The sequence below is a fragment of the Schistocerca piceifrons genome, chromosome 8 (genome assembly GCF_021461385.2).
Source record: "Schistocerca piceifrons isolate TAMUIC-IGC-003096 chromosome 8, iqSchPice1.1, whole genome shotgun sequence".
In the NCBI taxonomy this organism is placed as follows: domain Eukaryota; kingdom Metazoa; phylum Arthropoda; class Insecta; order Orthoptera; family Acrididae; genus Schistocerca; species Schistocerca piceifrons.
The window spans coordinates 223511653-223583741 of record NC_060145.1 but is presented as its reverse complement, the minus strand read 5'-3'; positions in this window follow the sequence as shown (position 1 = coordinate 223583741).

Below are 72089 nucleotides of genomic sequence, written 5' to 3'. Positions count from 1 at the left end.
AGAAAGACTCGTGTAACATTCGTGACGGTGTAAGTGCCTCAGGGAAAACTATTTCCTTCTTCGCACACACTGAGTCCTGACAATCTGTGGTTATAGTCCCTCAACTGCCACTTTGTGGCGCTGAATAAGTGTGAGCGAATGTGTTTGTTTGGTTGATAAACAAAGAACAAGGCTTAGTCTTGTGGTGGAACACAGAATCTTCTCTCAAAGAGCACCTAAATGGTCGCCAAATTTGTCGTCAGCATTACACGGTCAGAAAATCATCATCATTGTCACATGCCTTCACTGCATAAGATATTGCGAGGAGACTTGATATTCAGCTCAAGGTATCGGTGCGGAACCTTATCATTGGTAAATATTCACCCTCATATCTTATCACTTGTCAGTGCAGTTCTAGTGATCTTTAATGGTCTCAACTGGGGGCGCGAGAAAGTTCTAAGTTATTCGCTCTGGCTCCGTCTGTCGTAGTTTTCGTTCTCGCTGCGCTCGGCAGAAACTTAAATTGATTTGGAGAACGCTTTGTTACCTGTTGACACTTTGCAACACCAGGCAGACGTGAAAACACGTTATTTCTGTTTACTTCAACTTCTGCTTTCCTGCATTTCTCTGGAACCGACCTGTGTCAAGAAGGGAATTTCTCCTCATCGTCTTCCCATTATCGTCTGATACATTCGTTCAGTATAACTGTAATTATGTTTAAACAGTAATACAGGATAAGTAAAAGTGTTTCAAATGAAGGGAAAAATAACTTGTCATGACACGCTGGGTGTAAAATGAATGTACGTTACGTAAGGTCATTTTATTTTGTGAATACGTATATTAGGCCGACCTCCACAGCATGACGAAGTGGCGAGGTAACTGCCAACTCACATCTCTGGTTGTTCATTCTGAAGTCCTGAATCCATCTCAATGGAAATTTTATAAACTTCAGGATAATCTCAGCTATAAAAGAACACTTACAGTGGCCGTTAAAAGTGATTTATAAATATCAGAGCGAGCACTGAATGTCTCATCGTTCACCGAATAACAGCTCTCTTTCCCTATGTATAAACGAAATGCCTTTCAAATAGCCTTTGCACGAAAATTTATGAGAATTGTCGCTAAAAGTATTCAGTATAAGTGGAAGACTTCTCGGGAGCTTTCGTGACCACTGCATGAGATAGAAACATCCATAGCCCTACAGTACTCACATTCGTCTCGGAGAGAATTAGTGGTAAGCCCGAATTATATCTGAATTACGTAACTAAATTCCGTCTGAAGTAAGTAACGTTTAGGTGTAATATCGACGATACTGTTTCTTAAGTGTCTTGAACCAGTAAATTCCACTGTATGTCCATTGCTTTGTACAATGATTTGTTATAAATTAGATATATTACTTTTATAGGTTCAAATCGCCGTGCAGTCGTGATAATTTGTGTTTATTGAGGATTCGTCTAAATCACTAGAGGGAGCAGCGGTGTTGTTGTTTAAACAGGGCCACGACCGAGATTCACCCAAATTCTTATAAATCCGCGTTTTTATTTCGTTCTACTGACAACAATATCGACAGCCCATAAAATTTAACCTGCCCTCATCTATTTGGACGTCAGCACAGCAGGAATTGCAATCTTTAACGGTTACTCCCGAAATTAGAATAAAACATAATATTTATTTTTACTGTGACTGAGTAAGAAAGGTAACCGCATAACTTACAACAAACGTTGCAGAAGTATACAACAACCCAACAATGTATATCAGTTGAGAGGAAGACAGATGTGTAGCATCTTTAAAATAATTTCACAAAGTCTCATTCATGAAGAATAGAAACATCAACTACAAGAAAGTATTTATTCTGCAGTAATACGTAGAGAAAAAAATTCAACTCGCAACACTCATGGCCTTTATAGATTTTGTAAAAACGGTTGAGGATGCAAACAGAAATAAACTCTGGTCAGTAACAGAAAATAATGCGTATGCTAATAAGCTTACTCACATGAACCGTGAATACGCCGCAGTGATATAGCTTGCTGTCTCAGGAAGTGATAGCCGTACCATAAGTTCAGCCACATCGGAGGGTTGTCTGTGGAAAGACCAGTCTTACACATTGTTACGAGTGAAGGTCACTTGCCTTTCCAGTAGTTGCAGAGACAACAGTCTGAATGAGTGACTGATCTAACCTTGTATCACTAGGTACCATGACCGTGTTACATTATTTTGTACTGTGGTGGCAAGGCTGAAAGTAAGAGGATACTAGGAACTATAGCCGCTATATCGCACAAGGACATGGAGTTCTACTGTAAGACTTTATGAAGAGGCATCTTCTTGAATGAAATATTCCAGAGGAAAAGTAATCCCCCATCCGGATACCATAGAAATGATTACTCAGGGGAATGTTGTCGTCATAAAAAAGTGGTCAATTGAGAAAAGAATTATCAACACAAAATCAAACAGTAATAATGCAGGAGCAGGCGTAATAATGAACATCAAAATAGAAATGCGGAAAAACTAAACAGCATATTGAACTGCTTATGATAGCCAATGTAGACACAAAGCTGTCCCACCACAAAAGTACGAGTATGTCTGACTTCTAGCTCTGAAGATACTAAAGAGATTGAAAAAATGTAAATGAGTTAAAAAATATTTAGTTAATGATAGAGTAGAAAATTTGATCCGGATGAGGGTCTCGAATTGTATACCAGGCATCAGTATAAGAAGGATAATGGTAGGATAGTATCATCTGGGAAAGGGACGACATGTGAAGTCACCCGGTAGAATTTTGAATGGAACGCAATTTAATCGTTGCTAATGCTTGGTTTAAGAATCGCAAAGGAACATTGTATACGTGGAACATGCATGGACACACCAGTGGGTTTCATTCAGATTATCTAACAGTAAGAAATGTAAATGAAAAACATTTCCATGAGCAAATGGACTCAGATAATAATTTATTTCTTTTTAAATACAGATTAATGCTGAATAAACTGCGGAGAGGTATGAAATAAAGCCGATAGAACCTGGATAAATTGAAATAACCAGAAGGTGTTGAGAGTTAGAAACGGATCATTGGGGTACGACTGATCGAAATAGTCGAAATAAATGCAACAGAAAATAAATGGATATCTGTCAGGAATGAACGAGCGAATGTAAGAATTAGATAAAGAGACAAAATGACAGGACTCAGTCTAAATGCTTGAATTGCACATAATACATTAAATATACAGAGAAGCGCCAAAGAAACTGATATGGGCATCTGTATTCAAATACAAAGATACGTACACAGTCGGAATATGGCACTGCGGTCGGCATATCCTTGTTGCGTTCTTCACTTAATTTGATCTTCGTTGAATATTGATATGGATACCGCTTTAAAAAGCATTGTGATACGATATTGTACGTATTAAGTGTGTAGCGAAGTTGAGGAGTTCTCTCCATTTAATGAGTAAATGTCACTTGGAATCAATGTAGTACGCTAAACTTCTCCCTAAAGTGCATTCCGACACTCCGTCCATTATTCCTAAGCTCGTTGACCCGAAATGCCCTGCAATGAATGTATATGAGAAGGAACATGTTGAAACTTTGTCTCTCTGATCGATCGTTTCGATGTCTGATAGTTAGATCTCACGTTTCATGCTTTGCTATAAAACTTACAGCTAAATACAATTAATGTTTCGTGTGACTGCAGCCGGCTTGGAATTTATTGGGAGTTACAGAAGGATAAACATTGTTTGTTCAAAAGAAAACACGTAACTACGAAAAATTACGTGTTATATGGTGAAAGTTCGTCCCTTAATAAACTCAGTTATCAAAATTTTGACGATGTCAATATTTCATAAAAAGTGGGCCCCTTTTAAAGCAATCATGGGTCAAAATGGCTCCCAATGTTTCTAGCGTTTCATTGACGCCATGTTATGGTGTGTTATCACGATCATCAGGCCGAAACGGGATGTTTCACGTTATGGGTACTTGTTTCTAATTGATTTGTCTATTATAGGGGTCCAGTTTCGTACATTTTTATTTATTCCTCGTAAAATATTAACTTAAAATGTGAGAGAAAAGATAATGGACCTTAAAAGTTGCTGACTGAAGGGAGTATAGGGGCAAGTGAGAAAACACCATTTTGTCAAAAATTTTGAGGAAATCTGAGGCATGTACTCGTACACTGAAAAGAACGGTGGAGTGGCCACACAGTATCGCCTTCCGTGCATTGGCATACTCGGGGGACTTACACGGATAAGGTGGAGGTGTACACCAACCGTCATGGAACAAGAGACACTACACAACCCACATGGAGCTAGTGGCACTACATAGCCCACATGGTGCAAGAGAGGCTACACAATCCACACGTAAAAAGAGGCGCTACATAGCCCACATGGAACAAGAGGCACTAAATAAGCCACATGGAACAAGAGATATAACATAGCATACACGGTACGGCGCCTCCCGCCGGAGGTTCGAGTCCTCCCTCGGGCATGGATGTGTGAGTTGTCTTCAGCGAAATTTAGACTAAGTAGTGTGTAAGTCTAGGGACCGATGGCCTCAGCAGTTTGGTCCCATAGGAATTCACACACATTTGAACATTCATGAAACAAGAAACTCTACACAACCAACATGAAACAAGAGGCAGTACGTAACCCACATGGAGCAAGAGGGATTACAAGGCTCACATGGAACAAGGGACTCTACATAAGCCACATGGGACAAGAGACTCTACATAACCAACACGGAACAAGAGGCATTACGTAACCGACATGGAACAAGAGGCACTACGTAACCCAAAGGCAACAAGAAGCATTGCATAGTCACATGGAACAAGAGGCACTACAAAACTCATATACAACCAGAAAGATTTTGTAATCCAACTGCGGATATTTTTTAAAAGCAACACTTAAATCTGAATGGTGAAGGAAGTACACTTTGCATGTATCAAACGGTTCAAATGGATCTAAGCACTATGGGACTTAACATCTGAGGTCATTAGTCCCCTAGAACTTAGAACTACTTAAACCTAAGTAACCTAGGGACATCACACACATCCATACCCGAGACAGGATTCGAACCTGCTACCGTAGCAGCAGCGCGGTTCCAGACCGAAGCGCTTAGAACCGTTCGGCCACAGCGGCCGGCTTGCATGTATCCATTCGGGACTGATCTATTTATAATTGTTCCAGGGCGATTGAATTTATTATTGACTATTATTCAAGCTGTGAGAGCAGTTGGTTCTACAGGTGCAGAGTGTTAAATGTTACTAGAACATATACATATATTCTTAAATCACTAACCAATGGTTTATTTTACAAAAGTAACTCAAGTGAAAGTGTAGTTGTTTTATTTCCAATAATTTTTCTTAATTTGCAGCTTTTGGATGGTGCGCTTAACTGTGATTATTTATTCCTTGGGTTAAACTTTTGTGTTAAGTTACTTTGTTATCGGCCCCAGTGCTGGCCGAATATTTTATTGCAGTCAGATGCTGAATCTAGGACCCCTGTCGTCAGTTTCATTTTGTAACCCTAATTGTTTCAGGGAAGTTTTAGTTTGGCCACTGATTGTGGTTGAACACTCGAACAAAGTTATAAAACGAACGTACGCAAGCAACTTAATTAATATTAAATAAATTCAGTCATCATTTTAAGTAAGGGAGCCACCACATGGGTATAGTTGTAGAAAATGAAAGACGTATTTAAGATGCAGTCAGTATACATACCAGTAGTGCAGGATACCACACATGACTGATAATGGCTGAGCCAAAATTTTGCTTTTTCGCTTAGACTTCCACACATTTTCAAATTATGAGTACTGCGCTACTTATTGATAAGGAATAGACAACCATTTGAGCTTTCCCTTTATGGCTCAGAGATGGCCACGTCCAAATCTAAACTTGTATTAATTTCTAAAATGTAATCCTGCCGAAGTAGCAGGTTGATCCACTCTGGGGCATTTTCAGCGACAGTTACTACTCCTGACATGTCATTGCCAGAACTGAACACATTTTTACTCATTTACAGTATAGAAGTCATTCTGCAATTGGATCGCTGTGAGAAACCATTTTTTTCCAATAACAGTTCCTGCCGCAAGTGGCTGCTTTCCAGAATCAATGTCTAGAGGTATCATTTAACGTGTAGCACGGGGCAGTTCGGCTGATACACGCACTCTGTTATGCGCACGTCAGAAGCTAGTACACGCGGCCTCCAAATGGTGTCACACCGGGTGCTAGCTCACCGTTATTGTGGTAATACGACATCCATATTGATGAGCCGATGTCATTCAATAACAGTGTTTGCTGCCTACACATAGCCCAGAGGAAGCCACTGTGTCCCGTAATTGCTCCACTGTAACTATGTCAAACAGCAAACACCCGTTCGGCAAACTCGACGGGTCAAATACAGTTCTCCCACCACTATCTCTCACAGATTGCCTCCTCAGTTCTTCTACCCCAAGAGAGGTGGTCACTTCGCATGAGCCTAGAAGTCTCCGTCTTCATTTCTCGACCCACCGAAGTTTTTCTTCTCCGCTCAGATTCCCTTCAACTGTCTCCTAGACCGATTCATCCGCTCCGCTAACAAAACGGCTTTTATTTTTCTGGAAGGCATAAGCAGGAAGATTCTATAAATCGGCATACAAAATACTTCCACTTGCACTATGAGCTTACAATATTACAAAATAAAAAAATGGGTAACGCTTCCAGCGTAAAAGTTTTGTACGATTCAAAATATTGTTCAGATTTCATTTCCTCGATCAAGTGAAACTGCAAAATTCCTGAATGTCAAAAGATGTACTGGCTCTATGATAAAAGCCAGTAACTTCAGTGAGCTGTGTGGCACGGTACAAAAATTCCAGTGAGCAAAACAAGAAAGGAAATAAAAATGAACTTCTACAAAATACTTGCCACAAAATTTTAACTATGTGAAAGCGAAACTTTGAAACGAGAAGAAGTTTCAAGGCTTAATCCCACTGGAAAGCAACGTGAAGGACAAAGACGCAGTAAGTGAATAAAATATACACGAAAATTTGATGAAGTAAGCGAAAACATAAAGCCTTGTAACGACCGCGTAAGCTGTAAGTCGTCGAGTTAGTTTTCTGTGAAATCTTGAATGCAGCCACCTGCTAGAAATTGATACCTAAATATAACAAAGAAATAATGGATACTAGACTTAGAAGTAGATATCGTTGGTGTAGCGAAGCAGCTTAAATCACCTAATCATGACAAGGCCTCCGATCCAAGTTGTATACCAGTCAAATTTCATTCACAGAATACTGATACAACAGCTACATACTTTGCAATCACATACAACTGCTCGCTCGCCGAATGACTCGTACCTAAGGACTGGGTAGTTGCACAAGTCACGCCAATACCCAAGAACGAAAATGGTAGTAATCCGCTGAATTACAGATCCTTATCGCTTATGTCGATTTGTAATAGGATTCAGGAGAAAACGATTTGTAGACCAACAGCCAACACGGATTCAGAGAAAATAGCTGTACGAATCTCGAAGAAAACGATTTGTAGACTAACAGCCAACACGGATTCAGAGAAAATAGCTGTTGTGAAACACAGTTCGCTCTTAATTCTCACTAAGTAATGAGTGCTGCCGATACGGGATGCCAAACTGGTTCCATATTTTTATATTTACAGAAGGCTTTTGACACCGTTTCTCACAAGCGACTTCTGAGCAAGTTGCGTGCTAATAATCGTCTCAGCTGAGCGACTGGATTCGTGACGCCCTGTCAGGAAGATAACAGTTCGTAGTAACTGTCGGAAAGTCATCGAGTAAAACAGAAGTTCTGGCTTTCCGCAAGGAAGTATCATAGGCCCTCTGCTGTTCCTGATCTAGGAGACACTCCAAGCAACCCACTTAGATTATTTACATAAGATGCTGTCATTTACGGTCTTGTTAACTCATCAGATAATCAAAACCAATGGTAAAATGACTTAGACAAGATAACTGTGTGGCAATTGACTCTAAATAATGAAAAGTGTGAAGTCATCCACACGAGTACGATAGGATTCCTCCGAATTTCGGTTACGTAATACGACGTACAAATCAAAGGTCTGTAAATTCAACTAAATATTTAAAGATTACAGTGATGAATAACTTAAACCGGAATTATCATGTAGGTAAAGCTGTGTGGAAAATAGATCAAATAAAGCGATTTATTGGTAGAAGACTTTGGAAATTCAACAAATCTACTAAAAAGACCGCTTACATTACCCTTGTCGCCCTCTTCTGGGGTATTGATAAGCAATGTGGGATCCACAGGATTGACGGAGGGTGTTGAAATGTTCAAAGAGGGGCAGCTTGTTCTGAAATATCGCGAAAGTGAAGAGAGTGCCACGGATATGATTCGCTAACTGGCGTGGCAATCTTTAAAACAAAGGCGTTTTTTGCTGCGTCAGTATCTTCTCATGAAATTTCTGTCTCCATCTTTCACCTCAGTGAGTGAAAACAATTTTGTTGACGCCAACCTACAAAGGAACGAATAACCATCATAATAAAATAAGAGAAATCAGATCTCGTTTTTTCTGCGCGCTAGTCGAGAGTTTAACAGTAGAGAAATAGCTCGAATGTGGTTCGATGAAACCTCTTCCAGGAACTTAATTGTGAATTGCAGAGTAAACATGTAGACGTTGATGGATGCAGACCGGCTAGTTAGCATTACCCTTTAGTGAAAATGATGATGACGATGACGACGACGACGACGATGATGATGATGATGGTGATGATGATGACGGTTATAAGCCAAGTGGCGCAAAGTGTCATCTGTGTCGCAGTAAAAGAACTGAACTGGATCTCGAAGAATTTATCGCAAGCTGCTAGAAGAAATTTAATTTTTATCTAAATTGTCAAATACCAGGGCAGAAGAAAAGGAAGTGCAGTTTCATTGGACGGGAGATGTTACGAAGTTTTTCAGCTACAGCCATGGATGATTAATATACATAGCCCTACCCAGGAAATTTATGTCACAGACGCAGCCTAACTTAATAAATGTCTTTCGTCTCTTTAAATTAAAGTAGTTGAGGAGGGGGCCATGTTACTAGAATAATTTGCTCTCGCAAAGAGCTTGACAGATATTAGAATCAAGAGTTCAAACATATGTGACCCTGTATCCTTGACTAACACATGATAAGTCGCGATGTGCTATACTGTTAATTTGTTTACGCTTTAATAAGTTGTTTAACTTAGAAGAAGAAGAATTTCTTAGTCGAGATTGCTATCAAAAAATCTTTATTATCAGCTTAAGATCTTCAGTAAGATTATTACAAACACCCTGTGCTAGCTACACAGCAAAATCTTTTCATTGAATTTCCAGGTACGTAAAACATGAAATGAGCGAGGCGTTGGAATGTAAATTAAAATTGCTATATACATTTACTTTTGATTTGCCAACGCTTCCCTCATTTCGTGTTTTATGTACCTGGAAATTCAATGAAAAGAGTCTATTTGTCGTTGGCACAAGATGTTTGTAATAATCTTTATGAAGATCTGAAAATGGTAACTTAGTTTTACCGAAACCGGTTATCTACAATAAAGTTTTTATAGTGATGTCGACTAAGTTCTTCTTCTCCTAAGTAATCTACAGATCGCCCCTTCAAGCTCAAAATGAATAAACGAATTAATATTAGAGAATCCATGAGTGGTATGAGGAGGCTTCAAAAAGAAGTTGTACATGATTCTGGTAGACCAAGTAACTTTTATTGAATGCTGTCCTATTCTTTAAAGTGACACAAAAACATGACATAACTTTTCAATATATTCTCCATCTCTCTGTAAGCAACGGCAGGGATGCCCTCCCAACCGTTCAATTCTTCGACCCTAGAAATCCGCTCCTTAGGCACTGAGCCATTCGATAACCGATGTGTGAACATCCTCATCGTTGGGAAATCTGAGATTGTTTCTAATCAGTTCCTCACCTTCCTGGACATCGTTATTTGTGGCCAATATCTATGGACTTCCTAACATACAACGTCACCGACTTCACTATGGCTGGGGGCGACATTGCATTTGGTCCACATTTTGCCATAATTTCACCGTGAATCTAAGTGCGATTTAGACGTTTTGCCACAAGACTCGTACTTCCCCGCGTTTCAGTTGCCGCACAGCTTCACTTGCACAAAGTGATGCACCACAACAGAACTATCTCTGCAGAAAACACAGAACACGTGTTCTTTTCTGACAATGTACTACTCTTGTTGTGCTATGGGCTTCGCGCGGAATGACATGTGTTACTTACAATTTAAAGCCACTCCTAACATAAAAATGTATCTGATGTATAGCCCTTATCAAATCTAAATAGTAATACTACAGCAACGGAGTTCCTACTGAAACACGTAGAAGGTCCGAAATACACTGTTACCGGAATATGTGGGGAAACATATTACCATATTGCCACGAGTACTGTTCTCAGCCTTTCCGGGCAGACATGAGAGGAAAAAGTACAGTATTTTGTGGATCACTATAACATACTACACTGCACAACAGAATTAAAGGATCACGTTTGCAAAACCGTTTAGTTCGCACCCACAGAAACGCTTAAGTTGAAAATTTGGCTCAGGGGTGCGTAGAACCTTCCTCTGTGATGTTGCAAAAGCGTGGCACCCTCTGACGTCATCCTCCGGTTCGACGACGCTTGAAACAGCAAAGTGCCGACACATGCGATAAAAAGTTCCATAGCTGAGAAGATCATGTGACATTTATAGTGGGTTAGTGATATCACATTGGCACCAAATTTCACCACATTTCTGTTCAATGCCATCGTGGACGCTTCACACGATCAGAAGGTCGTCCCAGCCTCTCTTACCCACTTTTCGTCCCTTCCTTTGACTTCTCTGCAGTGGAGGTCAGAACAGCGATACCCAGCGTTAAAATCACCTGGTTTTCTTATCGATGGCCGAGGAAAACATTGTAGACACGTTGCCTCTCAGATTCGGCGGGAAAACGCCGCAAGGGATGGCATAAAGCTTGTCAGTGAAACCATCCCGTTCTCCGGGGCGTTAATCCTCACACATTCCGCGCTCGAAAACGACAGTTTGCAGTACGATGAGCAGCAGCAAGACATTCTTGACAACCTTTGACGCTGCTGACATCCTCGGCATTTCAGTGCTTCTACAAGGACACTGTGGGGCTGCATCCCCGTCGAACGTGATGGTACCCGTCTTGAACACAGTGCGGCCGCAATCTTTGCTATTGTGTATGGGTTGGAAACACTAGGAATCACTCAAAACAACTCGGCAAAAATTGAACGTAATCAGAAGCAGCTAAGGTTGCTTATGCTCTTTCAGCGCTCCTATTTTGTGCCTTCCTGTGGTGTGGTCACATGAGGATGCGTCACTGACACGTGCGCCAATGGAAAGGAGCACAAGCTCGGACTGTTTCAAGGATGAGGCGAGAAATCGGTCCTGCCCCTTCAAAGAAACCGTCCCGGAGTTTGCCTGGAGCGATTTTGGGGAATCATGGAGAACGTAAACCTGGATGGCGTGACGGGGATTTCAGCAGTCGTCCTCCCGAACACGAGTCCGTGTAGCGTCGATATTTAACCGTAACGACCAGAACTATGGTTGATATTATATTAAACAATAGGTACGGAGTAAAAAATATGAGGAATCAAACCACTGAAGTGAGTCACGAATAGGAACAATGGTGTTAAATTTTTAAAATTCTCAGTAAAGGTGGGCAGGCGCCATCGAGAATTTTGCCGAACTGTGGGGGTCTTAAAGCGACACTTAGCCGCTTTATTTACGCATATGTCAATGTCGCATTCCCTGTGATCACGCCACAGGAGAACACAAAATAGGAGCGCTGAAAAAGCATAAGCAGCCTTAGTTGCACCGGGTTACGTTCAAATTTCGTCTAATAGTTTTGAACGGTCTCTAGTGGTTCCGTCTTGTACACGAGAGGAAAACTTGTGGTCGCACTGCACTCCAAACAGATGAGATCTTCTTCGAGGAGGATGCCGCTCCACAATGTCCTTAGAGAAGAGCTAAAATGCCCGAGGATATTAACAGTGTCAGAAGTTTGAAGGACGTCTTACTATTGCTCATCGCCTTCTAAACTATCATTTTCGACCCCGAAATATGAGGAGATCAACGACTCCGGGAAAGGGGTGCTTTCACTGACTCCCTCTATGCCACCCCTGCGGCCATTTCGTGCCGGTTCCGAGCGGTGTTCCGTCCGAAATGTTTTCTTCGGCCACCCATAAGAAAACTACGTGATTTCAACGATGGGCGTAGCGGTTCTGACCTCCATCGTAGAGGCGTCAAAGAAAGGGGTGAAGTATGGTAAGACGGGGTGTGACGACCTCCTGATCATGCGACACGTGCACGGTGGCATTAGGAAGAACTATGGTGAAATTTAGTGCCAATGTGTCGATATTAACCCACCGGACACGTCACCTGAACTTCTGAGCAGTGACCTTTTTTCGCATGTGTCGGCCCCTTAGTGTTTGAAGCGCTGTCGAACCCGATAGTGGCGTCACAGGTCGAGAGGCTTTTGCACCATTACAGGGGAAGGTTGCAGGCACCTGTAAGCCAAATTTAAAACATAAACTTTGCAATGGGTGGAAATTATGGGGTTTCGAAAGTGATCCTTTAATTGTGTTGCGCTATGTAGCTACTACTAAAAACTAACAGAGAACGGGGATAAAACACACGAACAAAACTATTCCAGCAAAGTGAGCCAATAGCACACTGCACAGCATTGTAATAGAAGGCTTCGATTTTTATTTGTGTAACAAATTAGTAGTGAGGTCGATTAACTCTCCAATCTCTGAATTTGAGGTTAGGTCAACACTTGCATAAAAATTGCTGATTCCGGCAATATTCTGACATCACGTCACACCTGGTGCTCATTTCAGTTGTGGTTTGTTGCTGCTTTTTCAAGGAGCTTGAATTACTACTACTGTGGTTAGTGTGCTACTAGTCGAATTTTACTAAGTCCTCAGTCAATCAGATGTTTCTGGATACTTCGCGGCCGCATTTAAATAATACAGTTTTGGGTGAACCAGTGTACGCGATTAATTCGACCCGTAGTTTTGACTTGCACTGATAAAAAGTTGGTATAGGAAACAGCTTTGTGACAAACGATTCTTAAGCCCATACAATCTAATACATAATTTTTGATGTCTGCGTAATTTTCACTGATCCTGAAGTCCTTTTTTGCATTGATTTCATACAGTGTGACAATTATTGAACTATATGAAAAATAAACTTAAATTAGTTACAAACTACGGCGTGCGCACACTTTATTCAACATGTAAACGCCACTACAGATATTCGAATTTAGGTCATGACATTTTCGATATGCCTGCCATCATTGGCGACAATGTGCCATAGACGAATAGCGAAATTCTGCTTGAACCGCTAAAGTGTCGGAACATCGATGCTGTCGAACACCTCCTGAATGGCTGTTTTCAGCTCGGCAATCGTTTTGGAGTTATTGCTGTCCACATTGTCTTTAAAATAGCCCCACAAAAAGGAGTCGCGTGTGTTTAGATCCGGAGAATATGGCGGCTAACAGATGCCCGTGCCAGTGGCATCTCGGTATCCCCGAGCCAGAATGCGGTCCCCAAAGTGCTCCTCCAGGACATCAAACACTCTACTGTTTCGATGGGGCTGAAATCCGTCTTATATGAAGCACATCTTGACGAAATCAGGATCACTTTGGACAATGGGAATGAAATCATCTTCCAAAACGTTCAGGTACCGTTCGGTAGTCACCGTGTCGTCAAGGAATATCACACCGATTATTCGTTACTGGACATTGCAGAGCACACAGTCACCCGTTGAGGTTCGCAGAGAATTATCAATCGCGGAATGCGCGTTCCTAGTCCCCCAAATCCAAAAGAAAGTGGGCTTCATCGCTTAACCAAATGCCCACGCGCATATTAATTCCCATCATGCCCCGCGACCAACCGTGCAGTTTAAACGTCCTAACGCAAACCGTTCAGAAGCTATGACGATTTTATTTGATGCAGTTCAGTAACTGTCATCCTTTATCTGTTATTAGTTTTTTTCTTTTACGTACAGTTTTTTCACAAACCAAGTAAACTCATTTTTGATTTAAATCTAAGTTGCATAGAGAGAAAATTTTTGCAAACAAGGAAAATTTTATTTTGGTAAGATGGAGTAGTCGGGCACACTTGGCAAACTCATCTGGTTGTTAGGTGAGAAACTTTAGTACATTGTTGACGTGCTATAGTGCTGTAAGTTTTTATTTCTGCTGTTCAGATGGTTCCAATGGCTCTAAGCACTATGGGACTTAACATCTGAGGACATCAGTCCCCTAGACTTAGAACTACGTAAACTTAACCAACCTAAAGACATCACACACATCCATGCCCGAGGCAGGATTCGAACCTGAGACCGTAGCAGCATCTCGGTTCCGGACTAAAGCGCCTAGAACCGCTCGGCCACAGCGGCCGTCTTCTGCTGTTAAACATAGTTTTGCAATTTCTTAGAAATGAGTTCCCACAAGTGTTTCGATACCACAAACGTATTTGTTGTTTTTGGTAGCTGTGTTTAAATACGTCGAGTACGATCAACATTCCTGGGCAGTGTGTGGGCATTTGAAAGAACGCTGTGCAACATAATTAACGGGTCACTTCTTCAAAATCCAATAATTACCTCCCACTGAGATGTACAAGTTTGATATTTGGTTCGAAGGTGCCTACAACCTTTCTCTGTAACGATACCAAAGCGTTGCACCCGGCGACGTCATCATCGAGCACGACGAAGCTTCAGTCAACAATATGTTGACACATGCGAAAAAACGGTCAGACCTCACAAGTTCATGTGTCGTGTAAGTTGCATTAATGCTGTCGCGTTGGCACCAAATTTCACAGAAATTCTGCCTACCGCCACCGTGGGCGTGTCACACGATGGGATAGGCGTCACATACCCCTCTTATCCACATTCCACACCTTCATTTCACGCCTTTGCGATGGGGTTAGAACCGCGACGCCCAGGATTGAAATCACGCGGTTTCCTTATAAGTGGCGCAGGAAAACATTTAGACACACCATTACTCAGAATTGACACTAAAAGGCTTAGGGCACGGCATAAAGAGCGACAACGAAACAAACCCATTCCGTAGGCCGCTGACTCCCCCACATTGCCCGGTCGAAAACGACCGTTCGCTGCGCTATGACCAGCAGGGCGACGTTCTTGATTAGCTTGCACACTGCCGACACTCCCAGGCGTTTCAAGCGTTCTCTAAGGACGTTGAGGAGCTGCACTTCCATTGCATGTTATCGCATCCCCTTGGAGTGCAGTGCGAACACAATATTTGCACTCGTTTACCAGTTGGAACCACTAGGGACCATTCAGAACCATTCGACGAAATTTGAACATGATGCGAAGCAGCAAAGGTTGCTTATACATTTATGCATTTTCAGACCTCCTGTCTGTGCCTTCCTGTGGCATAACCACCGGGGGGAGGGGGTTCTACGACATCGACATAGGCGTCAATGAAACGGCGGCATTTGGTCCCTCTAAGACCTCCCCAGTTCGGCAATACCCTTTTTGGAAAAAGCCTACCTTTATTTAGAATTTTAAAAATGTACTTTTACTGAGACAACCTATGAAGTAATCCTGGGCACTTTCAGGCAGAAACCCCTCGTCATCCCTCTGATCCCAGATGCCAGCTAGCAGGCACCCAAGACTACTTCACAGGTTGCCTCAATACAGATACATTTTTAAAATTTTCGATTAAGTCGGGCTGGTGCAGCCGATAGTGGTGTCGAACTGGAGAGTCTCAGAGGGAGCCTTTGCCGTTTTATTCACGCATGTGTCAACGACGCAACCTCTCCACCTCACCCCCAGCCCCCCCCCCCCCCACCTCACCCGTGATTACGCCACAGGGAAACGTGAAATAAGGATATCAAAATGCGTTAGCACCCTTTGATGCTTAGTATCACATTCTAATTTCATCAAATGGTTTTTAACCTGTACACGAGAGCGAATACTGCAGTCGGGCTACACTCCAAAGGGTATGATTACGCTGAATGGGGATGCAGCTCCACAGTGTACTTAGAGAAGGACTGAAATTATCGGGGGTTTCAACAGTGCCAAAAGTTGTCAAGAATGGCTTCCTGCTGCTCATTGGACTGCAAAGTGTCGTTTGCGACTGCCGTATGTGTGAGAATCAACGCCCTACAGAAAAGGATGGGCTTATCGACGCTCTTTATGCCACCCCCTGAGCGGCGGTATGACTGTAATGTTTTTCCTTTACACCCACAAGAAAACCCCGTGATCTGAACGCTTAGCATCGCGGTTCTGACCTCAATCGCAGGGGCGTCAGAAGAAGGAGTGGAATGTGGATAAGAGGGGGGTGTGACGACATTCCCATAGTGTCACAAGTCGACGTTGACGATGGGCAGAGTTCTGGTCAAATTTGGTGACAACGTGATTCATTAAGCAAGCTTACACGACACGTGTACTTCTGCGGTCTGGTTTTGTCGACTTGTGTCGACACCTTGCTGTGTGAAGCACCGTCGTCGAGCTGGAGCGTGACGTGGAAGGGCGCCACGTGTTTTCCATGGTTATAGAGAAAGGCTCCACCCCCATGAACCATTGACCTTGCCGTTGGTGGGGAGGCTTGCGTGCCTCAGCGATACAGATAGCCGTATCGTAGGTGCAACCACAAAGGAGAGGTATCTGTTGAGAGACCAGACAAACGTGTGGTTCCTGAAGAGGGGCAGCAGCCTTTTCAGTAGTTGCAAGGGCAACAGTCTGGATGATTGACTGATCTGGCCTTGTAACACTAAACAAAACGGCCTTGCTGTGCTGGTACTGTGAACGGCTGAAAGCAAGGGGAAACTACGGCCGTAATTTTTCCCGAAGGCGTCCAGCTTTACTGTATGGTTAAATGATGGTGGCATCCTCTTGGGTAAAATATTCCGGAGGTAAAATAGTCCTCCATTCGGATCTCCGGGCGGGGACTACTCAGGAGGATGTCGTTATCAGGAGAAAGAAAACTGGCGTTCTACGGATCGGAGCGTGGAATGTCAGATCCCTTAATAGGACAGGTAGGTGTGAAAATTTAAAAAGAGAAATGGATAGGTTAAAGTTCAATATAGTGGGAATTAGTGAAGTTCGGTGGCAGGAGGAACAAGACTTCTGGTCAGGTGACTACAGGGTTATAAACACAAAATCAAATAGGGGTAATGCAGGAACAGGTTTAATAATGATAGGAAAATAGGAATGCGGGTAAGCTACTACAAACAGCATAGTGAACGCATTATTGTGGCAAAGATAGATACGAAGCCCACGCCTACTACAGTACTACAAGTTTATATGCCAACTAGCTCTGCAGATCACGAAGAAATTGAAGAAATGTGTGATGAAATACAAGAAATTATTCAGATAGTGAAGGGTGACGAAAATTTAATAGTAATGGGTGACTGGAATTCGGTAGTAGGAAAAGGGAGAGAAAGAAACGTAATAGGTGAATATGGATTGGGGCCTAGAAATGAAAGAAAATGGTATAATTTTGCACAGAGCACAACTTAATCATAGCTAACACTTGGTTCGAGAATCATAAAAGAAGGCTGTATACATGGAAGAAGCCTAGAGATACTGACAGGTTTCAGATAGATTATATAATGGTAAGACAGAGATTTAGGAACCAGGTTTTAAATTGTAAGACTTTTCCAGATGTGGACACTGACCACAATCTGTTGGTTATGAACTGTAGATTAAAACTGAAGAAACTGCAAAAAGGTGGGAATTTAAGGAGATGGGACCTGGATAAACTGACTAAACCAGAGTTTGTACAGAGTTTCAGGGAGAGCATAGAGGAACAATTGACAGGAATGGGGGAAAGAAATACAGTAGAAGAAAGTGGGTAGCTTTCAGGGATGAAGAAGTAAAGGCAGCAGAGGGTCAAGTAGGTAAAAAGACGAGGGCTAGTAGAAATCCTTGGGTAACAGAAGATATATTGAATTTAATTTATGAAAGGAGAAAATATAAAAATGCAGTAAATGAAGCAGGCAAAAAGGAATACAGACGTCTCAAAAATGAGATAGACAGAAAGTGCAAAATGGCTAAGCAGGGATGGCTAGAGGACAAATGTAAGGATGTAGAGGCTTATTTCACTAGGGGTAAGATAGATACTGCCTACAGGAAAATTAAAGAGACCTTTGGAGGAAAGAGAACCACTTCTATGAATATCAAGAGCTCAGATGGAATCCCAGTTCTAAGCAAAGAAGGGAAAGCTGAAAGGTGGAAGGAGTATATAGAGGGTCTATACAAGGGCGATGTACTTGAGGACAATATTATGGAAATGGAAGAGGATGTAGATGAAGATGAAATGGGAGGTACAATATTGCGTGAAGAGTTTGACAGAGCACTGAAAGACGTTAGTCGATACAAGGCCCCCGGAGTAGACAACATTCCATTAGAACTACTGACCGCCTTGGGAGAGCCATTCCTAACAAAACTCTATCATCTGGTGAGCAAGATGTGTGAAACAGGCGAAATACCCTCAGACTTCAAGAAGAATATAACAATTCCAATCGCAAAGAAAGCAGGTGTTGACAGATGTGAAAATTACCGAACTATCAGTTTAATAAGTCACGGCTGCAAAGTACTAACGCGAATTCTTTACAGGCGAATGGAAAAACTAATAGAAGCCAACCTCGGGGAAGATCAGTTTGGATTCCGTAGAGATGTTGGAACACGTGAAGCAATACTGACCCTACGACTTATCTTAGAAGCTCGACTAAGAAGGGCAAACCTACGTTTCTAGCATTTGTAGACTTAGAGAAAGCTTTTGACAATGTTGACTGGAATACTCTCTTTCAAATTCTGAAGGTGGCAGGGGTAAAATACAGGGAGCGAAAGGCTATTTACAATTTGTACAGTAACCAGATGGCAGTTATATGAGTCGAGGGACATGAAAGGGAAGCAGTGGTTGGGCAGGGAGTCAGACAGGGTTGTAGTCTCTACCCGATGTTATTCAATCTGTATATTGAGCAAGCAGTGATGGAAACAAAAGAAAAATTCGGAGTAGCTATTAAAATCCATGGAGAAGAAATAAAAACTTTGACGTTCGCCGATGACATTGTAATTCTGTCAGAGACAGCAAAGGACTTGGACGAGCAGTTGAACGGAATGGATAGTATCTTGAAAGGAGGATATAAGATGAACATCAACAAAAGCAAAACGAGGATAATGGAATGTAGTCTAATTAAGTCGGGTGATGCTGAGGGAATTAGATTAGGAAATGATACACTTAAAGTAGTAAAGGAGTTTTGCTATTTGGGGAGCAAAAAACTGATGACGGTCGAAGTAGAGAGGATATAAAATGTAGACTGGCAATGGCAAGAAAAGCGTTTCTGAAGAAGAGAAATTTGTTAACATCGAGTATAGATTTAAGTGTCAGGAAGCCATTTTTGAAAGTATTTGTATGGAGTGTAGCCATGTATGGAAGTGAAACATGGACGATAAATAGTTTGGACAAGAAGAGAATAGAAGCTTTTGAAATGTGGTGCTACAGAAGAATGCTGAAGATTAGATGGGTAGACCACATAGCTAATGAAGTATTGAATAGGATTGGGGAGAAGAGAAGTTTGTGGTACAACTTACTAGAAGAAGGCATCGGTTGGTAGGACATGTTCTGAGGCATCAAGGGATCACCAATTTAGTATTCGAGGGCAGCGTGGAGGGTAAAAATAGTAGAGGGAGACCAAAAGATGAATACACTAAGCAGATTCAGAAGGATGTAGGTTGCGGTAGATACTGGGAGATGAAGAAGCTTGCACAGGATAGGGTAGCATGGAGAGCTGCATCAAACCAGTCTCAGGACTGAAGACCACAACAACAACAACAACAACAACAACAACAACAGAGAAAGGCTGTAGGAATCTTTGAGACAAATTTCACTCTTCTCCGTCGCAATGGGAGAAATACAGTTGGCATGTTACTTGGACAACAATCCCTGTGAGTGGGACAGTCGAGCCGAAGACAAACATTGGAAGGTAACGAACTGGCCCAAAATAAAAACCCTCGAATCTGTTTCACAGACTATAATAAATGAACCAACTCTTGAATCAAGGAACATACTGTTATCTCCTCTTCACATTAAGCTTGTATTAATGAAACAGTTCAATAAATCATCTCCAAAAATGATGATTGCTTCCTGTACGTAGTAGTTACAATATTTCCAAAAGTATGTTAAGAGAAACTTGAAGAATGGATCTTTGTGGGGCCGAAGATGAGAAATTTAATGAAAGACAGTTCGTCTGAAAGTACCACATAATGTATCCAGTGAAAAACTGAGTTTGGATTTTGTTTAAAGAGGTAGTAACCAACTTTTCGGGCAACAATACTCATATTAAAAAAAAATCCTGAATTTCATGAAATTAGCATGTAACACGAATATGAAGCTTCATTTTATACTTCAAATATAGAGTTTTTTCTCCGTAATTTCAGTGAAGAACGAAGAAAATATTTCCACCAAGAAATCAACGAGATGGAAAAAACATAACAGCGTAGGTGGATTGCAGACATGATGGGCGACTACAGATTTATACTGAAGAGAGTTTGTACTTGTGAAGGGGGACGATCAAGGTGGAGAAGTTTCGCACCATGTCAGAAAGAACTTGATGTAGTGAAATCAGCGAAGGGAGACAAACAGTCCTAGGTGTAATGTGTATTTGTGATATTTATTAGCATTTTTAACTGAATATACGCCACTGTCTACTCTAACGCAGTGTGTAGTGATTGAACACAAGGTTGAAAAATAAATAATTTATTTTTAATACAGTTTAAAAAATATCATTTCAGCAAAAATTTCAGACATTTGTACAAAAAAACTACATAGAGGAATACCAAAATCGTGTTCGAAATCATAGTGAAAAATACTTTAAAATAACATGTTACAATCACTAAACATGATTCCAAAAATTTGAAAATGCAGCATAGTGTAACATCTACATCTCTGAAGGTGTTTCAGTGGTCTGTAGAAGAAACGCCGCCATGAAAATGGATAATGGTGTGGTCTGTAATGTCCTCGTCAAGGCACAATGATTTATTCTCTGCAGTATGCACAACGCCTCATTCTTCTTGAGATGTCGCAAAGTTAACAGTGGAAAACGCTTGCGTAATCTGTGAGATTGTATAGAGTTTGAAGCCAATTTCTTATCGTGCATGAAATCATCTACTGCTTATTAGGTTTTCCCTGCTTCATCTAACGTGGCGACACCATAAAAAAATTCTTTTTTGGGGAAGTAAAGCTCTGGCACCTTAAAATAAAGGTTTTGCATTAACGAGAACGAAAGCAGAGCTGCAGCACCTTGGGCGGCAACGATTAGAGCCAACTTCCACCGACAGGGCCGCCAACCCCTGGGAGAGCAGCGATAATCCGTCGGCTGTTGAGTGCTGCTCCGTCCAACTTGAGGTAAACCCGTCGTGTCGGGCTGAGCCGCACCGTAGTGACACAGCGGCCTCCTGCTACATCCTCCCAGCTGAAGGGTTCTGACATCTTCTGCACGCTGGTGGTACTACCCTTTTGTAGCAAGAAAACAACCAAACTGCTCACAGGACACAAAATATCAGTTTGTATTGGATTGCCGCATAAGTTCGTATCGTTTCTCCTTAAGTTTAATAAACACAACAGATGCACATAACACAGGCTCCAGTCATCAAGAATATATTCTCCTTCATTACTTACAACTGTCTGCCAACGCCAGGATAACCTTTCGATTACTCGATTGTAAAACTCGTGGTTTTGAGGTGAAGAACGCGTCGCGCCATGTTAGGAGTGTATTTTCACCCGAAAATGAGGTCCTTTATAGTTGTTCGATAGGGAGCGGAAAAATTTATAATCTGAGGGTGCAAAATTCCCAATCGAACTCCTGTATAGTGTGGTCAGTCTAGTAGAAAAGGGGCGGGCGTCATCGTAGAGTAGCGTCGCTTCACGCAGACTTACTGGTCGTTGTTCTTATACTCCAAGACGTCTCAGTTGTTGACAATAAGTGTCAGCAATGACGGTTACACCTCGCGGAAACAATTCGAGGTACACTACACCGCCGCTGATCTACCAGTTGCATAACATTATCTTTTGTGGACGAGCGCAGGTCTTTATGCGGGGAGATGCGGCATTGTTTGGGGTCACTCATTCATTTCTTTTCCTTACATTAGCACAAACACGCCAGTTTTCAAATGGTTCAAATGGCTCTGAGCACTATGGGACTCAACTGCTGTGGTCATCAGTCCCCTAGAACTTAGAACTACTTAAACCTAACTAACCTAAGGACGTCACACACATCCATGCCCGAGGCAGGATTCGAACCTGCGACCGTAGCAGTCGCACGGTTCCTGACTGCGCGCCTAGAACCGCGAGACCACCGCGGCCGGCCACGCCAGTTTTCGTCAGCAGTAACAAGATAGGAATGGTCGGTGCTGTCCACGAGCCAATTAGTGACAAGCAGGCAGAGCTGTACTTGTACATATGTCCTCACGCTGATGTTTGTAATTTTGGCTTAGAGCATGCGGTAACCGTACACCCGATTATTGAGCCTTCCTCACTGTATGCAACTGTCGCATGATGGTGAGATGATCACAGTTCATCATATCTGTCAGTTATCGAGTACACTGATGTGGATTGTTGTGGATTAATGCAGTGCGTTTAAACGATCTTAAGGTGTAGAGTGGGCGCTTTGGCCGCATTGTCGTTGAGTTTTTATCGTGATATTTCACGAGTACGCGCGGAACCGCTTGGCAGTATATGCATAACTGTCTTGAAACCATTCACTATGCGATGTGCTTTCCTTAGTCATCACTGTACTTGTTTACTACGACGTCACTGTGAGTTTTCGGTAACGGCCAGGGGAGGCCAACTGTAGGCATGGCAGTTGTCTCTGAAACAGCCAGTTTTCGGTTATACCGGTTATTTTCGTCTCCAATTTAACCTGACTGTTAAAATCGCTCAAAGTAGCCGATTTCTGAAATAACCGATTTTCGATTTTTTATTACTATTATTTCCAGTAACAAAAGTAGACTTCGAACAAAGACTGAAAAATTCTAATGAAAGTCAACGAGTCAGATATGGCGATCGGTATGTGGTTCAGGCTGCGGCACAAATCGGTCTCATTGTCTTCAGCAAAGACCGCGAAGGTGAAGTAAATATGCGCGGTGACAGAGGGAGCAAAAGGTCGCAAGATGATGACTCCGTGTCGTCAGTCTTGGATGGTATCAAGTTTTCAGCCTGAAGCAACCACAGAAATCTGGTTTCAGTTGTTATCCCAAGTCTGTAGCACGTTAATAACATTACACGTATATCAAATGTACATTCTCTTCCAAGGAACATTGCGGATAATGTCGCAGATTTGTTGTGCTTCTTCCTGTTTTTAATCAATGTAAAGAGAGTATACTTCTAAACTAGGAATAGTACCATTCTGCAATACAACTAAGGTCCGAGGGCGACAGCGAGAAACTGCTGTATATCTCTCGCCTAGTGCAAAGACCCAAGCGACTGTAAAAAAACCGCAGGTGGTTCCTGTGCTTAAGAACGGCAGCAGAACCCATCCGCAAAATTACTAATCAATATCTTCAACATCGGTTTGTTGCAGAATTCTGGAACATGTTCCGAGTTCTAATATAATAAACTTCCTTGAGACGGAAGAGGTTCTATCCACGTATCAGCATCGGTTTACGAACCATCGCCCGTCCGGAACTCAGCTTGCACGTTTCACACATGATAATGTTCTGCGGACCGTGAACGAAAGGTAACACGTTGTTTCCATATTCCTAGATTCCCGGAAAGCGTTTGACACGGTGCGTCTCCGCAGACTGACGGGAAGGTAGGCTACTAGCATACGGAAGAAGTTCCCAGATGTGTGACTGTCTCGAAGACTTCTTAATTATGAAAACCCTATGGCATATAAAGAGGCAGCAGACGTTATCCTCGACGGCGATCGTTCACCGGAGACAAGGGTATCGTCAGGAGTGCCCCAACGAAATGTGATATGACAGTCATTACTTTCTATGTACGTAAATGATCTGACGGACAGAGTGGGCAGCGACCTGCGGCTGTTTCCTGATGATGCTGTGGTGTACGGGAAGGCATCTTCGTTGAGGAGGATACAACATGACTGGTGTGATGAATGGCAGCTTGCTTAGATGTAGATAAGTAGGAAAACAGTTGGATAATCTTTGAAAATATCATTAGTAGTGTACTGATTGACCTAGACAGGTCTACTAAATATCTACACGTAACATTGCAGGTGACATGAAATGGAATGAACGCGTAAGGACGGCTGCAGGGAAGGCGAATAGTCGACTTGGGTTTATTGGGTCAATCTGTAAAGGAAACCACATGTAGAACAACAGTGCGTACCCACTCTTGAGTACCACTCGAGTGTTTGAGATCCCCCCTACATCCACATCTACATCTACATTCATACTCCGCAAGCCACCCAGTGGTGTGTGGCGGAGGGCACTTTACATGCCACTGTCATTACCTCCCTTTTCTGTTCCAGTCGCGTATTGTTCGCGGGAAGAACGACTGCCGGAAAGCCTCCGTGCGCGGTCGAATTTCTCTAATTTTACGTTCGTGATCTCCTCGGGAGGTATAAGTAGGGAGAAGCAATATATTCGTTACCTCATCCAGAAACGCACCCTCTCGAAACCTGGCGAGCAAGCTACACCGCGATGCAGAGCGCCTCTCATGCAGAGTCTGCCACTTGAGTTTGTTAAACATCTCCGTAACGCTGTCACGGTTACAAAATAACCCTGTGACGAAACGCGCCGCTCTTCTTTGGATCTTCTCTATCTCCTCCGTCAACCCGATCTGGTACGGATCCCACACTGATGAGCAATACTCAAGTATAGGTCGAACGAGTGTTTTGTAAGCCACCTCCTTTGTTGATGGACTGCATTTTCTAAGGACTCTCCCACTGAATCTCAACCTGGTACCCGCCTTACCAACAATTAATTTTACATGATCATTCCACTTCAAATCGTTCCGCACGCATACTCCCAGATATTTTACAGAAGTAAGTGCTACCAGTGTTTGTTCCTCTATCATATAATCATACAATAAAGGATCCTCCTTCCTATGTATTCGCAATACATTACATTTGTCTATGTCAAGGGTCAGTTGCCACTCCCTGCACCAAGTGCCTATTCGCTGCAGATCTTCCTGCATTTCGCTACAATTTTCTAATGCTGCAACTTCTCTGTATACTACAGCATCATCCGCGAAAAACCGCATGGAACTTCGACACTATCTACTATGTCATTTATATATATTGTGAAAAGCAATGGTCCCATAACACTCCCCTGTGGCACGCCAGAGGTTACTTTAACGTCTGTAGACGTCTCTCCATTGATAACAACATGCTGTGTTCTGTTTGCTAAAAACTCTTCAATCCAGCCACACAGCTGTTCTGATATTCCGTAGGCTCTTACTTTGTTTATCAGGCGACAGTGCGGAACTGTATCGCTAGTCGGATTAAAGCAAGACACCGAAGCAATTCAGAGGCAGGCTGCTATATTTGTTACTGGTAGGTTAGATCAATTCGCGAGTATTGCAGACATGCTTCGGGAACTCAAATGGGGATTCCTGGAGGGAAGACGACGTCTTCTCCGCGAAACACTATTGAGAAAATTTAAGGAACTATAATTTGAAGCCGACTGCAGAACGATTACACTGTCTCCAACGTACATTTCATGTAAGGACCACAGAGATAAGAGAAATTAGGGCTCCTACGAAGGCGTATAGGCAATTGTTTTTCCCTCGCTTGATTTGCAAGTGGAGCGGAACAGAATAGAAGTGACTAGTAGGTAGAATGCACCCTTCACCATGCACCATACGGTGCTTGCGGACATAGAAGTAGATCTTGCACACTGCATATGCACGCTATGCGCCACGCGGCCTTAGGTACATTATTGTCTCTGTAATGCTGTACTGATTCTTACGTTATGTGTTTGTTGCTAGTTTCTAACTGTAGGCGTTGTTATTATAATAGTGCTGGTTGCTTTATGATAATCAAAGCAATGGAAATTTTACGAATAAACATTATTCGTTTTCAAAAGAAAGTTTTTATTTAAAAGCTTAAAATTTCAGCTCTGCTGCTAGAGAAATGGATATGCCAGTTTCTTTACCTGATTATACTGGGTGTTCAAAAAGTCTCCCCGCAGTGCTGTATGATTGTTAGCCGCGCGGGTCGTATGCCGCAGTGAATATACCGAAATGAAACTCAGTGAAATACAAGTTATTAATTTATTGAATATTCATTTTTACTTATAAATTTTCACATTAAATGTTGAAAGTGTGTCCCCCCCCCCTCTCCTGTTGTTGAATACACAATTCAATTCGTCTAATCATGTTATCAAACACAAGCTGTAACATTTCTTCTGTAACAGAATCAGTGAAAGTGGATATTGCAGTTTTCAGTTCATCGATGGATTTTGGGCGGTTTTTGTAGACAGTTGGTTTCGCTGCACCCCAGAATAAAAAGTCAGGTGGTGTTAGGTCAGGCGATCGTGGAGGCCACAGTCCCTGTGAAATTATGCGATCACGAAAAACATCAGCAAGCAGTGCCATTGAAATGCGAGCTGTATGCGCGGTTGCATCATCTTGTTGAAAATAACCGTTCAGTATTTCACTTAAGACAAGTTCTCCTATGAATGGGTACAGAATATCACTACAGTATCGCTGTGCGTGTATTGTTTCGTTGAAAAACCCAGGCAGGCCAACAATCATACGGCACTGCGGAGAGACTTTTTGAACACCCCGCAGTAATTAATGAAAAAAAAAACTGTTATAACCGAGATCCAAAAAATACCGAAAAATATCACTTATTCACAACTGGAATATCAATGTCGGTTTTAACACGTCGGTTATTCCCATACACTGGCCAAGTGCACTGATGTCGTGGTCGGGTAATACCATTCGAAATATCGAAATTTACGGAAGCTGCTTAAAAATAGTTGTCTGTTCTATCGGACATGACAATAAATACGTACGTAGTAGTGCTGTAAGTAACTGAACAGCATATCCGTATCCTCCTCTGAAAATAATTTTTATTTATTCTTTATACTGACAAACTCTATATGCATCTACGCAAACATTTTAATGGGGATAATGTAAGACGGTAGATGAATTGAGTGACTGGTCAGATCAGGAATTAATGTAAAAAATTGTCCGCATGTGTGTCGATGTGACTTACGTGAGAAGAACTATAGCTGTTACGAAATGGGAATACAGCACAGTTGAAAAAATTGCACTTGCACTCTAGTATCGTTCTCTTAGAAACAAAGCATGTCTGTGAATATGATCTTAGTATCTCATACAACGTCAAAATAGCGGAGACTGAAGAATACAACCACAAACCAATAACTGAATTCATTTTCCAGAACCCAAATACTCAGTTTGAAATGAATTCACCCAGACGAAAAGTTCTCTGCTTAATATTCTACACAAAATCCTGAAGTTGAGATGTCTGCAATCATATCAGGTATCTATATGCAACCGATATGAAAAAAAGTTCTAATGTAATTCCTCCCTGCAGACAAACGATCTATACGGGATTAAATTTAGACGAAGCACGAATAAAGACCGAGCTACTCAACCAGAAGATATTCCGAAATGGACTCGATACGTTTAAATAACTTCTTGGCAGTCATATGAAATAACGTAGCGACAGCAAACAGCTTTCTTGTTTAACAGTTTCCCCGTTATGGAGCCTGACAGGGAACAAATGAGGTTTTAAAGCGAATTTAATTTACGCGCACTCTTATTACAAAGCAGCAGAAAGCTCCGCCACATTAATTCAAAATATTTTTCAGCGTCTCCGGCATAACAGTCTGCGAAGCAGTACTTTTAATTTATTTTTTTTAGAAAAAATTACACAGCGAGGTGCCCTTACTTATAATATCGTACTGAAAACAAATGTTATCTAGTTTCACACACTACATTTATTTTTCTTTAGTTGAACTACTTGACTTGGCCCCTGGACGAGTCCTTTATTTCACAAATCTTTTATTTTTAATGGACTGTCTACCTTTTTTTCATTTCCTTGCTAAAATTACTAGCATGGAAAATTTCTGAAGCATGGAAGTGCGTCTTACAATAATGTTAAGTTTGGTGAATCTATCACAATGGATTCACTGTTTGGGACTACAGAGAATCTATTGTTTGATGACGAATGACTTGTCATTACAAAAGCACAATTATGCCTCTGCACATAATATCGGTTTAAAAGACACAGAAGCTCAGATACCTAGACGGCAAAAAATCCCATCGATGACTAGGTCATTGGAGACGGAGCACCAACTCGCTTTTGAAAAGGATGCGGTTGGAAACCGGCCATTACCTATAAAATAAATCATCCTGGCATTCACCGGAGGAGACTTAGGGAGTATTATTTGCGTCAGCTGTTGGTGACGAACGTACGTCAAAAGCAGAAATATGTTTTATGTCTCAAATTTCCACCAGTGATGTTCTTAATTGACCATCAGAATTGTACCACACAGTTTAGTTTCACTGTTTCTTTTATTCAAATTCATATCTTCATTAATCGTTGTCACACAGCACAAGGTAGCGTTCGTCCGGTGTCAGCTCTGACTCAGCACTACCAATACCATCCAGTCCCGTTGGGATCCACAGATACGAGGGACTCTGCAATATCTGATACCTTCAGAAAACACGTCTGTCCTAGGAACTCTGAACACACCTCCTTACCCCATCGCCTACCCTAGAGACCTGAGTATGTTAATGTTATACGCTGAGGAAGATACGGGCCGCAAATGTGGAAATCAACTCATATAAGCGATTTTGACAAAGAGCGCATTGTTGTGGTGCAGCGGCTGGAAACGAGAATCTTTGAAACGACAAAGCTGGACGCCTATTGACGGACCACTGTTGTGAGCACGTATGGAAAGTGGTTGAACGATGGTGAAATAACGATCAGGCCGTATGGTATTCTACGACCAGGTCTCATCATAAGATGTAGAGGTCGGAGAATCCCCCACAGTTTAATCCTGGATAGGAAGCGATCTGTAGCGGATCTGACGACAGAGTACAGCGCTGTTTCAGGCACAAGTGTTTCGGAGCACACAGTTGGAAGGCCATTTTTGAACGTGGAGCTTCACATCACACGACCCCTACGTGTTCCTATGTTGACCCAACGACATATTCAGTTATGATTGTAGTGGGCACAGTATCACTAAGTTTTCTCCGTGAATCAATAGAAACGTATCGCGTGTAGAATGAATCGCATTTGTTGTTACACCAGTGATGGTTGGATGCTCACACGCCGTCATCCAGGAGAATGGCTGTACGAAATATGCTTCACACCACAGAAGCAGGCCATTGAGGGTAGGATTATGCCATGGGGTACACTGAGTTGGGACTGCATGGGATCTGTGGTGGTAATGGAAGTCATTATGACAGCAGTGAACTACTTGAACACTACTGCAGACCTCGTGCATCGCTTCATGCCTGAAGTCTCCTCGTATGGTGATGACATCTTCCAGCAGGATAACTGTCCGTGTTGTAGGGTCATAATAGTACCACAGTGATTTAAGAGGCATTGTAGTCAACTCACATTGATGTCTTGGCCAGAAAATGTGCCTAATCTGTACCCGTTGGAAGACATATAGGGCGCCAGCTGCGTGCCCCTTAACCACCATCCCGTAACTTACGGGAATTGTTTTAGCTGTACGTAGACATCTGGTGCCACATACTTCTGAAATCTTGTCAAAGACTCGTAGAATCCATGCCAAGCAGAATCACCGCTGTATTGTATTTGCTCAATGGTCCAGCAGGCTATTAAACAGGTGGTCATAACGTTTTGGCTCATCGGTGTATGTACTTTCCAGTTATACATTCATTAAATTTGAAACTAATTTTAGTTTGTCATTTGTAGCTGAACGAAACAAATATTTTTCATAGAAGTAATGCACATTGAGAAATATTAAGGCATTTGATTGGACTACATTTTGAGTGACTAACGTGTGGAGCACTCTCTCTCTGAGGATGTGCAGACACTTAGTTTTAAACCTTCCATGATGTCAGTGCTGTACTGCGGTTACTTTAATTCGAAGAAAACAACAGCTTCTCTAGTCAACCGCAGCAGATAACAACGTGTAGATGACTATGATCGTATGTTACACAGGAGACAGTTAAAACTGGAACACCAAAGGACAGAATAAAATTATGAGCAAATGAAAGTTCTTTGATTGCCTTGAGAGATGGCTCATTGTAACTACAACATATGAAATATTAGCTCACATGATTTACTTAGCTTGATGCAATCCTTTGCCACATAACTGATTGATAATTTACAATGTCATTTACTATTAAAGCATCACTTGATGTATTAGTTAACATACTGTTGTCTTGGAGTAATGTTTAAAATTTAGTGAAGTACATTTCTCTCTGAGACCTGAACAAATGTCTAGTCCTACTCGATGATGCTGACTTTTTCAGCTGAGGTCACGAACTGGAGCAGAGCACTTCCATGTTCAGCTGTATATTGACCTCCGTGTTAGGGTGCTGTGGTGCTGAGAGATTGCAGCGAGACACCGCTAATGTCTGTGGTATCGATATGCATTGCCGACTTTGGTGTGTATCTGCCATCTTTGCCCAATACCACATATACGAGGGTTGTTTAATAAATAATGCAACACTTTTTTTCTCGGCCAGTTTCGGTTGGAAAAATACGAAATTTGTTGTGGGACATCTTGGAACATAACCGCTTCAGTACCTATATGGTAGCGCTATACCTAGCCTTCAAAATGACGTCTGCATCAGATGTGTATTCCAAGCACGGAATGGTCATTGTGTTTCATTTGGTACAAAACCAGAGCATTGCAGACATTCAAAGGCGCTTGCAGAATGTCTACAGAGACCTGGCAGTGAACAAAAGCACGGTGAGTCGTTGGGCGAGGCATCGTCATTGTCGAAACAAGGTTGGACCATCCTATGCAATCTCCCGGCTGCCAGTCGGCCGCACACAGCTGTGGACTCCTGCAGTGTTGGAATGTGCGGAACTCTCATTCGAGAGGACTGATGGGTCTGAAACACCTCACTGCTGAACAGGACGTCTCCATTCTTAGCGCTGATACATCAGTCCACCAGTTGGCGCATCCAAATGTGTGACCCCATTGTGTTCTTCACTGCCTAACAGAAGACAATAAAGAGCAACGATGAACCGTCTGTGCAGAATTGCTTGTGCGTTGTGAGACTGATCCTGACAATTTCTCTAGAACGTCGTCACAGTTGATGAAACGTGGGTCCATCACTTCAAACCAAAAACAAAACGGCAATCCATGGAGTTGCGCCACATCACCTCTCCTCTGAAAGTCCAAAGCCACACCCTAAGCCGTTAAAGTCATGACGACCATCTCCTGGGACTCTGGAGGGCTTCTTCTATTTGATGTTCTTCGGCATGTTGCAGCGATCAAATCTGAAGTCTATTATGGTACCTTTCGGAAACTGAAGAAACTATCACACAACTCCATCGGGCTGTCCTTCAAAAATCATCCCAAAGCCAAAATCTTGCAACTTTCGACTTCAATCTGTTTGGCCCAGTGAAGGATGCACTCCACGGCAAGCAGTGCTTGATGTGGAGGTTATTGATGCAGCAAGAAACTGGCTTCGCCATCGACCATTGGAGTGCGCTGTAGCCGCCCTCCGTCGACCTGCTGTTGTCGACTTCTTCAAAATGTTCAAATGTGTGTGAAATCTTATGGGACTTAACTGCTAAGATCATTAGTCCCTAAACTTACGCACTACTTAACCTAAATTATCCTAAGGACAAACACACACACCGATGCTCGAGGGAGGACTCGAACCTCCGCCGGGACCAGCCGCACCGTCCATGACTGCAGCGCCCCAGACCGCTCGGCCAATCCCGCGCGGCCGTCGACTTCTCTTATTATCTACTGTATATGCTCGGCATTTAGTTAGAGCTATACGTCAGATGGAGCAGCCACAAACATCTTCACTGTAACGTTGACTTAATTTCGGGTTTTCATAATAAAAATGTTAGCTTTTTGGTTCAATCGATCACCCTTCATTGTTAGTAACGTCTTTTGATGTTAGTTATTATTCACCAATATACACTATGTTATATAAATCAATTTAGGTTTTTTATTAACAACATTCAATAGTAATTAAATGACCATGAATGATTGGGTTCCCTATAGAGGGAAAAGGAGGGATGATACTACAATTACTCTCAGCAATTACGGCAACTGAAATGTCCGTGATTTTTATAGTTCGTCACTCAAAGATATTATAGCAAGGTCTATGGTCCATTATTACACTTCGATACAGTCATTCTAACTACGTACGCTTTTATTTTCACAAAGCTAAGTGTCCAATCCCGTTCTTATATTCAGTTGACCGTCCATTCGTATAGTCCACAGATCCAGTTATCAGTTATTTGGCATGTACTAGAATTTAATACTGAGCACTACTTTATTAAGTGCCCTGATCTCTTCCGTAGAATATCACACCGAAATGCCCGCTATAACGCACGCCGCAGCTACGTAGACTTATTCAGAGCGCAGAAAACGGGACAAGAGAAGTAACAATACCCGCGTATGGCTTATATAGTAGAATTTACAAACAAAAGGAGTCGCGTTAAACCCTCTTTGATTTCCCTGAAGTGCAACTTTGCTGCCGGCGTTATTCTGATGAGAGATTATATATCGATAATTTTAATCAAAATATTTTCAGTGCTATTGACTGTTGTTGATATTATCGATCATCTCTCCCCTACATGAAAATACTAAATCAAACACCGTCAGAACACCCCTTGGACGACCCAACGGTACCGACCGGCCTCCGCGTCATCCTCAGCCCACAGGCGTCACTGGATGCGGGTATGCAGGTGCATGTGGTCAGCACATCGCCCTCCTGGTCGTATGTCACTTTACGAGACCGGAGCCGCTACATATCAATCAAGTAACTCGTCAGTTTGCCTCACAAGGGCTGAGTGCACCCCGCTTGCCAACAGCGCTCGGCAGACAGAATGGTCACCCATCCAAGTGCTAGCCCAGCCCGACAGTGCTTAACTTCGGTGATCTGTCGGGAATCGGTGTTACCATTGCTGCAAGGCCGTTGGCCCTATATGGAAATAAGCCTGATAATATTATTCTTAATTAAAATAACGGTTATAGCGGGCACACAAGCCGTCCTAGTAATGTGGCGTAACGCCGTCACATTGTACGGAAATTATTTCGAAAAATAGGGTTTTGTTGCCAAAAGAATGGGAAATTGTGTGCTGTATTGGATTCTTGAATAAAACAGACCTATTTTCAGGAAAAAGATGTGTTGTACTACTTACTGAACACACCTTGTATAATTTATATTTACTTGTTGTTTGCACAGTACAGCATAAAGACTACATCATTAAATTTTTAGACAGTGTGGGAGTATACAGGGTGCAGAATTCAGAACACATAGCTACCACCTCCGTCAGAAATAGCGGCTGGGCTTCATGTGGAACTCAGCTTCGATGACAGCACAGGTGTTCCGTTCCATGTCGTTTCAGCACTACGCCAGAGTTCATCAGTCCTGGTCGCTGGTGAGTGGTGGCATATCAGTCTCTCGGCCGCCCATGACCAGACCAATTGTTTTCAGTGGATGCAACATTTGGAGAAACTGTTGGCTGTGGAAACAGTCGAACATCCTCCGTATTAAGGTAAGCCAGGACAGCGAAGGCAACGTGGAGCTTGTGTTATCATTTTGAAAGATAATGTCACGAAGACATAGCAAATAGAACTACTGTATAAATTACCGAGCGATTCGAACCAGAGATGATAGTGTAGTATACTGAATAGCACCCCATGTCACCGCACCTAGTGCTGGACTCAGAATACGGGAAAGCTTTTTCTCCGCAGAGCCTCCACACATCAGTATGTCCATTGCGTACAAAACGCAAAAATGCGGTGTCGTTCTACTCCCGTATCGTTGGACACACCACTGACGACGTACCTGCCTATGCTGCCGCATCAAGGGCAGCCACACCAGCATTCGCAATGCTGACAGTCCGTGGTGATCCAGAGTCCAGACGACGCCGTGCTGTTCGTGTAGACACTTATCTTGCGGCAGACAGGACCATTACCTGACTCAATGTTTATGTGCCGCGACTGTACTATCTGGCATGGCAGAGTGGACAATATAACTGTTCTTTCGTTAGCTAACCACGTGGACCTGTTCAGGTGAACCTCCTAAACCCATCGATTTCCATATTCACATGACGGTTGATAATCCCGACCGATGCCAGCAGCAATATCATACCCCATACGCCCTGAACGTTTCTCCTTTTTGCAAGGAATAACTGTTTCTTACAAACAACTACGAAATACAATTTCTGATCGAGAAACCCGCTACTCAGTCTTTCCTCATTTACAGACTATACACACAAGATAAGAAGAAAACATGCACCACGAAGGAACCATCTGAATGGGACGGAAATGTGTTGATGTGATGAATATCTGCACACAAACAAATGACAACCATTTCAGAAATTTGGATGAAGAAAAGCAGTAGAAGCTGTCGTCGTGTGCGAGAGGGCATTAACTAGCTGAAATGTAAGCCCACGATGGCTTGACATGAAGGGCAACAAAACATGACGTAGAATATCGCCGATGTACCACTGTGGTGTAGGGATGCTGTGGATGACAAGCAAAGGGGTCCTGCTATGAAATGAAATGACAGCCCCGACAATCACTCCTGGCTGTAAGGCCATATGGTGGGCAACAATCAGGTTGGTATCCGACCAATGTCCCACACACGTCTTCGCTGGGTATCGGGGCTCAATTCGAAGGTGGATTGATCACTGGAGACAGTTCTACTCCAGTGAATGAGATTTTAGACCGAAGACATGTCTGGACAGTGGTGGGATACCAGCCTGACTGCCACATGCCCCTGATAGCCAGGAGTGATGGTCTGGGGTGCCATGACATTTCATAGTAGGACCCTTTTGGTTGTCATCTGCGGCACTCTTACAGCACAGCGGTACTCCGATGATATTCTTCAACCCGTTTTGTTGCCCTTCGTGGCAAGCGATTTTAGGCTTACATTTCGGCAAGATAATAACCGCCCGACACGGCGAGAGCTTCTGCTGCTTTTATTCGTCCTTGGCAAACCCTACCTTCACCAGCAGTGTCGCCGGATCTCAACCCAACTGATTACCTTTGGAGCGTTATGGGCAGGATCGTCTAACCAGCTCCGGATAATGACGATCTGACACACCAGTGGGACAGAATTTAGGGCGATATTCGTCAGGAGGACATTCAACAATTCTGTCAATCAATGCCAAGACGAACAGCTGCTTTCGTAAGGGCCAAAGGTGGATCAAAGCGTTATCGACTTGCTCAAATGATTCAAATGGCTCTGACATCTGTGGTCATCAGTCCCCTAGAACTTAGAACTACTTAAACCTAACTAACCTAAGGACATCACACACATCCATGCCCGAGGCAGGATTCGAACCTGCGACCGTAGCGGTCACGCGGTTCCAGACTGAAGCGCCCAGAACCGCACGGCCACACCGGCCGGCGAATTGCTCAATTTGTGAAGCTTTTTCTCTTCAATAAGCCATGTAATTTTCCTGAAATTCTAATCATTTCTTTGTCGGTACATGTACGTCACATCTAGCGATTTCCGTCTCATTCGGATAATTCCCTCGTGGTTCTTTTTTCCTTAGAGTGCATGATAGGATTTAAATTATCGGGAATCATTTAGAGTAAATTGCACTCGGTCTTAAATAATGACAGTCATTGTTTTTAGAACGGTTCATATTGAGTTATGTTTTAAAAACAGGTCGGAAAGCAAAATTTTTGGGGTGTGGCTTCTGCGGAGTACAGTTCTCCATGGGCTTCCAGAAGAATTAAATAATCTGAGCCTAAGAGATTTGTACCAACCTCCACATGATTTTCACGTCTCGCTGATTACGACGACGGTGAAACGAGAGTGTGGTTGAAGCTTTACTCTCGAATCTCTGACCCCCTATCTCTCAATTATGCCGTGAAGCATGATAAATGTTAAATATTTGATAGTTTTAAAGATCGTGTTTTGTTTATGACGCTGGAAATTCTATCACAGGGCCCCACAACTCTGAAAGTGGCCTATTGTGTACATTGAACAAACTGAGTGGCGCCTCGGCAGCCTTCGCGACGGTAAATGTAACACACTCAATCTTTCCTCGCGGATTGAGTTTTTTCTTAGAAATGTAAGTTTTTTGCTTCTTAATCACTCGCGAGTTCCTTTAAACACTATTTTCCATTCTTTCTCTCCACATTTTGCTGTCTTTACATATAATTGCTGTTGTATCCTCATCATTTAGTCCTCTTCTGACATTTTACTGTACTGTCTTTTCTATGCCCTTGGACATTTTTCAGTGCGTATGTGGTTATTGTCAATACGGTTATTACGTCTTGTGGGCTGTGCTGCCATTTCTTGTTTAGCTGTGACAGTGGAAAATTTGCATTACCTGACATGTTTGATATTCGGTTTGTGTTCATCTAAAACAGAAATATTGCTCCGTATCTCTAAAACAAGAAAGTGGGGAATAAAATTAGTTTCCTGCTAATTAGTTAGCTGCTTGCTTCATGATTCATGAACACAATAAACATTATGATAAGGAATGTGTCATAAGTATAACTGTTACGGGTCAGTTTTTTGGAACAGTCACACAACATACGTAAATTCATATCAATTCCTATTAGGGACCCAACCTCCACAACCTCCACTGCAATGGAATAGTCCGCAGTTCGTGGTCGTGCGGTAGCGTTCTCGCTTCCCGCGCCCGGGTTCGATTCCTGGCGGGGTCAGGGATTTTCTCTGCCTCGTGATGACTGGGTGTTGTGTGATGTCCTTAGGTTAGTTAGGTTTAAGTAGTTCTAAGTTCTAGGGGACTGATGACCATGGATGTTAAGTCCCATAGTGCTCAGGGCAATTTCATTTTGCAATCGAATAAACAAACTGATACGAAATGTACGAGTGATTGTTAGCTTCTGTAGTAGTCTAAAACAGAATTGCATGCTACCTGGATGTAAGGGAATGTCTTGGAAGCACACTGGCCGACATGGGGGCAGAGCTGAGCACCGGAACAGTCTGGAATCCTGCTGAGCTCTTCTTTGAAGGGCAGGGGGTCATTGCCCTGGACGGGCCCTGCACACGCCATTTTGACACCTTAGGCCGCCACTGTGCGGATGGACGACAGTTACGACAGTCTGTAGCGATGGCGTAAGCAAATGTTTTTATGAGTGACGAATAATTTTTGGTGAAAGATGCTGTGTCAGCCGAATCCTAAGCTAGGCCTTTGGAACCCGTCAGATTCCACCAAACACATAGCTCTCACGAAAAAAAGAAAAAGAATTAATGACGTAAGGCCCATGGACAGTGGTTTGTCTAAAGTGTGTGTGTGTGTGTGTGTGTGTGTGTGTGTGTGTGTGTGTGTGTGTGTGTGTGTTGGGGGGAGGGGGGAGGGGAGAGAGGAGGGAGAGAGAGAGAGAGAGAGAGAGAGAGAGAGAGAGAGAAGCACAACAGTGATGCCGGAAGCTGCCTGGTTGTTGGAAGAGAGCGACAGGAATAGCGAGGAATGATTCTTTTTCTGAGGAGAATAGTAGAACGGAGATCTTTGGTTAACTGAGTAAAACACAGCTCAAACAAGGGAACCCAGTCACTCTACGAAGTATTTCGATCAGAACCCAACCAGTCGAATTAAGCATAAAACAAAAAAACGCAACGAAGTGATTTTTCCTCGTCGGACACATTCACACAGATACCACTTCACTTGTCTCGTCTCACTCGCCTTATCATCTGTTTCACTGAGAGCCTTAACATGGAGCACTGCTGCTACCGTGCCGCCATTTTTGTTACTTCAGCCAACAGCTGATCTAACTAATTTGGGGGACTCAAAAAAATTTTTCAGGTCATGCGACATCTAGCTGTGGGACATGACACTACATTATTGTGCGACCGAGCCGCCACGATGTTAGATGCAGGTAATTTCAAATCAGCTTGTAATTTTAAAATCTTACAGCCTCACTCTGAAGATTTGCCTTGTGAAGTATTGAACAGTTTGCCTCCAAATTCCACAACAGCTGTGGAAGTATTGCCTTCAATACCTTCACATATTACCTTCAGTAGGTCTGTTCTATGATGACCAATTTCATTACACCAATAAGTACTTGCACCTTATTCAAAGTTTTCCCCCCTGCCTCTTATGTGAGGTTTGTCAGATTTCCGTTTCTACAGGTTGCCTTTATTAAAAAAAGAAGTTCTTTAAGAAATTGCCACAGGTTGTCAGTATTAAATGTTGTCATAGGTTGCCATTATTGTGTGTGAAGTATGAATTGTTAATGAAAGTACTTGAATATTATTTTGCCTTATTTGTTAATTGTTTGACATTTGATGTGGAAATAAAACCAAGTAAGTAGAATTATTGTGTGTGAAGTATGAATTGTTAATGAGAGTACTTGAATATTATTTTGCCTTATTTGTTAATCGTCTGACATTTTATGTGGAAATAAAACCAAGTAGAATAAGTGTATCACGTAACAATTTTGTTAACCCCTCGCAAACAATGTGTAGTAGAAAACCACAAACATGCGTGAATAAAATGTCGTTAGAAATGTTCCGATCAACAGAAAATGGCTGGAAGCTTTGCTTCCTGCCAGCATTTTCTCGAAATTATTTGCGGCAATTAAACGCTATACAACTCTTCACCATTTTTTCCATGTAGACTGGAAGGTGTAGACAGCAGAATTATGACTAACAATTACTATATGTGTGCTACAATGAATATATAATGATCGATCTGTGTCCTTACAAGGCAACATGCTTGTAACTCTTAACGCCACAACGGCGCCAAACCGAAGGTTCAGAATACCCCGCTATTGTAGCGCTCTTGGTGAGTGTAGCTATTTTTATAAGTCTGTTCCATCCACTGCATGCTAAGTTTGTAAATTTCTTGCTACAGTGCACTAGAACACAGTAACACAGATACCATCACCTAACGCAGGTTTTACTGTTAGACGAAATCACGTCTCGAAGCATGTGTCGTTACTATCCTTGCTTGCTAATGTCATTTGCTTGATGAAATACGATATTTCCAAGTTACTTTCTGCCCCTCCGGGTGCATTTGATAGTTTCCTCAACATGTGCTATACACATAACTGACAAAAGGAGTATTTTGAAAGACAATTAAGGGGACAAAAATCTATAGGAATCTCGGATATTCGAGTATTACCATATTGGTAACAAATTCACAGACTTCCCTTCACCATAATCCAACGTAGCACATCTAGGACGCCAGACTAGATTTGTACGCCTTAGATCTAGTTTAGAGCAGTCTCCATGGGTCCTGGATCCAGTTGTAATACAGTTCTTCTATTAGCAATGGTAACAGTTTTTAAAGAGCTCTCGGTGTGGAATTCCGGGTCTACTGACATTATGAAAGACATAGAAGACTGAGGTTCACTTGAATTCCAGATTATCGTATTTTAGCCGATTATCGCATATACGTTCAGTAGACAATAAATAGTGCAGACAGATCTATTTCACAGTTCCTGGAGCTGAAAGGACAGATTAATCTGCGATTGTGACTGGATGTAGAACACAAAGCAGAGAACTCTGTTGTTTTAAATGAAAATACGCTACTACGGCTCCAAGAACAGATCGGTATTCAAACACTGTAGTTAAATTTCCCAATTCTCTTTCAAAAAGCTTCTTCCCAAATGAATCTATTATTCCGTAAAAAGTATTTTAGGCTGTGTGAAAGCCTTAGTAACCAAGAGCGATTCAATTAGGCAACTCTGGCAATTAAGGAAGCCGATGTGCACAAGCAGAAAATCGATTGCTACGCTTCTACCGGGCTTTCAAAACGCTTTTATTAAACTGTATAGCACAGAAGATGAAAGTCACAATTAACTACACATAAATTCCTACCGTTATTGGTCGTGCGTAGGTGATTGTACTCATACAAAAGGCTTCGGAATTCCGTGGGTCACTGTCAAAATTACGTTCCCAATACAGAGACTAAAATTACTCAGTAACAATTCTGCGAATTTTATCCAGCAAAAATCCGTTACAGGTACTGTACTATCCATTGCTGACTGCAGCACCCGGATGGAGCAGACAGATATGACGAGCGTTCAACTGAAGCTATGAAGGAAATAGCGGTCTAACCCACAAGTATGACGAGTCGTTTCTTTGTAATGTAACAGATATGTAAAGCGATCCTTTGACAGTTACAGTTGACTGGTACTGCCCGTCGTAAGCGACAGATCGCTGCAGTGTGACCAAATACAGAAAATTAAAATCTCTACTTCTGTGTGTGTGTGACAATGGACTCGCCCACTATTCAGTAATACGAGATGATACAGATGATAACTGAAACTTTTTCCTTCCCTGACTCAACTGGTAACCATGTTACCCAGCTTCTTATTTTCATCATCAAATAATAAAATGTAACCATTGTTTAGCTGAACATCATCAGCCCAGGTCTTACTGTTGTGAAAATCAAATATTAATTTCTTTGTAAACAGAATTCTTATCAGCCTTGTGATTTAGATTTCCTTTTCAGCTGACTGAGGAAAAAATATTTTCAAAACTGGCCTTATAGTAACAATTGGTTTCACGTAGCAACAAGAGCTAAGAACCAAATATCTATCATCACTTCTCTTCTTAGCAGTTACAAAAGACGATCATCAGTCATTAAGTGTCAGGCAAATCACATTTTGTCGACTGTTTATAAGTCTAGTTTATTAAAAATGAGTTCTCTTTGGTTTTTGGAGGAGACCGATGATCTTGTTAGTTAATACAACACAGAATCCTCAGTCTTGTCCATATTTCATGTTAGTTGAACAGATAACCACTTTTGGCTTTAGAGTAATCCTTAGATCTTATGAGGCAGTGAAACTAATGACACGTAGTCGTTAACTAAATTGATACTGTACACTGCTAATCAATTCAGTCGATTTTTCCCCTTTAGGAGAGCGTATGCACTTGAGCCAATCACACTTTCTCTCCCTTTCCTCACTTTTCTTCTCAAAACTTCTTCAGTAATTGATTCTGATTTTTTTTCTTCTTTCCCTCTGTCCATTTTTTTGTGTTGTTCCTTTTCTTGACACTTGTTCAGTTTTATTGTTTCTCATTTTATTTCTGAATTGTTTTCTGCCCTCAATTTCTTCTAATATTTTCAATCGTTCGAGGGCTTCTTGTGTTTCCTTCATCCCCTTGGTCTTTAATGTACCTCTGATAACGACTTTAAAAATTTTCTTCGCCAGTCTGTTTTCATCGATCCTACATGGGTGTTCGTAGAACTGTAGACGTTTTTTCGTTCATTTATCTACGATGCTGTCTGTGTTTTCGAGAATTCCTTTGCAGGTTGTCTGACGCCTCCGAGAACACTGCCATGGATTTTTCTAAGGATTTTCCGTTCTCGTTTCTCGATGTCATTAACTTTCGTTATCCTTATTATTACTATGGTTTCTGCTGCATAGAAGTTTTCTCGTAAAACAACAGTGCTTTAGAGTAGTAGTTTTGCATTCTACTTTTTCGGCGTCGTCTGATGTGTAGTATTGTTCTGCGATACCAGGTCTGTTCAATAGAAGATTTTCCGTTCCTGAATCGCACCTAATAATCAACAGCGTGCTGGTCCGTTTGCTGCTCGAGTAGGTTCGGCAAATCCTTAGAGACCATTTTGTTAACGACTGGAAGAAGTGACATTCCTCAGTAATAGTCCGCATCTGTTTTATCTCCTTTTTTAAAGTGTGGGTGTATTAAGCCACTCTTCCTTTCTTTTGGGATGTCCTCTGTTTCCTATACTCCTGATATATTTTGTGAATTTTTGGTGGTATGTTTCTTTGGTACAGTTCCAACTCGGTAATAATTCCATCTTCGCCAGGTGCCCTTGTGTTTTTCAGTGATTTAGTTAAGTTTGCTGAAAGCAAGGGTAAACTACAGTTGTAACTTTTCCCGAGGGCGTGCAGCTCCACTGTGTAGTTAAATGATGATGGCATCCTCTTGGGTAAAATATTCCGGAGCTTCAACTGTCCCCCATTTGGATCTCCGGGCGGGAGCTACTCATGGGGATGAGAAAGAAGTCTTTCGCGCCGGCACTGTTGTATAAAACATTCTCAGACTTCTTGCCACGTCAGTTCAGGGTAAAGCTTCAAGCTTTCAACGATTTCCACTGTTGTCTCTGTCAGGAGCAACTGACTGTAAAAATTGCTGCTTTGATGGCCTCATATGGTCAAAAGACGGCTTCTGATTGGTTGGTAGTCACGCCAAGCTGTTGCAGACGGTGTGAATGTCTGCGCTGGAGCCGCCATCACTTCCGCCGTAACGTAAACATTGAGACGTATATCTCTGGCTCTTCTCTGCAACAATAGTTCGTTTCCATGCACTGATAACATTTTATCCGCCGTCGCGGTTGAAGATTTTCTCATACGTTATTATTTCTACAGTCTCTTTAATTTTAGAGTCCCAGTATGCGGTAGCCTGGGACAAAACTTTTGTTTCGTCAAACAGTATTTTATCTATATTTGTGAGGCTTCGCTCAGCAACTACAGATTTCTCCAGTTCTCGATTTCTATTTTACCACTGATGTTCTGCGCTCGGAAGCGGTTCGAATGGACTAAGTGATGTAGTTTCTTCAGCGCTCTCGTGGAGTGTTGTAAATCTCAGGAATCCTGAGGCCGGGGCTGTCCTTAATAGGGCGTAGCATCTGCTTCATCTTTTTAGGAGGCAGGAAAGTAGATCTGATACCTCGTCGTCCCTGGAGTCTACCTATTTTTCTGGATATAGCGCCGCAGAAGGGGAGGAATGCAATCGATGGCTCGTCATGTGAATATTCAACATTATCACGTTGCCTTTTCTTGGAGAACGCTGACGGGATATCACGTGACCCATAGCCATTATTTCGGAACACATGCTTCAGATGATTAATTTCGGAATCCTCGCGGTCCTCGTCAAAAACGGATTCTGCTCCGTGCACCAGTGTATTTAAAGTTGCGCTTTCCTGGACTGGATGGTGAAAACTCTGGGCTTTAAAATATAAATCACTGTACGTCAGCTTGTGGTACAGTGAGCGCCCGAGACGTCCATCCGACTTTTGTTGTACCAGAACTGAGCAAAAACCATTTCTCACGAAGACCACTTGGATTCCGGAATTAATCATCTGACGTATGTGTTCCGAATGAACGGCTACGGGACACATGACATCCAGGCAGCATTCTTCAAGAAAATGGAACGTGAAAACGTTGAAGATTCACGTGACGAGCCGCTGACTGCATTCCTTCCCGTTTGTGGCGCTACAGCCTTACAAGCCAGTATCTGATTGCAGAATCTCTAGCTGACAATGGGTCTAACTGAAATCTTCTCGTATCACCTGGCCTTTTCCAAGTATACCTCCTCCTCTTGTGATCCTTGAGCGGAGTATTCGCTGTTACTAGCTGAAATTTATTACAGAACTCAATTAGTCTTCCTCCTCTCTCATTCCTTGTCCCAAGTCCCTATTCTCCTGTAACCTTTTCTTCTACTCCTTCCCCTATAACTGCATTCCAGTCCCCCATAACTATTAAATTTTCATCTCCCTTTACGTTCTGTATTACCGTTGCAATATCCTCATATACTTTCTCTGTTTCTTCATCTTCAACTTGCGACGTTGATATATAGAACTGAACTATCGTTGTCGGTGTTGGTTTGCTGTCGATTCTGATAAGAGCAATCCTATCACTGAAATTTTCACAGTGACGCACTCTCTGGGCTACCTTCCTATTGATAACGAATCCTATTTTCGTTATACCATTTTCTCCCGATATTGATATTACCCTATACTCATCTGACCATATATCCTTGCCTTCTTTCCATTTCACTTCACTAACTCATACTACATCTAGATTGACCCTGTGCATTTCCCTGATCAGATTTTATAGCTTTTCTGCCATGTTCAACCTTCTTACATTCCACGCCCCGACTCGTGGAACGTTATCCTTTCGCTAGTTATTCAATCTTTTTCTCGTCATCACCTCCCTTTTGACAGTCCCCTCCCGGAGATCCGAAGGGGGTACTATTCCGAAATCTTTTGCCAATGGAGAGATCATCATGACACTTTTTCAATTACAGGCCACATGTCCTGTGGATACACGTTACGAGTCGCTAATGCAGTGGTTTCCATTGCCTTCTGCATCCTCATGCCGTTGATCATTGCTCATTCTTCCGCCTTTGGGGGAAGTTTGCCACCTCAAGGATAAGAGAGTGCCCTGAATCTCAGTCGGCTCCTCCGCCCTCTTTGACAAGGCCGTTGGCAGAATGAGAATGACTTACGCCGGAAGTCTTCAGCCGCTAATGTTGATTATTAATCAAAACGTAAGTGGTGTCGTGTTTCGAATACAGTGGAGTTATTTTCTGTTTATTAATTGAATACTGGTAATAGTTGTTAAAAGAATTATTGTGTAAAAAAATCTCAACAGCAACAGCTGTCAACTGCCTACCACACTGATGAACCTGCCCCATGCGTAACGTGCTGTCGTTATGTATTCGACAATGTTAATTCCACTGTCTCCACTGCCAACGGCTGGAGAACTTTCAGCAGCTTGAGGGTATGAAATGAATCACCTCATCCTCAGCGCTCCTAACATTTCAAGGGGGCCAGAGCCACAAACTATCTTACTCTGTAACAAAATTATGTTACCTAGGTGTAATGGAACTTCAGACATTTGAGCACAAGTCAGGCACTGCATTACAGCAGATTTCTGTTCAAGATTTAAATATGATTAGTTCTACTCCATCAGATATATTGAAACTGTCAGAGGAACGCTGTGGATGTGTGGTAGATGGCTCCATTTAGTGCAGCCCACTCTGCAAGTGCCAGGAATTCCTCAATGGAAGAACTTTTTTAATTCTATCAATACACTACTGCCCATTAAAATTGCTACACCACGAAGATGACGTGCTACACACGCAAAATTTTACCAACAGGAAGAAGATGCTGTGATATGCAAATAATCAGCTTTTCAGAGCATTCATACAAGGTTGGCGCCGGTGGCGACACCTACAACGTGCTGACATGAGGAAAGTTTCCAACCGATTTCTCATACGCAACCAGCAGTTGACCGGCGTTGCCTGGTGAAACGTTGTTGTGATGCCTCGTTTATGGAGGAGAAATGCATACCACTACGTTTCCGACGTTGATAAAGGTCGGATTGTAGCCTATCGCGATTGTGGTTTATCGTATCACTAGCAGTCGAGATGACAGGCATCTTACTCGTATGGCTGTAACGAATCGTGCAGCCACGTCTCGATCCCTGAGTCAACAGATGAAGACGTTTGCAAGACAACAACCATCTGCACGAACACTTCGACGACGTTTGCTCGGAGACCATGGCTGCGGTTACCCTTTACGCTGCATCGCAGACAGGAGCGCCTGCGATGGTGTCTCAACGACGAACCTGGGTGCACGCATGGCAAAATGTCATGTTGTTGGATGAATCCAGATTCTGTTTACAGTATCATGATGGTCACATCCGTGTTTAGCGACATCGCGGTGAACGCACATTGGAAGCGGGTATTCGTCATCGCCATACTGGCGTATCACCTGGCTTGATGGTATGGGGTGCCATTGGTTACACGTCTCGGTCACCTCTTCTTCGCATTGACGGCACTTTGAACAGTGGACGTTACATTTAAGATATGTTACGACCCGTGGCTCTATCCTTCAGTCGATCCCTGCGAAACCCTACATTTCAGCAGGATAATGCACGACCACATGTTGTAGGTCCTGTACGGGCCTTTCTGGATACAGAAAATGTTCGACTGCTGGCCTAGCCAGCACATTCTCGAGATCTCTCACCAATTGAAAACGTCTGGTCAATGGTGGCTGAGCAACTGGCTCGTCACAATACGCCAGTCACTACTCTTGATGAACTGTGGTATCGTGTTGAAGCTGCATAGGCAGCTGTACCTGTACACGCCATCCAAGCTCTCTTTGACTCAATACCCAGGCGTATCAAGGCCGTTATTACGGCCAGAGTTGGTTGTTCTGGGTACTGATTTCTCAGGATCTATGCACCCGAATTTGCGTGAAAATGTAATCACATGTCAGTTCTAGTATAATATATTTGTCCAATGAATACCCGTTTATCATCTGCATTTCTTCTTGGTGTAGCAATTTTAATGGCCAGTAGTGTAATATGGTAAATGGTGAGAGAAGTGTATCAACTGTGTGGTTATTCATTAATTCACCACCAAGTGACTGCAAGACGTTTACATGGGTTTACAATATGCCGCATTTACCAATCCAATCCCTTTCCCACCTACGTAGATCACTGACATCATCACACTTACAAATTAAGCATTTCTAGGCCACATTTATAGGAATGTATTTTACATAAACGCTCACTTAATAACTGCAAATAATAATGAAACGAAAGTAATTCCACTATATAAACACGTGGTCGGTGACGTTATTTTGTCTGTTTCCTTAAGAGATCGGGACAAGAATGATGGCGGAGAGGGGGGAGGGATAATCTGTTTGGTTGCGGTTGGTTTGTGTTGGGGGAAGGAGACCAAACAGCGAGGTCATCGGTCTCATCGGATTAGGGAAGGACGGGGAAGGACGGGGAAGAAAACCCGCCGTGCACTTTCAAAGGAACCATCCCGGCACCTGCCTGGAGCGATTTAGGGAAATCACGGGAAACCTAAATCAGGATGGCCGATTGAACCGTCGTCCTCCCGAATGCGAGTCCAGCGTACTAACTACAGCGCCATCCCGCTCGGTAGGGGTAATCTGTCTGTAAACCGAAAAGCCAGCAGCATTCTTTGTGGAGGAAGTCGCCTTTCCCGGTAGAACAACACAGCTGTAGTGGAGGATGAATAATCATCAATTTCTCACTAGCTTTGTAGAGCAGTGTGCAGATTCAGTCCATAAGCGTTACATGAGTCAGTATTATTAGTAATTCCCTATGTATTCCATGTAGTGTTAACGCACTTTGTGGAAAATAAACAGTCCCGGGCACTTCTGCACACTGAGTCGCTAACGACTCATGAGACGAGCTGAGGAGGTTTTGTGTTACTATGTGAAATATCCTATAGGTCCTTTCTGTGACGTGGTGGCGTTAAGAGAATGGTAGGTTTCTTCTCTTTTATACTCTGGGGTATTGACTGGTCACTTTTCATTGTGCAGACCTATGAATGAGGGAAGTGCATGACCACAATCCAGTGGTGTACCTTCCCTCACAATTCTAACCTCCTCTCTCGCCTTTTCAACCTGTTACTCCCCAAGAACAATTTATCCCTTAACTCGGTTCTACTGCAGTTAAATAAGGTACACGCATTTAATATTTGTTCTTAACACACTTCATTTATCAACAAACATCAATGTGATATCATTAAGAGAATACTTTTAATAATCTACGATTCTACCATTCCCCGCAACGCAGAAATTTGTAGTCCTAGAGAAACAATGAATAGAACCTTTTTTTTGTAGGAAATGTACCGCAGTTTAATTTTGTGCTGGGAAATATTCTCTTTGGATACCGCGGGTTTCGAGCTACTCAGGAAAAACCTAAAAAAGTGACCTTAACATGCCCACCAACCACTACTCTCAAACCTCGCCGATATAGATTTTTATTATGGTGTTGATGACAACCCCCGCCCCCTAACACTGTACAAAGGTTTGTGACTACACGAATGTTTTCCCCAGACGGTATTTTTGGTCTTTGTTGACTGGGCTGTCATCTACGCCAGTGCAAACAACAGCTTGGTCTCCTCGCTATTGCCAGGGTCCACATGTGTTTCCATTCATCCTGGATAAATACTTATTCCTGTCGCCTAGATCCAGTTCTCCTGTATTCCCTCTCTATTCCCAACAACTTCCCTATCCTCTCTCCCTCCCTCCCCATTCCCCCTCCGTCTCCCCCTCCACCCATCCCCCTCCCAATCCCTCCCACCGGGGTCTTTGGACGATGATGAGAGATTAGTTTTAGGAAAGTTTTGGTCCATGGATTAACTTTCTTTGTCGGCTCTGGTCTGGTTTCATTAAGATCCGTCACATGGTCTGTATATTCTCCATGTTAATTTGGTCTGTTTACAAAGTAAAAGGGGTCGACTTTTAAGTTAACGTGGTCTAGCATTACTTGTAGCACCATTTTAGGTATTTTGTTCTTAATATTTTTTTTAAATTCTTATATTTCTTACATATTTTTATACATCGTGTACATTTTTACTGGTTTACTATATTTTGCCATCATGGCAAATTCAGTCGGGTTCTATTATCTTGTTGTGGATGGAAGCATGTAGTTCAATTTATTTAGCTTTAAGTAATTTTAATTGTATCTAACTTCTCGCAAGTGTAATGGATAATATTTTCTGTCTCTTGTACTGCAATGTTATCTAACACTGAGATCCATTTTATTACTGCCACTCACATGGTCAACCGTCGTGTTCTTTTCATATGGTCTCTACCCCTTGATGTCACCGTGTCCAACTCGCGACGTGTTGGTACGTGCTTGGCTTCTCAGTATTGAGTGTGTGGCTAGTGCTATTACGTGTAGTTCTGTTTGACGGATGCCAATATATTTTCGTATGTTCGCGACTCTCAAGGATTGTGTGTCTTTTAATTCTTTGGTTGGTTGGTTTGGAGAGAAAGAGACTAATTTGAATTCGTTGTTTCTCCCACGGGTTTTGACGATGGTAGCTGTCTCCTCTTTTAACGTTAATATTAATGAGTTACTGATTAATACTACAATAAAAAAAATATTCCAATATAAATATATGAATTTTGTTACATCAGTAATTTGTAGATAGCTGATGCCTTTGTGTTGCTCGACAAACGACGACATTTGTATTGGTGTTCTCACAGTGTGCTGTTTATAGTGTCAGTTCAAAGCGTTAGCAGCAGCTGATCAGCCCGCCGACTGTGAAACACGGTCAGTGATTCGCTTTCCCAGCAAGAAACGTTGCAGCGACAGAAATTCATCGATAAACAAGTGAAGTGTATGGCCCCAGTGCGATAAGTGACAGAAAACTGCTTAAGTGGGAGAGAGCTTTCCAGGACAGACGGAGAAGTGTCCACGAGGAACCGCGACCATGTGGACCATCAGTGATCTCAGAAGATTTGGTTAAAGCCGTGGACGGAAAGACCAATGAAGTCCGGCGATCCACAGTTTTAGCTTCATCACTGGAATTTCCGGGTGTAGGCAGAGCAACTTCGTAAAAAACTGTCTCAGAAAAGTTGCGATCTCGCTAATTGTGCGCACTTCGGGTGCTTAGGCTGCTTACTGAGAGAAACAAAATGGGAAGAATGGCTTCTGCTCTAGATTTTTTGGACTGATATCATAAGGAACGTTATGAATTTCTAAAGAACATTGTCAGAGGGGACGAGACGTGGATTTATCACATAACCCCAGAGTCTAAACGACAGCCAATAGAAAGGCGCCACATGACATCGCCAGAGGCCAAGCAGACAATCTCAACACGTGAAGTTTTGGGATAAACATATTGACCACCCACAGTACAGTCCTGGCTTTTCGACAGCGGCGAGCGCTTCGTAACACGTGAAAGAAGCAGTTACAGGATGGTTATCGTCACAGGCGGCAGACGTCTACGACTTACAGATACAAAAGCTTGTGGAATGCTGCAACAAATGTTTCAACAAATATGGAAACTATGTAGAAAAATAGAGAAGCGTGCAAGGAACTAAATAACAACTTTTTTTGAAAAATCAGTGATCGTTTATGTGTTATAAGAATTCGGACCTTAGTCTCCGAATAACTGTCGTGCATTTCGCAGAAGTACCACAAAGACAAGATAAATCAATAGTTGTATGTCAGCACAGAGACAATTGTCTTTCCACTGCTCCATTTACAAGACGAACAGGAAAGGGAACAAGTGACAGTAGTAAGGGGTACCGCCCACCATGCTCCATAGGATGGCTTGCGGAGTATGTACATTATGCGATCAAAAGTAACCGGACACCTGGCTGAAAAGGACTTACAAGTTCGTTGGGCCTTCAATAGGTAATGCTGGAATTCAATATGATGTTGGCCCACCCTTAGCCTTGTGTCAGCTTCCACTCTCGCAGGCATACGTTCAATCATGTGCTGGAAGGTTTCTTGGGGAATGGCAGTCCATTCTTCACTGAGTGCTGCACTGAGGAGAGGTATCGATGTCGGTCGGTGAGGCCTGGCACGAAGTCGGCGGTCCAAAACATCCCAAATGTGTTCTAAAGAATTCAGGTCAAGACTCTGTGCAGGCCAGTCGGTTACGGTGATGTTATTGTCGAGTAACCACTCCGCCACAGGCCGTGCATTGTGAACAGGTGTTCGATCGTATTGAAAGATGCAATCGTCATCCCCGAATTACTCTTCAACAGTGGGAAGCAAGAAGGTGCTTAAAACATGAATGTAGGCCTGTACTGTGATAGTACCACGCAAAAGGACAAGGGTGCAATCCCCCTCCGTGAAAAACACTACCACACCATAACACCACCGCCTCCGAATTTTACTGTTGGCACTACACACGCTGGCAGATGACGTTCACTGGGCATCCACCATACCCACACCCTGCCATCGGATCGCCACATTGTGTACCGTGATTCGTCGCTCCACACACCGTTTTTCCACTGTTCAATCGTCCAATGTTTACGGTGCTTACACCACGCAAGGCGTCGTTTGGCATTTACTGTCATGATGTGTGGCTTACGGACAGCCGCTCGACCATGAAATCCAAGTTTTCTCACCTCCCGCCTAACTGTCATAGTACGTGCAGTGGATCCCGATGCAGTTTAGAATTCCTGTGTGATGGTCAGGACCGCTGTGTACCTATTACACGTTACGACCCTCTTCAACTGTCTGTGGTCCCTGTCAGTCAACAGACGAGGCTGGCTTGCACGCTTTTGTGCTGTACGTGTCCCTTGACGTTTCCAATTCAGTATCACATCGGAAACAGTGGACCTGGGGATGTTTAGGAGTGTGAAAATCTCGCGTACAGTCGTATGACACAAGTAACACCCAATCACCTGACCACGTTCGAAGTCCGTGAGTTCTGCGGAGCGCCCCATTCTGCTCTCTCACGATATATAATGACTACTGAGGTCGCTGATATGGAGTACCTGACAGTAGGTGGCAGCACAAAGCGTGAAGAACGTATGTTTTTGGGGATGTCCGGATACTTTTGATCACATAGTGCATTTAGGTGAAGAGATACGCTGTTACACTGAACGTTACAGGTATTTCTTGACAGTCCACGGCTGTCGGGACAGCGAATCCGCAATGCCGTGCGTGCTACGGTGGCCGCCTACGTCTGCTTGTAACGTGAATAACACGGCTTTCCGGGCCGCTCGCTGGTTACGAGCAGCAGAGGATAGCGCAGCAGGAGGTGAGCACGGAGGGCCAGGAGAGGCGAGGCGCGGCATTGTGACGGGAGCCGGGCCACGGCGCGGCCGCATTGTGCGCGCTCCGACATCACTAATGCAGGCGGTGGCGCCGCCGCGGACCGCCCGCTGACCGCTGCCCACTGGCCGCTGCCGCTGCCGCTTACGCATTTCGTGGGCGACCGCTGGCCAACCTCTCCTGCCCAGCCAAATCTGACGCACAAACTGTTTCCGCCTAACTTGTACGCCACGGTGCGCTGCGAGGCTGGATACGTACATAGGTACGTACTGAAGCGAACTGACACAGTAACCTCTACGCGATGGTACTAGTATAGTTCGTTCACGCTACAGCCTCACTGCTCTGATGGCAGATCGTTCCTCGTGTGAGCAACTCACTACTCTATGGAAGCATTTGCCGTCCAGCTTTTCACACTCCTTGTCGTTTGAATTATTTACGGTGGCGTAAAGCGAAAATGTGTCCCCTGCTTCATCTAACATCAGTGTGAGATATACAGGGTGGTCCATTGATCGTGACCGGGCCAAATATCTCACGAAACAAGCGTCAAACGAAAAAAATACAAAGACGAAACATGTCTAGCTTGAAGGGGAAACCAGATGGCGCTATGGTTGGCCTGCTAGATGGCGGTGCCATACATCAAACGGATATCAACTGCGTTTTTTTTAAACAGGAACCCCCATTCTTTATTACATATTCGTGGATTACTTAAAGAAATATGAAGGTTTTAGTTGGACCACATTTTTCGCTTTGTGATAGATGGCGCTGTAATAGCCACTGTAAGATGGCAAGAACTATGCCCCTTACATGAAGTCATTAAAGATCACCTAACTCACATTGAGCGAACAGTAGGGCTCAACAAAAATGACTGACAAGGCACAATGCATCTTGTAGAGGGTGTAGTATGGACGTATTGGAATAATTAATGTCGAGTGATGGTTTTAAAAGTAATTCACACGACATGAAAACTTTGTGGAAACGCGTCGATTTACTGCAGGCTAGTTTATCCCAGGGAAGTATTTGAGTTGACTGTGGCCGGCTGGGGAGCGCCAATGGGAAATGACAATAGGCAACTTAGGGCAGCTCAAGCTCTGAGAAAGCGGTAACGGAGCGTGGCCTCCAGCCGCCTTCAGATGAGTGACAGCATAGGTGGTTGACCCCGACCCCATGCTGGTGTACCGGGAAGCAGACATAGAACTTGTGCGCCTGTTGATAAATGTCGCGTCATCCCGTTTTCAGTGAAACATGCGAGAAAGCCGTGTAAAGCTACGGTGAAGCGGTCAACAGAGGCCAAAATATGCGTGTTCATGACTATAGTAACTTCACACTGAATTCACGGTCATCAGAGTTTGAAGTAAATCAGGTGAAGAGCGACAGAATGAAATACGCCAGCCTCCGATGGGAACATAGGACCAAGGAATTTGAAGTACTCTCCTGGGAGTCAGAATTCCGGAAAAATTGCTGTTTGTGCAGACGCTAACCTTGATGGGTGGCCTGGGAGGAGCTAAATAGCAGAAGTTGAGAGGAAGGGAAATTTTGTGGCAATTTGTTCACTTCCCAGAGCAGGCACTGGTCAGCGCTGGGAAGCGAAGCATAATTAACGCGACTTGCACTGCAATTGGCGTATGTGTTTTTGCTGGAGGGGAAACCAAGACGAAGAGCGGACTGGGAGAAGTCTCCGTAGTGGTCTACCATTCCCAGCTTGCCTAGAGTGCGGACTCAGTTTGCCTGGGAAAGAGCGAGCATCTCTGCAGTTTAGGACTTAGCAAATGGAACGATCGAGCTTGGAGATAGGAAGTTTTGGTTCAGCTATGTAATGAGCAAGATAGCTAGGAATGAATAGACGAGCGCAGCCTTGCAGCACCATGGGGTCAGCCGACGGCTGCACGATGATGTCGCTCCGCCACGCTGCATTCGGTGATATTGCGCCCGCTCCGGCCACTGATTAATTTGTTGGATTACGTCGGCAAAGTTTCCACGAGGGTTTCATGGGCCGTGTATTGTAGAATTCTTCTCGCACTTCGCATTACGCCTGGGTCAGTCGATAGAAATTACTTTTGAGTTATCGCACTTTACTCCATGCAAACGCAATTTATAACCACTGCCTGGTATGAGAGTCATGTAATGTGATGATTGAAGGTCGTGAGTTAAAATAAATTTGTGCTAATCGACTGCATCTGTTTTCAATCAAGTAGTTGAAATCCCAAGTCATGTTCTTAATTAATTTTATGTTCAACATTTGCATCTGGTGTTCAATAGCTGCATATAACATCAATGTGCACCCCTTTTTAATTAAAAGTGATCAGTTCTGAATCAATTAATGTCAACACTGCCACCGCAGTTCAATCAGGAGTCACAGGGCCTTATTACTTTCTTTGCGTTATCTGATATTGCGGCAGTTTTGCACTCTCTGTTGATCTGTTAGTCAATTAGCTGGGGTGAACACACGCCAAAACCAGATAAGTGACGTGTGGGGTGTTACACCACAAACACATAAGTACGTGGTGTCACGTAACATTCAGCCAGTGCGGACGGTATTTGCTTCGTGATACATTACCGGTGTTAAAATCGATTGTTTACCAACTGCGGAAAAGATCAATATCGTGTTGATATATGGCTGTTGTGATCAAAATGCCCAAACGGCGTGTGTTATGTATGCTGCTCGGTATCTTGGATGACATCATCCAGGGGTCCGGACCGTTCGCCGGATAGTTACGTTATTTCAGGAAACAGGAAGTGTTGAGCCACATGTGAAGCGTCAACCATGACCTGCAACAAATGATGATGCCCAAGCAGGTGTTTTAGCTACTGTCGCGGCTAATCCGCACATCAGTAGCAGACAAATTACGCGAGAATCGGGAATCTCAAAAACGTCGGTGTTAAGAATGATACATCAACATCGATTGCACCCGTACCATATTTCTATGCACCAGGAATTGCATGGCTACGACTTTGAAGATCGCGTACTGTTCTGCCACTGGGCACAAGAGAAAGTATGGGACGATGACAGATTTTTTGCACGCGTTCTATTTAGCGACGAAGAGTCATTCACCAACAGCTGTAACGTAAACCGGCATAATATGCACTATTGGGCAACGGAAAATCTACGATGGCTGCGACAAGTGGAACATCAGCGACCTTGGCGGGTTAATGTGTGGTGCGGAATTATGGGAGGAAGGATAATTAGCCCCCATTTTATAGATGGCAATCTAAATGGTGCAATGTATGCTGATTTCCTACGTAATGTTCTACTGATGTTACTACAAGATGTTTCACTGCATGACAGAATGGTGATGTACTTCCAACATAATGGATATCCGGCACATAGCTCGCGTGCGGTTGAAGCGGTATTGAATAGCATATTTCATGACAGGTGGATTGGTCGTCGAAGCACCATACCATGGCCCGCACGTTCACCGGATCTGACATCCCCGGATTTCTTTCTTTGGGGAAAGTTGAAGGATATTTGTTATCGTGTTCCACCGACAACGCCTGACAACAAGCGCAGCGCATTGTCAATGCATGTGCTATCATTACGGAAGGCAAACTACTCGCTGTTGAGAGGAATGTCGTTACACGTATTGCCAAATCCATTAAGGTTGACGGACATCATTTTGAGCGTTTATAGCATTAAATTGCATTAATGTGGTATTTACAGCTAATGACGCTGCGCTGTAACAGCATGCGTTCTCAGAAATGATAAGTTCACAAAGGTACATGTATCACATTGGAACAACCGAAATAAAATGTTCAAACATAACTACGTTCTGTATTTTAATTTAAGAAACATACCTGTTACCAACTGTTCGTCTAAAATTGTAAGCCATATGTTTGTGACTATTACAGCGCCATCTATCACAAAGCGTAAAAAGTGGTCCAATTAAAACATTCATATTTCTTTACGAACTACACGAATATGCAATAAAAATGGGGGTTCCTATTTTAAGAAACGCCGTTGATAACCGTTTGACCTATGGCAGCGCCATCTAGCGGGCCAACCATAGCGCCATCTGGTTTCCCCCTTCAAGCTAGACAAGTTTCGTTTTTTTTTAGGTTTTTCGTTTGACGCTCATTTCGTGAGATATTTGGCCCGGTCACGATCAATGGACCAACCTGCAGATGTACTTTATTGTTTACTTTGCAGAAAAGATAGCTGCCATGAGGGAATCTCAAATTCAATAGTTTTGTGGATATAGGCTACTTATCTTATGGTCATTGGTTGTCCAGGGTTGGAGCTCTGGCTGTGGACCCTGGCGTTGGTGTGGTTTTCTGCTCTTGATTTATTGTATGGAAACGAGATATGCTGCCCGTCGCTGCTTTCCTACCAGCAGATAAATGTAGTCTCAGATCTTTATATTCTGTTCCCTGGACTATGGAGACAACAGCCTTCACTACATACGTCAGGGGATTCTATTATCTAGATAAATGACTTAATTGATGCTAGAAACCCTCAAAAAATTTACGATTGCAGTTGATACCAATACGCGGTTCCCGCTAATCTGGTAATGTCAATACAGGGTATAAAACAAGACTTTTTGTACTTACGGTGTAGGTGAGATACCATTGGAGACCTCATAATTGTAATCAACTAGTGCATAAATTATGAATTATGATTTCCTCTGAATAAAACATGGAAGGGTAAATTTTACAGTGGTTTAGTAACTATCTAAAATTCTCTCTCCTTTAGTGTCAGGGTTAACGAAAGGGACATAGGAAAGTGTGTGTGTGTGTGTGTGTGTGTGTGTGTGTGTGTGTGTGTGAATTCCTAAGGTACCAAACTGCTGAGGTCGTCGATCCCTAAACTTACACACTATTTACACTAACTTAGCGCTAAGGACAACACTCACACCCATGCCCGAGGGAGGACTCGAACTTCCGTCGGGAGGGGCCGCTCAAGCCGTGACATGGCGCCTCAAATAGCGCGGCCACTCCGCGCGGCCGAAAGGGACAGCGGAGATAGGCAATGTATTGAAATTAAATAACATATATTCAAGATAAAAACACACAAATCTAGGAAGTCTCGTCACAAAGAACTGAATTTAGCCAGCCCACAATTCTGGGCTATACGGCGAGCTGCCTACTTGCTGTACGACAGGATCAACACAGATTGAATCAGCAGGAAAGGTAAATGCTTTCAGAGTTCACATAATGTTGGTGATTCTGAGCAAAAAACATCAACGATCTGGTTGATGGTATTGACAGCGGCAATAGATTGTTTGCCGATGATATTGTAGTCTACAGGAAAGTAGTACCACACGTAAGTTGAGAACAAATCAATGAGGATTTGCAGAAAATAAATGCTTGGTCTAATGACCGGCAGTGATCTCTCAATATTAGTAAGTGTAACCTACTGCGTATAATAAAGAGAATCTCCCCATTAATGTACGAGTACAAAATAAATGCCTAGTCTTTGGAAACGGTAACATCCGTCAAGTATCTGGGTGTGACTATTCGAAATGATCTCAAATGGAACGATCAGAGTACACAAGTAACGGGTAAGGCGAACTCTAGGTTGGCGTTTATTGGTAGAATCCTAAAGCGATGCAGTCCTTCAACAAAGGAAATTGCTTACAATACGTTTGCTTGTCCAGCCATAGAGCATTGTTAGTCTGTATGGGACCCTTTCCAGTTGGGTCTGATTGAAGAGATTGAGAGGGTCCAAAGAAGAGCGGCTAGATTTGTGACTGATACATTTAGCCATCACGAGAGGGTTACAAATCTCATAGAAAGTTTGAAGTGGGACACACTTGCAGATAGTCGACGCGCTAAACGGAAGGGGCTGCTCACTAAATTCCGGAATCCAGTCTTCGCCGAGGATGTAGAGCACATACTATTACCACCAACTTTCAAATCACGCACTGATCACCATTCAAAGACATCGCGCAATCCGCGAGTGGAACAGAGGGAGGGAAATATGACTTTGGAGGGAATAGTGCCCTCCGCCACACACCGCTTGGTGATTAGCGGAGTTTATGTGCAGATAAGTAGATGTACAAATGGACATATGCCATTTTCTTAACTGTACCCGAATTGCAGCTGTTTGTAAATCACGAGCGTCTGTTCGATGTCTTCCCCCCCCCCCCTCCTCCCCCCCCCCCCCGCCTCTCTCTTTCTCTCCTTTGTCAGCAGTCACTTGCGAACACAACCAAAGCGGCATTAGTCGCTTACGTAGTGTTGCCCTGACTGACCACTTCAATGCGCACTTCACTTGCGCATTCCGTACGGCCAGTGACACAGTACCTCACTGAAACGTATCCTGGACGTTGGGTCGGTCGCCGTGGAGTCATTTCTTGGCCACTGGCGTCACTCGATCTTACTGCATTCGATTACGGTCTGTGGGGTTGGCTTAAAAGCCAAGTATACAAGCGCAGAGTGAACACAATGAAGGAACTTCTCACTCGTATTTTAAATGAGTGTACTCACGTAGAGGACCGTACGAAACAAATGGGCATAGATCAGCAACACAGTAGCTGTCTACAACAGCTTTGCAGTTGACGGTAGGCTTTTTGCACATCTCTTATAAGGAAATGCACACAATTAAACAAAACATTAGATCACAATGTTTCTTTTACCTTAGCCTGCATTTGTCCTGTTCCCCATTGTTTTCATTACTTTCCTCGCAGACTGTTAAGAACAAGACATATCTTAGTACGACATTTTTTGTTCAGAATTTCTAATACTATCACGCCTCAAAGCATGTACGTCACCTCCTGACTCACCCAGTACACATGAAAAACAACGAGACTCAAACTAGAAACAACAGTAGCTTGACCAGTCCCTAGAAACACTGGTAATCGGAAAAACTGAGATGAATTTTCGAAACTGAGGACCACGAAAGAAATTAGTTAGCCATGAGGAATCAAGTAATACAAATAGGTAGACGTGGGCACCGCGACCAATTGTACCGCCTTAGCACTGATGAAATCGCAGTGTCGGTTGCTCACAGAACGAAGGGCATATTTGCATCGTAATCAAAGGTGAAGTTGCCACGAGCATTTTACTGTGAAACATCTTCACTAAAGCTGATTCAATATACTCATGGTTGCTCCTAAAGTGATGGAAGCCAACAGACATACAATTAAATGATGGTAACTACCGTAATACTACATACCGGGTGATCAAAAAGTCAGTATAAATTTGAAAACTGAATAAATCACGAAATAATGTAGATAGAGAGGTACAAATTGACACGCATGCTTGGAATGACATGGGGTTTTATTAGAACCAAAAAAATACAAACGTTCAAAAATTGCCCGACAGATAGCGCTTCATCTGATCAGAATAGCAATAATTAGCATAACAAAGTAACACAAAGCAAAGCTGATGTTCTTTACAGGAATTGCTCAATATGTCCACCATCATTCCTCAACAATAGCTGTAGTCGAGGAATAATATTGTGAACAGCACTGTAAATCATGTCCGGAGTTATGGTGAGGTATTGGCGTCGGATGTTGTCTTTAAGCATCCCTAGAGATGTCGGTCGATCACGATACACTTGCGACTTCAGGTAACCCCAAAGCCAATAATCACACGGACTGAGATCTGGGGACCTGGGAAGCCAAGCATGACGAAAGTGGCGGCTGAGCACACGATCATCACCAAACGACGCGCGCAAGAGATCTTTCACGCGTCTAACAATATGGTTTTTTTTTGTTCTAATAAAACCCCATGTCATTCCAAGCATGTGTGTCAATTTGTACCTCTCTATCTACATTATTCCGTGGTTTATTGAGTTCCCAAATTTATACTGACTTTTTGATCACCCGTTATATCAAAAACAGTTTTGCATCACCCCGGTTCCCAGAAAGCCTGAAGACAGACGTTGACTGTGCATATAGTATCAACGACATGGTTCCTTTGACTGTTCAGAGTTGTCACTAAACCCGCCCAAAGATGTAAACAACCAAGCATGAGCAGCGTCTATTAGACGGAGGGAGTCCGACGGCCGACCAGTTCCAGTCATTCCACCAGGAAGGAGGCACACGGCTCGTGTTGTCTGTAGTTCCACCATGCCTAGACGGTCAATACCGCGGTTCGATTATGCCCGCGTTGTTACATTGTGCCAGGAAGGTCTCTCAACAAGGTAAGTGTCCAGGTGGCTCGGTGTGAACCAAAACGATGTTATTCGGACATGGAGGAGATACAGAGAGACAGGAACTGTCGATGACGTGCCTCACTCAGGCCGCGCAAGAACTACTACTGCAATGGATGACTGCTACCTACAGATTATGGCTCGGAGGAACCCTGACAACAACGCCACAATGTTGAATAATGCTTTTCCTGCTGACACAGGACGTCGAGTTACGACTCAAACTGTGCACAATAGGCTGCGTGATGCGCAACTTCACTCCCGACGTCCATGGCAAGTTCCATCTTTGCAACCACGACACAACGTAGCGCGATACAGATGGGCCCAACAACATGCTAAATGGACCGCTCAGGATTGGCATCACGTTCTCTTCACAGAAGAGTGTCGCATATGCCTTCAACCAGACAATCGTCGGAGACGTGTTTGGAGGCAACCCGGTCGGGCTGAACGCCTTATACACGCTGTCCGGCTCGTACAGCATGGTGGAGGTTACCTGCTGTTTCGAGATGACATTATGTGGGGCCGACGTACGCCGCTGGTGGTCATGGAAAGCGCCGTAACGGGTGAGCGATATGTGAATGCCATCCTCTTAGCGATAGTGCAACGATATCGGCAGCATATTGGCGAGACATTCGTCTTCATTGACGACAATTCGCGCCCCCATCGTGCACATCTTGTGAATGTCTTCCTTCAGGATATCGACACCGCTCGACTAGAGTGGTCAGCATGTTCTCCAGAAATGTACCCTATCGAACATGCCTGGGATAGATTGAAAAGGGCTGGTTATGGACGACGTGATCCACCAACCAGTCTGAGTGATCTACAACGAATCGCCGTAGAGGAGTGGGGCAATCTGGACCAACAGTACCTTGATGAACTTGTGGATAGTACGCCACGTCGAATACAGGTATGCATCAATGCAAGAGGGCGTGCTACTGAGAATGAGAGGTACCGCTTTGTACAGCAATTTGGACCACCACCCCTGTAGTTCTCGCTGCATGGTTTTACAACATGCAATGTGTGGTTTTCATGAGCAATAAAAAGGGCGTAAATGATGTTATGTTGATCTCTATTCCAAATTTCTGTACAGGTTCCGGAACTCTCGGAACCGAGGTGATGCAAAACTTTTTTTGATGTGTGTATTGTTTAGCACAGTGAAGCCAACGAAGAGCTACAACGAAATGTTGCTGGGAGAGCGTCTCTCCATGGTTTTACATCCTCGGATGTAATAAAGTAGTGTGCCTCCTCCGATACAAAAGGATTCCTGCAGCCAACTTGACTGGGGCGGCAATGCAAACAGTTCATGCTGCATTTGGCCAGAGGGGTAGCCGGCCGTCTAGTTCTCAGTTTGGTTACTCTGCGGTGTCGACAGTCCTCCAAATGCGGGCGGGACTGGTGTCATCATACTTGGGCATCGCTGTCGATTGTTAGACACGAAATCTGCTCTGTCACCACTACTCAGTGGACCTCCACTCAGACGGAATATCAGTAGTTTCGGGTGACCAGGGAAAATTTGTTACCAATGCATAACTGTCTAATTAATTACTTGGACTTTTTAATGAATTTATTTATAAGCTTGAGATTGCTATCGATGAATTAGTGATTACCTAAGCAATACGAATCCACTACTGTGAACGTGAGGCTTGACTACGTTGTTTGTACGTCTCTAAAATTTCTTTGGGTTGCAGTAGTTCTTTGACTTTATACATAACGAATAAAAACTTCGCGTAATCTTTGTTTATTGTTGTTCGGTACAAAAGCAATCAAATGAATGAAATGCACTGAAACCCGCCTCCGCAACCGATATCGCTAACGTATGCTTGTGTGATGCCACTCGACTTGGTGGTCCACCGGTTCAAATCCTACTGGTGGAAAATTTTCAACGTCAGTATTTGGCCGGTAGGGGGAAGGGAAGTGGTGGCCTAAAGTACCTGATCACCAGTCTTTGTGCCAATGGCTGGCGTTAATTCCAGACTCTCCACAGTCTGGAGTGAGAGCATGCGACACCGTTGTTGGGGGTCCACTGTCGGATGCAGGCGTTACACTCGTTGGCCCCTTTGTTCGATGATGACGATGACGTTTGTACTGAAACTTCCTGACAGATTAAAACTGTGTGCTGAACCGAGATTCGAACTCGGGACCTTTGCCTACCACTTGCCCGCGAAAGGCAAAGGTCCTGAGTTCGAGTCTCGGTCCGGCACACAGTTTTAATCTGACAGGAAGTTTCATATCAGCGCACACCCCTCATTCTGGGTGTTAGGATTGTTGGGCGCTCAACTGCGCGATTATCAGCGCCCGTACAAATTCCCAACCTTTGCTCAGACCAGTCTCGCCACTTGCATGAATGATGATGAAATGATGAGGACAACACAAACACCCAGTCATTTCGAGGCAGGTGAAAATCCCTAACCCCGCTGGGAATCGAACCCGGGGCCCTGTGCCCGGGAAGCGAGAACGCGACCGCGAGCTGCGGACCCTTTGTTCGAGAGGAGTAGGCTGTGTACCGGGATCGGGCTTCAGTCTCCCCCTTACCTTCACAAACCAATCCCACATAGATCATAGTCATCCACACAATACACACACACACTTTTCAATTAATAACAGGTCGGAGGATGTCAATGGTATACCGCCTCCACAGCGACATTACCTAGAACGACGATGCCGGATTCCTGCGTCTGCTTCTCTATGCAAATTTGCTGAGAATGGAAATACTTTGATGCCCTAAAATATTCGCTGCATCTATGTCGCCACCTTCACACCTTGCACAAACATACAGTGTGACCTTAGAAACATCCAAGCAGCTGTCAAAGCATCTATTTGCTACACCGTCTATTATGAATCTGGACTGTCTCCAACTGCCGCCTTCACCTGAGGATGATGCTCTTTTTCTACTAATCTGTGATTTCATTCCTATGCTGTGAAACAAGCCCTACGTCAGAATTACTTTGTTTCATCTTAATTAAATTAATTTTCATATAATTTTAAGTGCTGATAACTAGCTAAGTACCGGATTTGCCCGGGTGCGTATTTATTCCAGCCTTCTATTAGCCCATCTCCTCTTTCCAACTCTCTCTGTCCATACCCTCCTCCCCCTATTTCTCGCCAGGTTATCACTCTCACTCCAATGAGAGGCTGGTGGTTCTTACCCTCACAGTATTTGTTTGCATGTTGTAACTAATGCGTGTACCAAATTTAGTTGAAATCGTTCCAGAGATATACGATGAGTTTTCTACCCGTCGATTTGCCCAAGTACGTTTATGTCAAACTTACTTAACGTAGCCGGCCGTAGTGGCCGAGCGGTTCTAGGCGCTATAGTCTGGAACCGAACGACCGCTACGGTTGCAGGTTCGAATCCTGCCTCGGGCATGGATTGTGTGATGTCCTTATGTTAGTTAGGTTTATGTAGTTCTAAGTTCTAGGGGACTGATGACCTCAGAAATTAAGTCCCATAGTGCTCAGAGCCATTTGAACCATTTATTTAACGTATTTGACCAGTACTTCTAGCGAATTTCGCCCTGCAGTTCCATTTTCACGCAGCTCAATGGTTATGACGTCGTATTTCCTGAAATGTTTCCTGTACAATGATATAATTTTGCAGTTAAATCCAGTGGTAGATGCGGATATTGCTTGCAAAATGTGTTGCGAATAGAGTGAGAAGTAAGGAAGCAATAAAGTAAAACGCCATGAGTGATGCAGAAGTTTTGCACGCATCTTCTGAACTATGTGTAGAACATTGACATATTTTTGTAGGTATATTCAGCGGCAGATGTGGATACTATCTGCAAAATGTTCTGTAAAGAGAATCGGTAGCAACGAAGTAACGAATTTAAACGTTTTGCATAACGTAGTTTTTCACGTCGTATCTCCTGAACTATGTGTGGTAAAATGATATAGTTTTTATGGTACAATCGGTGGTATATGTGAATAATGATGAAAGGTGGCTACACTGTGCCACTGCGCCAGAGATTGCGCCAAAGAGTACTATTAAGCCGCCTCCACAGTGCGTGTTAAGAGTTCGTGGCAGTCAGTGGTTGTCGAGAGATCGTAGAAGTCAGTGCTTGTTAGGAGATCGGAGAGGACAGTGTGTGTTAAGAGCTCGTGATTGTCGTGAAGTCGGAGTGAGATGTGGTAGTAAAGAGTGTTGCTCCTTGTTTTATGCAGTTATTTGATGGGAGAGATAGCAGATGTTATTGTAATGAGTGCATTTCGTCAATATATATGAAGGTAAAATTTATAATGTTTTTTTTTATTAATTGTCTATCTGAAATAATGTGTCACTACAGGTTCAGTCAACAAAGCATCTGGCTTGTGTTCTTGGATTAGAGTGGAATTCTGGTTTTCTTGCGTAATTATAGTTTTCTAATTTTCTTTTGTCACGTCTGTATAGTTGGTATTTAAAAATTCTTGTCTTGTTGGAAAAGAACCGTGCCAGATGCATACGTTGAGTCACACTCCCACATACAAAACAGTTACATTTGTGCTTGGATTTTGTAGGTTTTTTAGTTGCTGGGGACTTAATTAATTAACTGTGTTTACGAAAATTTTCTTACATTGTTTGTTGCAGTCAGATTGCGTAATAATTCTAGTCAGGGCCAACCGATTACGAGACTTGCGTAATCGGACTTACAGCTAACAAAATAAAAAACAAAAATATTTTCAATCAAATTTATTTAATTAAGCCCCCATGCACGTGGCGACCGCTGCTTCGGATCGTCCCTTGGATTCTTCTGATTGTGAAAATTGTAGACTGTAGTATTGTTGTAGTAATTTGTAGTATAGTAATTGTAGTCTATTTTGCATGTGTAGATTTGGTAATTGGCATTCTTCTAATGATATTTTTCAAAATTTAATTTTTATTGCCTTGTATACGCGTTTGACAATCTTGTGCAATTATTTCAATTGTTCGATTGATCGTGTTTGAGGGAGACATTGCGTGTGAATAGTATTGTTGGAGATAAGGGGTCATTGTGTGTGATTTTCGTACAGTGACGAATCTTTCGTATATTTTGTAAATGATTACGCGATCAATGAAAAAGGCAAAAATGATGAATAGTGAGAATGACGAAATTGTTGACATGGCGAACTCGCCAACAGAGGAAAACAGTATGGTGGATAATGAAGTGGAAAACAATGTAATAAGTCGGGAAAATAGTCCAGAACCATTTCGAAATTTTTCTCAATCAGAAAATTCACAGAATACGAGAGTAACGATAGAAGATTTTGGAATAGTATCGAACACAGATAGCTTTATAGCCATGCAGAAGGAAGCTGGTTTTGTGGGAAATGTGAGGGGCGAAAGGAATTTCGAAAAAGTTACTATGGAGCAGTTGATGAGTGCAATATTAAATTTGGGATCACAGGTACGATCTGAATTAAAAACAGATATGGAAACACAAATAGGAACAATTAAAACACAAATAGGGACAATGGAAACACGAATGGAAACTTTAGGATCTGAATTAAAAACAGAGATAGGAACAATTAAAACAGAGATGGGAACTTTGACAACACGGTTATGCTCACGAATAGGGACATGTTTCAAAAATACGAATGAAGAATCAAAGAAAGAAATTAGAGAAGAAGTACAACCGATTTTAAATTCTCACAATAATAGTTTAATTTCAACAGAAATCAGACAAGAGGAACAGGACAGAGAACGGGAAGAAAAAGATCGCGTGATAGTACAGAAATTTTCAGAGTTAAATTTACAATGTGCACACGATAAGGAAGAAATACTTGAGAGAATCGAGGAGTCCGTATCAAATGACAGAATAAATAACTTAACGCAACAGTGTGAACAACTAGCTACCAAATGTGACAATACTGAAACCCGAGTCGCGACATTTACAGAAGACGTAAATAAACAGAAAGGACAATTAAGTGACTCATCGGAAAGAGTTGAGAACATCTCAGATAAATTGACAAGTCTTAGTTTAGCAGAGGGGTTTGAAGAAAGCAATTTATTTCATTTACGGGATGCAGTAAGAGAGCGCGAGGCGCGTGAATTTAACAATAATCGACATTCGGACCGGGACAGACGCGGTAGGTCTTTGTCGCCACGAGGCGAAAACTTTGATTATAAACACTTTTTGACTGTCCGGAAATTTAAGATCTTCCGCAATTCTAAGAATGACATACATCCATGTGCATGGTTAGATCAATTTATGTACGCACTTCCGCCAAAGTTGCCATTAAGTCACAAACTAGAAATTATGTGCGGCTATTAATGTCCTCAGGGGATTCACTACTCTAAGTGAATATGTGCCGTAGCGAGCATAGGGCCCCGAGCTGTAGTGGTGCTGTTTCTCTTTTAGTTTTCTGCACCGCTGCCTACTCTTTCACTATTCTTTGCATCTGTCAAAACAACTCTTCGACTATCAATCTATCTAGTGAGTAAGTAAACAATAACCTGATATGACTAATTGTACCCAAAAGTGACTTCTGAAATTACCGTTTGGACTTACTGTACGTTCAGCAGCATTCATTCCTAGTTTAAACGAAATTTTACCTGTTTATCTTCGTGACAATATTACTTCATATGTTGACGATATTCTTATTGCTAAACGTTCTGGGAGTGAGCACAACAAAATTTTGGACTCATTATTACGTATCTTTGCAAAAGTTGGCATGACAGTGAACTTGGAAAAATCTGAATTTGGTCGTTCTCAGGTGAAATTTCTCGGCCACATTATTTCTACAGAGGGTATTCTTCCTGATCCAGAGAAATTAGATGCTATTCGTAATTATGCTGTTCCTACTACAAAACGTGATGTTCGTAGTTTCCTTGGTGTCTGTAATTTTCTTCGACGCTTCGTTAAATTGGACGATTTGGCCACACCTCGTTTATGTGAACTATCTGGAAAGAAATCTAATTGGTGTTGGGATGAGGAAGATCAGTCAGAATTTGAGCAGCTTCGTGATGCTATAGTTGCTGCTCCACTTCTTTCACATCCGGATTTATCTAAAGAATTTTGTCTGGCAACGGACTCATCATACAAAGGCCTAGGTGCACATTTATTTCAAGAAATAGAAGAAAACGGCGTTGTAGTCCAGAAAACTATTGCATTTGGAAGTCGTGTTCTTTCTAAATCAGAAAAGAATTATTCGATTACAGAACTTGAAGCTTTGGCTGTTGTTTGGGCTTTCACAAAATTTCGCACATTTTTGTTTGGCAGACATACTAAGGTTTACACCGATCATCGAGCTCTGGAATTTCTTATGTCAACAAAATTAACTCACGGCAGATTGTCACGATGGGCGTTGTACCTACAGGAATTTGACTTTAGTATTGTTTACATACAGGGTTCTTCAAATACTGTTGCTGATGCTTTATCACGTGCACCTATGGGTTTGAAACAAAGTGCTGAAGAGGACTGCAAAGAAAACAATTTTTGTTTGATGTATATTCAAGGTGTTGCTTTTGAGAACTTTATTTCGTCTTCGCTCCAGGATATCGCTAAGGAGCAAAATAAGGATCCAATCTGGAAGGACATTAAGGAGAAGTGGAGGAGAAAGGAGAGCGTGGCGATTAGACAGCATTATTTAGTTCGCAATGACATTCTTTTTAAACGAAAATCGGTCGACAACTCCGTTTGGTTAGTTTGTATTCCTGATGAGTGGGTCAATAAATTGATTTGGTATACGCATCTCAGTTATGCACACTTTGGTCCCCGAAAATGCTTTCACAAATTACGAGAAAATTGTTACTTCAGTAATATGGAAAAACGTATTCGATCTGTTCTGGCCAAATGCAAATTATGTCAAATGGCTAAGCCTCCAACGATTTCTCACAGAGCACCGTTGTTTCCCATCATTCCAGCGAAATTAAAGGAGATGGCTGCAGTCGATTTGTTTGGTCCAGTGGTTCGTTCTACTAATGGTTTTGCGTACATTTTCGTAGCAGTGGAGTTGACATCAAAATATGTGTGTTTTACACCTTTACGCAAAGCAACAGCTCGTTCAGTATCGAACGCTTTTATCAAACATTTTCTTAAAGAAGTCGGTCATGTTGATAAGGTTATATCAGATAATGGATCACAGTTTCGTTCTAAAATTTGGCTTCGTACTCTACAGCGTCGTAAAATTAAACCAATTTTCATTTCACTTTTTCACCCTCAATCTAACGCTTCAGAGAGATGGATGAAGGAAATCAATAAATTGTGTCGTCTTTATTGTCATCAGAATCACAGAACTTGGGATCAGTATCTTCATATTTTTCAAAGCATTCTGAATGAACTTCCTAATGACTCAACTTCTTTACCGCCTCTATTGGTATTAAAAAATAAAGTACCGACAAGTCGCATTTCTGAAATCGTTCCTTTTCCGCCTTCACGGAAGCTGCGGCATTCTGAAGTTGTCAACATGGCTCTACGAAATATTGCATCTGCGGCTGCTAGAAGAGAGAAATCAGCGAAACGTCCTGGTCGTTTAAAAACTTTGTCAGTTGGTCAGAAGGTATTAATTAAATCCCACCGTTTGTCTCACAAAGGAAAAGGCTTGTGTCGCAAATTTTTTCTGCTTTATAACGGTCCATATAGAATTCGCAAAATTATTCATGATAACACTGTCGAAGTAGAAACTCTTAAATCACGACGCTCTAAAGGAATACATCATATATCAAACGTTAAAATTTTTGTGGAATGACATACTTGTGAGAAACTAACAGCTACATGTAAACATGCGGAGAGTACAAGGATACCGCGCTATGTTTTGGCGGCGGCACATACTCAAAGCAACAGTGAAGTCTGCGCGCCGCACAAGGCAGTCGTTGACCGCGAACAATAGCTTCCTACGTCACGCGCCTACAGCTGATCGAGCGCTTAGTGCGAATGCACTGACAGCCGTAAACAAATACACAGTTTAATTTCTCCGATTAAATTCAGTATAAAGCTATAGTGACTTGTTGAATTGTGTTATTAACATTCAGTATTTTGCAGGATACGGTTGTATAAAGTATTTAAGAACTTCAGGTAAATTCTGTGCGTGTCCGACGTTAAGACGACTTGCTATCGAGAAATTTTCAGGAAGAATGTAATTTCCAAGAAGAAACTAATTAACTAAAAAAGGGTAACTATTAATTGAGTTTATTTTTCAGGTAACATATTTCCACATAGGTACGTACTTTAGACGTAATTTGCTGCTCGCGATTACGTGATTCATACTTTGTGCTAATTTTATGTTCTATGGTTTACTTGTGAAGCGACGTGCTTGTGTACATTTACTGATTTTGACAATTATTGATTAATGAACTGGGTTGTAACTTGTGTATATTATGCATCGCTTGGCTGCTATGCTTTTTCACTGACTGATTTTGACAATTATTGATTAATGAACTGGGTTGTGACTTGTATATATTATGCATCGCTTGGCTGCACTGCTATTTCACTAATGTCATATTTTTTAATTATGTGCCTGCTGTGCTTATTTATTTAAATTAGAATTGTCATCTGATTAATTGTGTTGACTGTGATTATGTATGTATGTTATACTTTGTGATTTATCTGCTTGCGCCTTCATGTTTACTTATTAAGATGACATATGAACATTTATTTGCTTAGGCTGATATGATGATAATGACCTGTTTATTACGTAAGATATATGTTTGCTGCTTTTCGTATGGATTACATATTTACACATTTCTGTTTTGTTGTCATAACTGCTCTTTAATTTGGTGTATAGAAATGCTGATATACTGTGTATGAACATAGAGTTTAGGTCACATTACTGTATTAATTATAGATTGTTCGCTTGGCAGAGCCTCGTTGTAGGAATTGTGCTGCATCCACTTGTTGACATTCTGTTCTTTACTGGTCTATTTACTCGCTATTGCTTGTTTTGCTTACGCTCAGTGCCTTACATTTTTAAGATTAGAAAATTAACTACTATAATTCGACGAACGACATTAGTACAAGAAAGTCATAGAAGTCACATGAGCTGAGGTTTTATGGAAGCTGTATAACTTTATGCTAATAGGAAGGAAGCTAACGACATGACATACCAATACTAGGTTTAGACCATTAACAGTTATTACACTGCATTTTTCGTGAGCAATTGAAATAGGAAGTGACACTTGACACAAAAAATACTCCACATGTTTGCTTCTGCTATAATTCTTGAAGTGGTGTACATACTGTGAAATATTATGATCATTCACACTCCGTAATCGTACTTAATTACTGAGAGTTATTCGAACTAAGTCTGTTAGAGGTCAGGTATGCATTTCTTTTATTTAATGATGGACAAGGAACCAAAATGTATCTTATAATTTATAATGAGTAGAAAATTTGGGTCAGATGGATTACACAGAGGTTGTGTGTTGGCAATGTGTCTTCAGATTGTATGAGATGATGAGGTTTGCATTAGGATTTTATCTGTACTTGTTCAAGGAGACTGACTGGAGGAAAGAGTTGTTATGGAAGTGAAATGATATTGGTGCTGAGGTTTATATGTAGCGACGTATTATTGAGGTATTGAGAGTATGTGAAGTAGATGATTAGTGGAGTTTTTGTGGACAAGAGGTAAGATAAATGATATTGATGATAAGAGTTATATGTATCGACGTATTGAAGAAGTATTAGTGACGTATTGAGATTAAATTGATGATTATTGGAGTTTTGGTGTATAAGAGGTAAAGTAAGTGAGGAGCATATTTTTTGTTGGTCTTATGGAACAAAGAGGATGAAGAGAGCAGACTAAAACACTAAAGTAGAAAGAAGACAGTCTATACACACACTTTGTTAAATCACTAAGCAGTATATACTTTTTTTTGGAAAAAGGAAGTAATTGCATATCGTGGCTCACTGACAGTTGTTCAACAACAGTACATTTTGATCTGGCTTGGCAAACATTGGTCTTGACATGATGACTATGACATTGACTAACTATTATTGACTGTTATACATTGCTGCCAGTACTACTTGATACACATGATGAACATCAGATCTTGACAGAATTACATTTACACAATTAACACTATTTAATTACACAGTAGTATTTAATGTGAATGAAAGATGAGTGAGTGTGTTTTGTGTGTCTTCCTTTACTAATCCTACCCACCTATCTCCTAAATATTATTTTATTTATTTGTAGTGGCTTGCACTGACACCCATAAATATTATAGGTTTACTGGTATTTGTGTATTGTAATAGTTAATAGGACAATTATCTGATATCATTTGTGTGTTTGTTATGATTTTTATGTTACTGTAAAAGCATTTGTATGTGTATTCAAACTATTGTTCATGCCTGAACTGTCTGATTAGTGAAGATAAATATTCTGAACTGTTACCTGCACTTTTCAATATGATGTGTGACATTTGGTCGTGTTTAATTTCTGCTGATGAACAGAGTGATCAGTGCTAGTGAATTTGATGGAATTGCTTCTGCTGAGAGATGTGAGTTTTTGCTATCTGCACCTGCTCAACATTGCTGGGTGCTAATGATGGACTGCTTCTACTGAAATAATGTCACTTGTTGCTGTCGGCACCTGCTCAACATTGCTGGGTGCAACTGATGGACTACTCCTACTGAAATGGTGTCACTGGTTGCTGTCTGCATCTGATCAACATTGCTGATGCCACTAATGGACTGCTTCTACTGAAATAATGTCACTCGTTGCTGTCTGCACCTACTCAACATTGCTGGGTGCAACTGATGAACTGTTTTTACTGAAATGAAGTCACTCGTTGCTGTCTGCACCTACTCAACATTGCTGGGTGCAACTGATGAACTGTTTTTACTGAAATGAAGTCACTTGTTGCTGTCTGCACCTACTCAATATTACTGGGTGCCACAGATGGAACTGCTTCTACTGAATGGTGTCACTTGTTGGTGTCTGCACCTGCTCTCAACATTGCTGGGTGCAACTGATGAACTGTTTTTACTGAAATGAAGTCACTTGTTGCTGTCTGCACCTGCTCAACATTGCTAGGTGCAACTGATGGAACTGCTTCTACTGAAATGAAGTCACTTGTTGCTGTCTGCACCTACTCAACATTGCTGGGTGCCTCTGATGGACTGCTTCTACTGAAATAATGTCACTTGTTGCTGTCTGCACCAACTCAACATTACTGGGTGAAACTGATGGACTGTTTCTGCTGAAATGATGTCACTTGTTGGTGTCTGCACATGCTCAACATTGCTGGGTGCAACTGATGAACTGTTTCTACTGAAATGAAGTCACTTGTTGCTGTCTGCACCTACTCAACATTGCTGGGTACCTCTGATGGACTGCTTCTACTGAATTAATGTGACTTGTTGCTGGGTGTACCTGCTAAACCTTACTGAGTGCAACTGATGGACTGCTTCTACTGAAATGATGGTCACTTGTTGGTGTCTGCACCTGCTCAACATTGCTGGGTGCCTCTGATGGACTGCTTCTACTGAAATAATGTCACTTGTTGCTGTCTGCACCTGCTCAACATTGCTGGGTGCAACTGATGGACTGCTTCTACTGAAATGATGTCACTTCTTGGTGTCTGCACCTGCTTAACATTGCTGGGTGCCACTGATGAACTGTTTCTACTGAATTAATGTGACTTGTTGCTGGGTGTACCTGCTAAACTTTACTGGGTGCAACTGATGAACTGCTTCTGCTGAAATTATGTCACTTGTTGCTGTCTGCACCTGCTCAACATTGCTGGGTGCAACTGATGGACTGCTCCTACTGAAA